Source organism: Protopterus annectens, chromosome 1.part2, assembly GCF_019279795.1.
Source record: "Protopterus annectens isolate FY-2018-M chromosome 1.part2, PAN1.0, whole genome shotgun sequence".
NCBI classification, from domain to species: domain Eukaryota; kingdom Metazoa; phylum Chordata; order Ceratodontiformes; family Protopteridae; genus Protopterus; species Protopterus annectens.
In genome coordinates, this window is record NC_056727.1 from 1,214,510,035 (window position 1) to 1,214,582,123 (window position 72,089).

The 72,089-nt window shown below is 40.5% G+C and overlaps 1 long non-coding RNA gene across 1 annotated transcript; it reads right to left on the reverse strand.

Moving 5' to 3' along the window:
* Positions 1 to 11,494: 11,494 nt before the first annotated feature.
* On the reverse strand, positions 11,495 to 57,240 carry LOC122792297. The gene is made up of 4 exons (XR_006363304.1): positions 56,628 to 57,240; positions 55,279 to 55,412; positions 38,936 to 39,042; positions 11,495 to 11,775 (listed from the first exon to the last, which is right to left on the reverse strand). It is a non-coding gene; the product is annotated as an uncharacterized LOC122792297 (long non-coding RNA).
* Between the last annotated feature and the right edge of the window lie 14,849 nt (positions 57,241 to 72,089).

Consider the following 72,089-nt stretch of genomic DNA (forward strand, 5'->3'; position numbering starts at 1 on the left):
CTTAACCAAATTTCACCTGTCTATGCTTGCATATGCTACATATTTATTGTCTGAAACACAGCTGGCATTAGCCCACCTCATCACATTTCTCACAGCCATCATGGGCACGGTCTGAATCCTGCAACCCAGAAAGACACAATCCTGAGGAGGAGTCAGGGAAGCCCTTTTTAAGTGTACTGTGAACCTTAGGCTCTGAAGAAGAGAAATTGCAAAATGGAAATTTTTTAAAAGTATCTCTGGAGAGGATGCCTGAATCAGATTGTCCAAGTAAAGAAATATTTGCATCCCTTGAAGCTTGCAAAAAGCAATCACAACAGCTAGACATTTGGTGAATACTGGTGGGGCAATACAAAGGCAAAGCAGAGAACTGAAAATGCCAGGAAGCAACATAGAAACATAAACGTCTTGAACAGAGGATGGATAGGAATATGTATACAAGCAGAACCAGAGACACCGTCTCAGCCTTAGGGATCAAAACAGGAAACAGAGTCTGAAAAGACACTACATCCGAAAGCATGGCACGTTCAAAAAATTATTTTCAAAAGAGAGGTCTAGAATTGGCCTTCAAGTATCCTCTTTTCTGGACATTATAAGCATTCTTGAGTAAAACCCCTTCCCCTTTAGGACACAGTTAACTTTCAAATAGTACCGAGACAAAAAGTCTTAAAGACTCTCTGGGGAAAAAAGGAAGTTGCTCGTGAGGAGTGCCCATAAAAGGGGGATGGGATTTCAACACCATTAACTCATTCCCTCCAGTAAAGCTATTTTGAATGTGTACCTTTAACTCCTAGTGGGCGTGGCTTCAGCATTTAAAAATTGAAGTTATCACCTTACATTTTTAACAAATACCCATTGACAGAGGTCATATATCAATACAATTGTGTTTGCTATCATGTATGCTTCAAGATCAAATTTTCCAATACCTTGTATGTAACATGGTTTTGGAATTATTAATGCAAATATGAACAGGCAATATTTGACACCTAGAGGAGCAGTAGAGTGTAACTGCAGAAACGCCTGGAGAGTCACTCAGGATTCTTGGGTTCTGTCCATTATTTGCCAAGGGTAATTACCCTTGGCAAATAATGGACAGAACCCAAGAATCCCTATTAATCTGAAGCCAAGATGGAAGACGGAGACAGGTGAACAGAAAGAGGAATGTGACTGGGAAGGGACTGATACTCAGAGCACCTGGTTTATCTGGAAAGGGCAACTTTTGATTCACTGAAGCATGAGTAACTTTAGCAGGCAGAACCTGCTTGCCACCCTTTTTATTTTCTTAGGAGGAGTACAATACTGCCTGCAAACAAAAGTTGGCTTACTGGGGTAGTTTCTTTGAAATTCAGGCATAGGAAAAACAAGCACGTTTGACTTCCTGTAAGGCCTTCCCTTTATCCTGAAGAGACAAACAACCCAGCAGCTGCTTCCCCAAACCAAAGTTTATCATCAAGAGTATACATCAACTTAGCATTGATGTCATCAAGTAAAGCCTGAAGCCTAATCCAAGAATAACTTCTCATAACATAACTGAAAGCAGCAGCAGAAGCATTTGTTGCTGCATAGCTACACTGAATAGAATGGCAAGCCATTTGAGATGAAGCCCCTACCAAAGAGCATAACTTTTATCCTCACAGTCAGAGAGACTGGAAATAAGCTGACTATCCTAAGAATGAAGAGCCAAAACATAGCTGGACAAATGAGTCTGATAATTAATAGCCCAAAAGGCAACAGTACCACAAGTGTAAACCTTCTTACCTAGACATCCCATGGTGTGCGGCCACGGTGGTGCAGCGGTTAGCATTGCCACCTCACAGCAACAGGTTCTCCAGTTCGATTCTCGGCTGGGGTGCCTTCTGTGCGGAGTCTGCATGTCCTCTCTGTGGTCGCGTGGGCTTCCTCTGGGTGCTCTGGTTTCCTCCCAAAGACATGCTGTAGGTGGATTAAACACTCTAAACTGGCCCTAGATATGATTGTGTCTGTGCCCTCTGTGGAAGGTTGGGCAACGGGCTGGCAACTTGACACCGTAAAACTCCACTGCCAATCATGAGCAGACAGGTGATCCGCTGTGGTGACCCCTAACCAGGACAAAGCCGAAAGAAGAAGAAGATCAGAAGACAGTTACTTGGATGAAGGAAGCAAATGAAAAGGTTTGTCAGAGACTACAGACACCATTGAAGGATCAGCAGTACAGCATTTCTACAAGAAATTAAAATCCCCATGCACCCTATAAAGCCTATCTTTTTTTTAGAATCAAGGGGCAGAGAATCAGGAGCTTTATAGGCATTAGAAAAAACATCCAACAAAGCAGTCAAAACAGGAATAGCAGCAAAAGGTTTTTGGAAATCCAACTGCAGCAACTTATACCTCCTATGGATGTCAGAATCCTGAGCAGTCACATTTAAAACATCCATCATCTTAGAAATAGTGTCCCCAAAGAAAATTTCTTCAAAACGAGTATCAGGATTGTTGCACTCCTCTTCCTCTGACCTACTGTCTAAAGGAGAAGGAATTTGAGTGGAATAAGCCAAGGAATCCTCTTCAGAAGCAGCCTGTTCTCTAAGGGGACTACAGGATCAAGGAGGAACAGGAACAGAAACCCCCTATGGAGGTTTTACTGCCATTAAAACATTAAACAACCCGAGTAAAGGCCTGCCACTCCCTCTGTGGATCTGTAGGAGTAGGAGAAACATGCTTAGTTTTCTGTTTTTTCTTTAAAATAATGCCTACCCTATAAAACTTCAAAGGCTTAGACACAGAACGGCATTCAATAATCATAGTAGGAAACTCTTCCCTAATGAGAATCTGTGTAACACCCTCAGGGCTATCATAACTAATCAGCTGTGGCTCCCCCTGAACATTAAAAATGGATGCCTGCAAAGCCTCATTGGAAATGCTGCATGCCAGATCCTCGCCACACTCCAACCCGGTCATGGCAGAGTCATCTGACAACACAACCAAGCAAGCCTCAGGTTTCTCAGTAACCTCGGGAGAAACACCTGGCATAAACTGGACATCAGAAGACTCCGGTCTTACCTTTTTCACCTTCTTCCTTAATGGCAGACACTCGGAGTGAGAAGTTCCTTTCACTATATCTTTAAAGGGAAGACAACCTACTATAAAAGCTTTCCGGTACAAAAGCCTGACAAATTGAACAGGTTGTATGGTCATGCAAACCTCCTAGGCAAAAAAAGACGCTCGTCATGGCGGACTATATGGAGAAGCTATCGCCGGTACTGGCATTTACCTTTCCTGGATGACATTAACCCTAGCAGCAACAAAAAAAGTAAAGAAAAAATGGGGTACTTATCTGCTACAGCTTGGACTTTAGCAACAGGCACAGTAGTTTAGTGGTAGCATCATCACCTCACAGCAAGAGGTTCTCCAGTTCGATTCTCTGCTAGAATACCTTCTGTGCAGAGTCTGCATGTCCTCCCTATGTTCGTATGGGTTTCCTCTGGGTGCTTCAGGTTTCCTCCCATGTTTCAAAGACATGCATCTGGAGTATTTCTTCCCGGGCCTCCACTGAAATATGGCTTCATTCCAAGTCAGGCTTTCCTGGTAAAGAAATGTTAAACAAACACGCCCAGCCGTTCAACCAGGAAACAAAAATGCATTCCAACTGCCAATAAAGGATGTAAGCATTCAGACCAATGATTAACGGATGCATTTGGACTGGCAACAAACAAGTTGTAAGGAAGATACATCCGGACATCACCTTTATGCCCTATGCTACGGGAGGAGCAAACTTGTGATGTTTGGTGTACCTTGAAGCAACATTAAGCTATGGTATACTGGCCGGATGTTGGTCTACCCTTAGCATGGAATCCCAGATGTAAAGAACACTGCAACAAAAAGGAAGGACATCATTGGTGTCCTTATAAATTTTCCTTCTTTTGTAAAAAATGTTGAGGGTTGGTGGAAGGAGAGTTGAGGAAGAATGAAAATGGATAACAGTGATGGAACATTATGGTGAGTACATAACTTCTTTATCTGATGTCAATTTTCATTCAATCCTCAATAGTTGGGACAGAGTCCTCGGCTCCCTAAAATCCTGGGTGTACTCCGAGGAAGGATATTCCTCAGCACAGTGGAGCTTAAGGCTGCTCTTCCCCTAGAAACCAGATCCAGTTTGCAATGAGTAATAAAGGTATAAGAATGACCCAAACTGCAGCCACACATATGAAATACATGATGCTTTGGATCTGGGACCTGTTCCAATATGAAGGCATACGAACAGAGCTAGTCAGGGATACTCTCAGAGGCGAGGAACTAATTCTGTTGCGATCCACCTCTGGAACTTTCAGAGCTGATGAATCCTGGAGCTCTGAAACTGAAGCATGGTTCAGAAAAGGAGGGAAAACTGTGTGAGTAGGGTCTATATTATAAACCTGAAAGCTCTAAACAGTGAACACACGTAGATTGACACAAAGAGCAATGTATAACAACAGTGAAACATGTATTCAGCGAAAGTGAAACCACTGAATGTATTTGTTTAGCCAGCAGCGCAATCCTGGGGATAAAGAAATATATCCTTTTCCCCACTGTAGTGCAATCTCAGATTTTGTATATTTAAGTAGCGGGGGTGGGGGGGCAGGGGGGCAGGGGGGCTTACCCCCTTGCAAAAGTGTGTTATTTTACTTTTATTTAGTTAATTTCAGTATACCTGCATGGCGCCGTTGGTTAAACAAACACGTTTGGCATTTTGAATTTCGCTGAATACGTGTTTTGCTGTTATTGTACATCGCTCTGTGAGTCAATGTACATGTGTTTGCTGTTTAGAGCTTTTGGGTTTATAATATAGACATGTGTGAGTAGTAGCAGGTAGACTCACATATTCAGTAGGGGATGGAGCCCAGGTAACACCCATCTGGATCTCAGCTCTGAGGAAGTTTTGCATCGTCTTGTCCACAGCTACTTTGGAAAGACTTCTGGAGGACCTGGTGGATGGTATGGATGTCTGAGGCCTAGAGTCCTTTTGGGGAGTTTTCATGAAAGGGGACTGGAGCCTTATGGAGACTGGATCCAAAAGAAACTCTTGGGCATAAGCTGTAGGAGTGCAGGATGTACTAGGCTTTGGAAACCAGGGTTTAAGTTCCATAGTCTGAGTTATAGGCCTTGCTGATATGATAACTGGATCCAATGGTTTATGATCCAAAGATTTTGGATCCTGTGTTCATATCAAGTCTGAAGAAGTCAGATCAGATATGAGATTTCATGAGGCAGTTCCAAAGAAGTCCTGGAAGTCTTCAGCGGTGAATGCTTCCTATGCTCAGAAGGAGCTTTACTGGTCTTACCTGGAGTTTTAGCCCCTGAAGATGATGGGGGAGAAAGTAAACCCTTAAGAATAAGTTTACTGTGTCTGTCAGCTACAGCTCTCATATTGAAAGCTACACACACTGAGCAGTTTGTATTTAAACGAGCTGCTCCTAATCAATAGACGCACTCATTGTGGGCATGTGAGTTAGACATTTTGTGCCAAGAGAAGTTCATACTTCAAAGCCTATCGGCTTGTCGGCCATAATAGTACATCGAAAAAAAAATAGATATAACAAGATTTTTATGCAGATATATCTGTGTGTGTGTGTGTGTGTGTGTGTGTGTGTATATATATATATATATATATATATATATATATATATACACACACACACACACACACATGCATACATATATACACACAAAATTGCCAACAATAGTAACCAAGAATTATCCTGTTACAAACAGCAGGAGGGAAAGAACAGAATACATAAATATAAAATACCACCGACGGTAAATTTAAGAAATTGCTATAAGAAAATATTAAAGGAAATCCTGATGCTTTTAAACTGAACACTAACAGGGAGCATTACAGTGAAGAGAACGAGGAAGAACTACCTAAAAAGTTTACTTATAAAAAAAAATTGGAATACTTGAAAAAATCGCTGAGACACAATGGTCCTGTGTGACTACTTTGGCAACAAACAAGATCTGAGGTACTGGAGATGGATTAGGGTAATGTGGGTAGGGTCTTGACAGTTGGATCCAAAAACTTTAGTATGCGACAGACTCAGATCCCAGGATTGGATCTGTAACCCATTTGCTGAGGGAGAATGAACAGGACATCAGATATGACTACTTCTCTTTTATGAAGGAGATGCACTACTTTCCTTTGGATAAGAATATTTAACCATCCCTTTAGCACAGATGTGAAAACGATAAATACTATGAGAGGAAAGGACTGCTCCTTGGGAATCGATTCCAGACCCTTCATGGTACATGGCATGAATGACCATTTCCTTTTCTTTACTTGGAAAGGAGATGGAGAACATGCTTTTGGCTGACGATAATATCAGGTCCCAATAGATGATGCATTTATTGATGGCTTGATAATGCTGTGCTCTGTCAATATGATGCATCACCACCCAAAATTTTTTTTAACGAAATGTAAGGTGAATCCCAGTTTTCTGACTTCACTTTGTAATTATCCTTCATGAAGCACGGATTATTAAAACAAAGGCCAGATCCCAAGGGTGAAAATAGATTGTAGACAGTTCTCTACCACATATCTGATGTAATACCAAAAGTCCTGATTCATTAATGTCTCTTCCACTGCTTTACTAAAGTAAATGTTCTTTAATTCACCATTTTTCAGTGAGTGTGTAAAATGCTGAATAACTTATTCATGCGTAATATAGTGAACTCACCTGACTTATTTTTTGCAATGTTTTCTATTTTGTGTGTGTGTGTGCAGATGTGTTTCACTATCATCTTACTACACAGATTACTTTACTTATCAATATACTCTGACTTGGTATTAAGACACACATGGTCATATCCAGCTTTTGAATTAAACAGTGAACAAGTAGCAGAAGTAGACATGATAACAACACTACTACTGGCATTTATACATAGGTTCATAGGTTCATACTAGGCTATCTGCCCTAGGGCATTTATAAGCCTAGCCAGAGTGTGTGTGGCTTTCACCACCCCTTAGGATGAGAATACTATACCCATTAGTTTGCTGTGCCTCTGTCCAGCAGTGATACAGAGATGATTCCCGGGGTAAACCTACGATCTCCCATCCACTCGTCAAGATTTTTCTTGAACAGAGTCAGTGAGGGGCTCTGCCTCACATGGACTAGGATTCTGTTCCATAGTGTAGGGAGTCTCTGGGTGATGAATCTGTCCCTCCAGCACGTCCTATTTATATCCGTGTTGAGGTTTAAGTCTCTTGCTCTCGTGGCTCTGGTGGATTTGGATTTTTTGAGGTGGAGCATGTCCATTAATTCCGGGTTGGACATGGCCTTGTATGTCAGGCACAGATCACCTCTGAGCAGACGGTATGCGACTGAATAGAGCTGGAGTTTCTTCAGTCGGGCATTGTATGACATATGTTTGAGCCCCTTTATCCTTTTGGTGAGGAGCTTTTGGGGTCTTTCCAACTGCTGCAGGTGTCGGGTAAGGTACATTCCGAATGGGGCGTTGTACTCAATCATTGGTCTGATAAGTGAAGAGTACAGGGGTACAATGACCTCTCCTGATCTGGATGTGAATCCCTTCATGATCAGGTGGGCAGTATAGAAGGTCTTCCTAACCACTTTGGCAATGTGAGTGTCAAAAGAGAGGTTACTGTCAACTTGGGTCCCCAGGTCCCTGATAACTTCTTCCGTGTTTAATGGATTACCACCTATGTGGTAATTAGGGGTTACCTTGTTTTTCCCAAAGGGTATGACTATACATTTTTTGGCATTTAGCTTAAGGCCATGGCTCTGGCACCAGTTATCCATTTCTATGAGACCTTTCTGGAGGATGTCTGTCTCTGATGGAGTGTCAATTATGGTGCCCAGTTTGCAGTCATCTGCAAATTTTGTCAGCCACAATCCCCTATGTTTGCCTGCACTTCAGAAAAATAAATGCCGAACAAGAGGGGGCCCAGGACTGAGCCCTGTGGGACACCGCTCGTGACCGGCTTAGAGTCTGACATGGCACCAGCAACTCTAACCCTGTGTGTTCTGTCCTTGAGCCAGTTTGCAACCCATCTTGTGACATATGGGTTTACATCTAAGCTGGTGAGCTTTTCTATGATGCCCAAGTGGGATATTGTGTCGAATGCTTTTGCTAGGTCAAGGTAGGCTGTGTGAACTGCCTTACCCTCATCAATGGCCTTAGTGACTGTTTCGAAAAAGTTGACCAAGTTCAAGAGGCAGGATCTGCCCTTGACAAAGCCAAATTGGGTAGGATCCAGTGTCTGTAGGTCCCCAATGTCTTTATTTATGAGTTCCATTATGATCCTCTCCATAGCTTTGCAGACAAGGCTTGTCAAGCTTATGGGGCGGTAATTTCCAGGGTCCGTAGAAGCACCGCCTTTGTGGAGTGGGACCACAGTTGCCGTACGCCATTCTTTGAGTACGTATCCTGTAGTAAGGCTATGATTAAACAGCAGCCTTATGTGTGGGTTTAGTTCCTCATTGAGTTTGTGTAGCACACAGCCGGGGACACCGTCCGGTCCCATTGATGCTGTGTTTTTTGCTTTAGAGAGAGCAGCTCTCACCTGGGCATCTGAGATGTTTGGGAGGCTAGATTCTGGTGGGATAGATATTTCTCCTTTTGGGGGGGAGGAGGGGAGAAATTTGCACTGAACCTGTCTGCCAGTATGTTGGCAATGTCTGTGGGTTCAGTGATTTGTTATCATTTTGGACTAATTCTGAGCATATCTGGGAGTTTCCACCCAGGTTTCTAACATAGCTAAAGAAGGCTTTATGATTGTCTTTTGTGTCATTAGCGATTTTTCTCTCAAAGTTGGCCTTGGATGATTTTATGAGTGATCGTAGTTTTTGCTAGTATTGATCAGAGATGCCTTCCCATTTAGGGATTTTGCTCTGTCATGTAGTAGCTTTCTCCTCTTGTTGTAGAGTTTGTTTATGGCTGGAGTCCACCAGACCGGCGCCTGCCTTTGGTGGAAAGGGTCTTGATTTTATTAGGGATTGCTTGATCCATACATTCCTGGAGGTGCTCGTAGAAGGCATTTGTAAGGGTTTCAGCAGCGTGGGTTGTGGTTTCCACTGGCTCGGGGCCTTGAAGGATACCACTCCAGTCTTAAGAAGTGTGAAGTTTGCTTTTGAGAAGTTCTTCACTGTGGTCTTTTTGCTTGGGGTGGGCGGGATGTGGATCTCCAGTGAGATTAATTTATGGTCTGATCTCACCAATGAGGGATATACTTCGGTGTGGAGCATTTTGTCCCCATGTTTGTGATGATCAGGTCTAGTATATTTTCTCCTCTTGTGGGAATGGTGACTAGTTGTTCCATAGCATTTGAGTTTATGAACTCAAGGAACCTTTGGGCTAGGGTGTTGGGGCTTGAGTAATGTTCCCAGTCTATGTTTGGGTAGTTGAAGTCACCCAATATGATGGTGTTTGGAGAGACATTTATACTCTCCAGTGTCTTCAGGAAGGCTGTGTGGGTTTCCTGAGTTTGAGAAGGTGGTCTGTAGCATGTTACAAACTGTAGGGCAGTTTTACCTATGGTTAATTGCACCTGGATGGTCTCCGATGCTTTTTGCGTTGCCACTAACCTGGAGGTGTGGGTATCCTTTATGAATATGGATACTCCCCCTCCTTTTGTAGTTCGGTCCGGATTTTGGGGCCGGAACGCATGATATGAGGTATAACCTGATAGTGCTGGGGTGCTCTCAGGAGCCTTGAACCAAGTTTCAATCACAGCACAGACATCGATGTTCTCCATACTGAGGAGGGCTTCGAGGGCTTGCATCTTGAGGTTTAGACTTCTGGCATTGAGCAGTATTACCCTTAGTTTTTCTCCATTTTTGTTTTCTAGGGCGGTAGGTTTATCATTTGAGCCTTGCCTAAAAAAGGCACTATGGGGGTGGCAAGAGCCTTTGCCAATATCCGGAAGCCCAGGGGTGACAGGTGCAAGCCGTCCCTTGCGAAGCAGCGTGGCTTGTCAAGCATGTCATCCCAGGCAGACAGACATTGGATCCCCTTAGAATGACACCAGTAATTAAGCCAATTATTAAAGCTGATCATTTTGTCTCTGTATTGTGGCATCATTCTTGGTGAGGGTAGGATACTGCTCAGGGTCAGGGTCATACCGGCATATATTTACATATGCAACATAACTCCATTTGTCAACTTTTTGTGCCAAAGTCTCCCATACACTGAATAGTGAGCAAAACAAACATCTGCAAATATGGCTACAGACCAAGCAGTGAAACTCAAATGTATCCTCCGTTATTTCTCTGAAAATGCATAAAACTCTTTGCAGGTATACTTTACACTTGCACAATGCTAAACAACATCCTTGTCTGGGGTTTTCATGTCAATGATTTCTGCAATAAAGTTTATTAATAAAAGTGATGTACATTCTAACCTACACAGCAATAAGACATTTGATGCAAGTTAACATGATTCCATAACTACTTTAAATTTGAAACTGAAATAAGGGGAAAAAAAAAAAAACAGTTGAAAGTGAATTTACTAAGGTTGCCCTTTGTAGCCACTTCTGGCATTAAGCACAGATTGCTTCTCGAGGATAAGTATGTCTTTGCTTGCCAATGGGAAAAAAAAAAGAGGAAACTTACAAGATAAGGCCTGCATTTCTGATACCTTCATAGTTATGTCCAAAACACAAAAATGAGTTTTCCATAACCGTAACTTATCAGAGTAATGAAGTGCATCCAAAGGAGACATTGTGACCTTTTATGAACAAAGTTTAGGTCTCGATGACAGACTGGGGGCATAATACTGATACCTTTAATAACATCCTTGCATATCCCTACAAGATACCACACATGAGAAATGGAATCCTGTGTGAGTAGTATACAGCTGGTACATGTACTTTAACGGAGGACTAACCAGCCTTTTTTGAACTTGTTCAAAAGCCACTTTATAGCTGGAGGAGGTACTTAGTGTGTAGTGCTAGGCAAAAAAACACAAAACAATCCTGCTGACTGTACTGATAAGTACAGGAGAATACTGACAAATGTGAGATGTACAGTAGCAATGCTTGGAGCATGTCAGGTTAGGATATAGTGGATATACACCAAGGATACAGTATGGACACACTGTGTAAACTTGTAAGTGGCATACTGCAGCTGTAAAATTAAAGGGAAATAACCCTCAGACCTATCACCATGTGTGAGGGAGTACTGTGGGCCACATCAAATTTACTTTCAGAGTCCTTTCTTTGTCAGCTTGATGGCTGCTTGCAGCACAAATTTACCATTACCTAACCTGAGCTGTGCAGATTACTGTATTCTGACAAAACATTTGACCTGTTACTTCCTAAACTTTATTACTGATTATAATGTAATACTACTGTAGCTTTGGACCTTCAAGGCATTGCTATAATTATGGACAATGCAATTGTATCTTCGGATGTCTCCCACTGATCATTGCATGACAGTCTTTATTTAATATAAACAATGGGTTTTCTGAATATGACTTATGAAGGCTATTCCAACTCCATCCGTCAATGCAGTAAAAAATGCAACACGTGCTTGTATGGCATGAGGAATCTTCTCCAATCTTCACAACTGCATGATGGTGACTCACTGCACAAATCAACCGTATATGTTTTTTCATTATGAGACTCACTTTTTTATTTTGAACATTCCACTTTGATCATTTACAGATGTTATATGGGTATTGTCCAGAGTACTAAAGTACCTCTGCATTACATGTAAAACAAAGTCTCATGAGTGATTCTTCAAAAATGCTGATATCTCCTCACTGTATTCACGATATTTCTCATATCCTTGGGCATTGAGCTGAGCATATCTAAATGAAAAAAAAAATAGAAATAAAAACATGAAATATGCCAAACTCCACAGTAAATACACTTAGCATTATCTGGTGTTCTTGCCATAATTGTGGTCGTCTTCTCATACCATAGCAGTAGACCTACCAGATATCACTGGCACTGTAAGCTATTCTGTTAGAAATGTCATGTTGTATGACACTCTCCCATATCTATATTTATTATCTAGACACTACTGAAACTGAACAGCTAATACATAGTACTTATTTCCCATGGTATTCAATGTTCAAGTAGTTTTACTCATCCATACCTTAAGTTTTCCATTTCTCAAACCTGGAACAGAAAAAAGTGCATGCAAAAACAGATCATCATACTAGTTCCCTCTCCAGCGATCTCATAAAATGGCATGCAACTCTAACATTAGCATAGGCAATACAGTTTTGCAGTGCTGTTTTATTATACACTATAAGCTAAGTATTACATACATTATTGATGAACGTTTTCTACTGGGGTAATCATGCCAGGTCAGTGTGGAAATCTGGACTGCATAGCAGGTAACATCCCTTACCATAGCCTTGAATAATTTTAATTGTGGTGCTATGTACGATGGAAGGACAGTGACAGTTGACAATGACAGCATGTAAGACAATGAGAATAGATGCTCTGATCATACAGTGGAATTGAAAGCTGTCAGCTGCAGTGGAAGATGCTGGTAATATTCCACAGATTCTAAGTCAGGAAGTCAAAATAAGTAATCTGCCTACTGAGTTCTTTTCAGTTGCAGGAAAATCAAGCTGAAGGTGGGTAGGAGCTTTCCTTGGATAGCAATTGTTCACTGTTGTTCTGATACAGGTACTGTTTCATCTGTACATGGATTATCTATCGAAGAGAAAAATGTGGAAGACTATTGTTTCATAGTATAGTACTAGGCTATCTGCCCTGACACTATTGTGTACAAACAGTGATTCAATTTTCATTATGCATACACTGGAATCAGCTGCAGTGTCCCCAGTATGAACTTACGCTGCATTGGTGAGGTCAGCAACATTAGCAGGTAACTGTACTGTCTTGGGGACACCACAGATCTGTGGAAAGCAGTGGTGAGAAAGACTTAAAAAGGTGCCTGTTAAGAGATGAGACATTTTGTATAGGGTTGTTTTGTTGTTACGGTTTACTATTCAAAATCTAAGGGCATCTGACACAGTTAGATAGTGATATGTTAAGACATTTGAGCATTCATAGATACATTTCTGTGGTATTTCATAAAAGAAAATAATTTATCTAACACTTGCACTGTGTTTGCCAAAAGTTTTCCAACAGAACTATGAACAATCAGTTTTGCACCACTGAGTTCGGTGTGGGTGACATCACTGTCAACGTACTGGAAACTGTAATAATGTTTATGATATTCATCTGTTCTTAGAGTAAACATGTTTAGAGTGAAACATGACAGGTTTTTGATTCTTTGGAAGTTCTGAATAATGCTGTTACCCATGTAAGTATTAGGGTTACTCTTTAGGCCTGCAAATGTTATACTCAGTACTGTGGGTGAACTATATCCTGCTATTACTGTGGATATTTAACACATTTAGCCAGTAACATTTTATGCAATGAAAGATGATCTCTGCCAACCGTACCACCACCATGTGTGAGTAGATTGTGAAACATCAATCTTTCAAATCCGTTTTAAAAACAGTGGTGCAGGATAAAAGTATAGAAAGATTTAGGAGTTATCCTAGAATAAATTTGGTTTATACACTGATGGAGAAGGACAGCTATATGAAGACCATACACATAATGACAGCTGACACTGTAACCGTGCAAACCAATGTATAAAACTCGATAGTTAACGAATGAAAGAATTCTACAGTTTTTTGGAGGTATAGAAGACCTAAATGGAAGCAGCAAATGCTGTTTTTCTCTGAACACACCCATTCTGCCTTCATTTTGTTTGAAGGAAGAAAAATGGAAAATGTATAAAACATTTATAGATAGCACACTGCTACTGATGATTTCAAGTCATTAACAGAGGGATTGTGGTAAGGCCATCTCAGTTAATCAGTTCCATGTAAGTACTTCTGATTATAATTTGAATTGAGTGTAAAATAATAAAAAACATGAGAAAAAATAGTAGCAGAGCACAGTGTTTTATAATCAAATGTAATACTATGTATTTTACTGGTGGTAAAATAATGAAACCTTACTGTAACATAAAAAATAAAAATGGGGACAGATAATCAATATGTATCAAAAGTACATTAAGATTAAGGGCACTGTTATGAAACAAATGTCTTACTTGAAAGAACGGTGGGCTTCCTAGTATGCTGTATGTAAGAAATATGCACGTCTGGAACTGCGCTCTGGTGGCTCTAATAAACTAAAGGACTACTTGAGGGATTCGATCTAGGTCTTCTTTGTCTTCTCTGCATTGTCTTCGTCTACGTGTTGATTTAACCTGATTTTGCCTGTACCACTGGCCTACCCACCCAAACACCAGGGGTGGAGGTTTTACTGAGATTTTTGCTGATATTTCTGTAGCACCAGCAACTGTGACCACTGGCTCGCTGAGAGAAACCACTAACCCACAAGGCTATCTTGGTATCTGAGGGTTACAACTTTGTTTCCACTGTTTTTTCTACTGTTTCCTCCTCCAGGGCTTCAGTCACATGTTCCAGTAAGGTGGGCTTCCCCCTGGCAGCCTAGACCTGATGCAACTGGACATCATCACAGACTCCTAGCACTAAAGGGGCCTCCCTAGCAAAAGAGATGCACTTTTTGAGACAAAAGATCTGTAATACTGCGGCTCCTCCACGTGTGCCTGCATCGTTGCCTCCACTGAGGTATTTCACTTGTCATTTTTCCCTCTCTGCTGGGAGGCCTTTACCCCTCCACATATTGGCTACCTCACCCAGCCTTACTTGAAAGAACAGAAAAGAAGAAGCTTTGTATCTCTACAAAAAAACAGTATTTCAAAGGTTGCATGGAAAGAATTTCAGGAGGGTGATGAGTGTGGGATGCGTCACAAATGGAATTCAGAACAGCTAAGTGCTGTTGTCTTCAAATGGAAGATTTGATTATGGCAAGTTATGGAAAGTAGATGTATGCCTGTATGCCACTACTGCCAAACCCATTATAAAACAGTGGCATTTGAAGCAATGTAAGCTGGAGTAATAGACAGACCGATAAGCAACCATGAAGAAAGATACAGTTACACATAAAATACAGTGTGACACTTCTGTGTGACTGGATGGGATATGGATGCAATCTTAAAGACAGATGACTGACAAAGAGGTGTACACGTCAAACTATGACATGGGTGTGTATTAGGGTTTCTGAAGGAATACACTTGGGAAGACACACTGTACTTGGATAGGATAAGATACACTTGGCATAGAAAATGAAGCCTATTACCTGAGAAGGAGGCCTATTAACTCATATAACTGCTGCTGTTTGTCCGTATGGAAAATACTGCAGTTGATGGTAAGTAAAATTATACCTGGTGCACCTAATGGAAGGTTTGGTATCAAAAAGTGACAAGTTCAAGAACTGACTTTAATAAAAAAAAAAGTTCTTTGGTGTATACCTCAGGATAAAGGTAATACTGAAATATGTAATGTTTCCAAAACAAGATGACAATGTTTACTATGCACAGCCATGGAAAATTGTACAGGTTTGTAACACTGGAGACAGGTCACAGCAATTAATAACTGAAGTCTAACACAAGAATAGAAATCAAGTATTACCTAATGCTTGCAAAGGTCAGAATACTGTATTTACTGAAGGGTTAATGTAGGATAATCCCTTAATGGTATTAGTGGTGTGTTAATATCAGATACAGTTGCAGTACATTGTCAAAAGCCTATGGATTACTTGAGCAGCACTATTACACTGACCTGCACCACAACTAACTCTCATGCTGCTCTCTTGTAAATCATCTGACTTATCTGCAGAAAGTTAATGTTTTGCTGAACCTACTGGTGACATGGCTCAGATTTCTGCAGGAACTGAAAATTTTATATTTTGCTGTTAAAACTAACTGTGGTGAAAAATGTGGTGCTCAGTACTTGTTTTTCAAAACTTAATATGCACTAAATCTGTATTTTTATTGTATGTCGGTATTTCCACAATGGATTTTTTTCCTGTATGAGCCTTAGCAGAACAGTTTTTCTATCTATACACTCAGAGTACCCTACATAGTACACTACTGCTAATTAAATAAATAAGTATAAAGTTTGGGCCTGAGAAATAAAAAAAAAAAAAAAAACATTTTAGAATCTTTTCACTGATATCCTGTCAACCTGTTGATAATTTGAAATAAATAAAAAACTTACTTTTTATATGCATTAGGGAAACAAGTAGAATGAAGTACAGTCAGCAACTCACTCAGAGTGCAGTTCTTATAACCATCAAGATAAGAATATTTCAAGGCCTCATAAAGCCGCTCAAGTCCATTGTTCGTGTTCACTCCAATATGCTCTGTTCCTGACGTGTATACATGTGCCCACATATGCAGTAAATGAAACATGGCAGAATTACCACACATATACAAGGGAAATGTGTAGGGACTGCGTATAAGAAAAAACTAAGAATATAAAATATAGTGAGTTACAAACATTTGTCAGTGCCAAATATTGACTTACACTGCAGTATTAAATGTTAAACGTGTGCAACATAAGGAAGAATGAGACATTGATCAATACACTGGTAAGACCGTATTACTTTCCTGCATTCAAAGCGTTATGCTAGACATTTGTGGGTGGTAGACAGCATATCATTTCAGATTGGACCCCATATCTGAATATTGTACTTGTGTGTAGCAGCTAAGTTTTTGCTTAAGAAAGTAAGGCACTTCACATTACATTACTTTGCTGACTAGTAACATGCAACCGAGGCACTCCAGCATGACTGCAGAATACCACTTCTTCTTTCGGCTTTTTCCCGGTTAGTGGTCACCACAGCAGATCACCTGTCCACTCATGATTGGCAGTGGAGTTTTACGGTGGACTGCAGAATACCACTAAGCATGGATATTTCTTTTAATCTATTTTCACTGCTCAGTAGGTCATGAAAATATACACTTAGCTGAAATTCTGAAGGAAAACTCTTTCAAACAACAACAGGATCTTTAACTGCAGTGTTTTCACAATCATTTCATGACAATAATACCAAAGAAAGATGTAAGGGATGACTGCGAAAAGTTAGTTTGTTCATTACGATTCAGTTCAGCTGTGCACATGTAATTATTTGTACATTTATTTAATTACCTATGCTTCCCAATAAGTACCAGGTGTTCTTTCACAGAAACAAGTACATTTCCACAATTACAACTTAACACAGCAGTAAACGAAATGTGAAAACAGTGTGAGAGCAGTCCCAGCTACACTGGTAATGCTAATGATATGAATAGACAATTAACTTTCAAAGCTATTGAGCACCTTCCACATGCTCTAAGTGCTAGCAGTACAGGAACAGCTGGATAAAACGGAGGTATAGCACTAAAACCTTTTGAGTGGTCTTGGTTCAAGAAAGGAGTCTACTGCCAAAAAAAAAAAAGAGAAAAACAAATGCTATAAAAAGTACAACAAACAGAAACAGAAGTTCTGAAACTGCCGTACCACTACATCTGTGTTGCCTTGTCTCATCCAGATCACCAAGTGGGTGGTTGAACCCAACCGGATCACACCTTGGTGTTTCACAAGAGCTTTGATGTAGGAGTTAGAGTACTGTTCTTCACATATCCCCTCTTGTGAAATGACTACCTCAGGCTGATGTTGCCTGCTTATGGTCCAAATGCCCTACTAGATGACTTAGCAGACTAGTCTATCAGGTCACAGGACATACGCACGCCAGTGAAATGCCTGCCAAAACACAAGCCCCCTAGTCATTTCCAAATGCACCGCCAGGGGTCTGACAGTGACAAATTGGGACAGGTGGCCAAAAGAGGGAGGGATGTTGAGAATCTGATGTCTCTTTACTGGTGTTCAACACTTGGCACAGGTTCCCCTTTACAACCCATGGTAGTTTCAAGAAGCATTTTCCTAAGATTGTGGGGCCCAAAATATAGAGGAGCTCTACGTTGGACATCCAGCTTGTAATGCAACAGAAATGTATGAACAGTAGTGAAGTAGCTGCAGCACAGACCTCATCACCGTGAATCCTTTATATAAAAGCAGTGGAATGAGCCATCACTGTAGTAGAATGAACCTTCAGTTTGCTATGTGGGATGCTCACTGCAGTCATGCAATGAGCATTTGGTTTCCTGTGTAGGATGCTGATTGCTGTAGTGTAATGAGACTTTGGTTTTCTCATGAATACAGTCAGTACAGTCAAAGGCCTCTTGCACAGTGCTACTATAGATGTTCCTTGATACAATGTAGCTCTGGAAGAGGCAAGGGAGAGTCTTCCAACATCACTGGTCCAGTGGAAATACAATCTGAGTTGTCAGTGGATATCCATCAAATGCAAGGTATATTTCCTTCTGTTACAGAATTTTTAGAAAAACAGTGGTGAATTAAAACTTTTATTACGGTTTGCTTCATGTGGGCTAAAGTGTGGATTTGTTCTCAAATGTACTTGATCCTTACAGAAAACAGAACAACAAGGTTTATGTGATAAGGCCTGCAAGTCCGAAATGCTCCTTGCATATGTGAAAGTGACCCAAAGCAAATACTTCTAAGGAAAATGTTAAATACACAGTAGCAGCAGTTTCACATGGACCTTTCATCAAAGTCTGAAGCATGATAGTGATGCCTCAAGGTGGAAATGGAGACATGCTATCTAATGCCAATGCCCCAAGGGGAACAGATTGCTCAGATAACTTTGGTAGTGGAATCCAACATCCCAGAGCCGAAGCTTAGTATCCAAGGTTCTCAGTGCACAACAGCCCTTAGAAACTATCAGATTCAAATATGTGAACACCTTCAAATCCGAGGGAGATGACCCCAAGGCTTGTGGATCTCATGGCTCTGAAACCAAAGCTCAGATCAGAAGAGGAGATAATATAGGTGGTGTCGCTCTATGGAAGGTCTCTGAACACAATGTACTTAGAGACAAAAGGACTCCCATTTGAATTTGCATCTTGAAGAATGTCCTCATTATCCTAAGATATATATATATATATATATATATATATATATATATATATGCATTAAATACTGTCCTGGAAGAATGAAGAGTGGAAGCAACAGAAGGCAGCCTCAAATGACATCTGGCCGAGTGTGCCAGAAAAGGTGAAGGAAGCATGGATGTTATTCAGCTCTGAGATCAAATATGCTCAATGGATCCTGGGACCTTTCAATCTTAACTTCAAGTAGAACATAACCAGATCAGATTTTCTAGCTTGTTTAGCTGCAAGATCAGAAGATGGAGTTGAAGCAGAAGAACTATCTGGTGATCTCTAACAAGAATCTTTATGCACAGAGTAGACCTTCTCATCTTGTGTCTTGAGGTTTCAGACTAAGCAGCCATAGAAGAATGTTGATAAAGTAGCAAATCCCCAATAATCAACTTGTTCTTCCTGCATATAACAGCAGGAGAGTTGAACCCCTTGCATATCTCACAGTCAATGCTTAGGTGTTTACTGCCTAGATAGTACGCACACAGTGTGTGGGCATCCGAACTGGGGATTTTATGGCCAGATACCACACATTGTTAATGCCGGATCGCTTATCTGATAAACTGAACAGGTAAGGTCAGCCAAATGAAAGGAAGAAATACAAAATTTTTTTTTAATATGAAGTAAAGGAAAGAAAGGAAGGAAAAGAAAGAACTGCCACAGTAAATGAGGTACTAGAAAAGTAATAGAAGTACAGAGAAAGAACTACCAAGAATGGTATTATCAATACTTAAAGAGTACAAGATAAATATGAAGGGCTAAGGGAAGAAATAGTGGTACATAAAAGAAATGGAAGGTATTCTACTTATAAAGATCGACAAAGTTAAACTTAGTAACCAATGAGAACTCTTTGCAAGTTACACCCAAAGCTCAAGAGCTTGCAATTCATGTCCGATTGCAATGGCATCATACATCGGAGGTATGTATGTTAGGTTGGTGGGGAATTATGGGTAAAGGGAGGATCTGGAGAGTTCAAATATTCTGTGATCTGGAATAAGTGGTCGAGTCATATCAGAGGATCGGACCCAAACCAAACTACTGAGGAATGAATGAAAATGACATCAGATCTGCAGTTCAGCTTTGACAGCTGCCTGGTTGATAACATCCGTTGTAGAATGTAAATTGTATAACTCCAGAAAACGTGATGTAAGGCTGAACATCCACGGTGACATCAATTAAGCAGAAACAAGAAGCACAACTACTCTACAAAAAACAACAAACAGTATAAAGTAAAGGAACAATTTAAAAAGGTATACTATTCAGAGCCAAAGTGTGACACTATTACAGCTGAAAGTTCTGTGTAAATCAAAGTATTGAACTTTTCATGTGAAAGCCACACAATTAACCTTCTGCTTCAGCAACAGATCTTTACATCAGCAAACACAAATTTATAAAGTTATGATACATAAAACATTTCAAAAATTGCTACATTACTATCATACCCCATTAAAAAGAAATGTTTATGACAGTAACTGTTAGTACTTGGGAAAACTTCTTTAGTATAAATCCCTAATAGTAGCAGCAGTGAAACTGCACACAATTGTAATGTCTACCTTGCACCTTATGTCACTGTTGAAGAGAGACATTTTTGGAATCCAACTACTAATTCAGCTAATAAAGTAAGTTGGCAAACACCATCTGAGCTCTGTACAAGCTTACATCAAATGATCATCTCTCTAAAAAGTGAAATGCCATCTGTTCAAAACCGTACCATCCCCTTTCAAAAAAATAAAAGTGGTTACACTGACATCATGGTACTGTGGGTATCATGGCATTAGCCCATTTTCCCAATACTGCCAGACCTCACTGTTATATACAAGTTGCAGGAAGGTTGAGTGGTGCAGGGACAGTGATTTTATTTCGGCACTTTTCCAGTTCAAAGAAAGTCAATGATATAGTGCTGACCATATGTTTGATTTTCCATGCAGTCAATAATCCTACATACATTGCTCTCTACACAACATTTAATTTACATGTCACAGCACATAACATACAGGAAGCCCACAAATAATCAGTACAGATAAGTGCAGGCGTAACATACAGGCATGGTACATGGCCTCTTGTGAGGTAAATGTATGACACCTAAAGTTTACTGTGGAATATTAAGGATGTGTTTGTGTAATTCTTTTTCATCATAGCTGCATGTAATGCAGTAATTATTTGAGGAACAAAACAAAGCACTTTACCTTCATGGCAGGTAACCACTTTGTTGAAAATCATTGCCTAAATGCTTCTCCTATTTTCCAGCATTGGCTGCTCTTCAGTGTAGTAAGAGCTGTATGAAAACGATCTGCAGCTGCAGCATGTGCTATGCTAAGAAGTATTCCTAAAATAGTTTTTCGGAAATTGTGAACACCATGATCTTTCTTAGCTACCCATCCTGTCCAAGCCTTTTCACAGTGGAAGTCACAGAGCATTATAGTGGCGTCTAAAGTGCATCACAAAATTAAGACTTAAATTAGTCATCATTTGAAGTTGTATTACTGTTTCCAATAATGCCAAAATGGTAGAAAAACATATACAATACTTACATACATCCTTACAATAATGATTCTCTGTCATTATTTGTACAATGTCACTTCTAATGTTGTAACTATACAAACATACATAACCAGTATACCACATTCCCATACATAACCTCACCCTGCACAAAGTAGTGGCATACTGATAATTGCAAGGTTATTAACAGATCAGGTACAGAAGAACTGTGTTCTAGACAATCTAGACCATGATCAGCAATACATTGAATATGTCAGTATGTGACAGCTTACAGTGTATGTTACCATTCTCTTACCTGTCCTTCATTTCACTGAAAATTAATATATTGTAATTGCTGTACCCAGTTGAAAGAAATACAGTGGTACTTTTTGATCTAAGGAAATGAAGAAACAGAGTGTAGGCAGACTGAAAGAAAAGTACAGTTGTGTACACTTACCATAAATGTAGATGTTCAAGTGTATTCACTGTTGCAATCATCACATTTGGGTTATCTGCTTGCAGTAGCTCTCAGTTGGCCTGATTATCAAAGTCTTGGGTCCTGCATTGGTTTCTGTCTCATCTTCCATGACATCAGCTAGTCAGGGGTATAAAGCATGCAGCCGATGCCATTACATTACTTTTTATTGCCCCAGATGTCAGGTGCCCCCCTTAATGGGAAGCAATTAAATATATATATATATATATATATATATATATATATATATATATATATATATATACACACACACACAAGGTTATACCACCAACAAAAAAGCAAATACACCAAAAAGCTTTTAAGTATAGAAAAGGAGAATAGAGGTATAGCCAAAATAAGTTAGGGGGCTGGAGAGAGGGTAATCAGGACTGCAACAGTGAATACACTCAAACATCTACATTTATGTTAAATGTACACAACTGTACTACGTTCTTCGTGTTTCACCGTTGCAGTCATCACATTTGGGTAGATTCCCAAAGCTAAGGATGGGAGGAGGAATTTAGATAGCATTAGGACCAGCTATAATGCCCTGCAAGACTGCAGTGGCAAAGCCAGCTCTGGATTTAGAGAAAATTAGCAAATGGTAATGCTTGGTGAAAGTATGTACAGAACTCCAGGTAGCAGCTTCTAGGATGTCTCTGTTAGGGACACCTCTGAGAAAGGCTGTAGAGGTAGATGCAGCCCTGGTTGAATGGGGTCTAATCCCCTGTGGGATAGGTTTTCCATGGTGCTTATAGCAGAAATAAATGCAATGGCCTATCCATTTAGAAATGATTTGCTTTGAAATAGCCTTCCCCTCTGCCCCTGCAACAAATGCCACCAGTTGTTCAGATTTCCCTTGAGGTTTAGTCCTGTCCAAGTAAAATCTAAGTTGTCTGTGCACATCTAAGGAGTGCAGTATCTGTTCCCCTTTGTTCTGTGGATTAGAAAAGAAGGCTGGCAAATGAATGGACTGATTAAGAGCCACACTGGGTACCTCCTTGGGCATGAAAGAGGGGTTGGTCCTGAGGGACACCCTGTCTGCATGAAAGATGATGAAAGGCTCCACTGCCATAAGGGCCTGTAATTCAGATACCCTTCTTGCTGAAGTGATTGCTAAAAGGAAAGCTGTTTTACAAGAAAGGAATTTTAACTCTGCAGTTGCAGATGGTTCAAAAGGAGGAAGAGTGAGTTTTTCCAATACAAAGTTAAGGCCCCAAGCTGGAGTTGGGGCTCTCCTGGGTGCTCTTAAGTTTTTGGCCCCTCTGAGGAACTGCCTGACCAGTGGGTGAGAAAAGAGTGATGGTTCTGTGTTGTAATGAGCTGAATTGGCTGAGGCATGAATTTTGATGAAGGAAAAGGAAAGGCCCTTGTGAAGCATCTTAGTTACATATTGAAGAACCTGAGGTAAATTGGGCACTGCTGTGGCCATCCCTTGAGTTTAGTTCCAGGCACAGAATGTTTTCCATTTTTCAGCATAAGATTTTCTAGTATTAGGCCTCCTTGTCTCCAAAATGACATCCAACACTTGTTTACTGAGGGATGGTAATGGAGAGATTAGGTAATTAGCCAGGCTGCCAGGTTCAGGGTTTGCAGCTGGAGGTGCAGAATCTGGCTCTCCTGCTGTGACAGCAAGGTAGGGGTCTGAGGCAGGTGCCATGGGGCTAGCTGTGACATACTGAGCAAGAGGGGGTACACCACTGTTGGCGTGGCCAGTCTGGTGCAATCAGTATCATCCTTGATTTGTCCTGTTTGATCTTTAGTAGTACTTTGGAGAGGAGAGGCAGAAAAGGAAAGGCATAAACTGATAGATTTTTCCAGCTGAAGGACAAAGCATCTACTTTCCAAGCTTGTTCGTGGGAAGCCCTTGTGCAGAATTTGTCCAATTGGTAGTTCTGGGGGGAGGCAAACAGGTCTATATCTGGGCTCCCCCATTTGTTGATCAACATGTTGAAAGTCTTTGGTTCCAGTTTCCACTCATGTGAGTCCATGGGATTTCTGCTTAGTTTGTCTGCCAGTGTATTTAGATTTCCTGGCAGGAATTGAGCCTGTAGATGCACTTGGTAGCTCAAGGCTGTGTTCACAGAGGCATGGCTAGTCTGCAGAGGGGGGGGGGGGTAAGAATGGGTACCCCCCTGCTTGTTTATGTACCACATAACAGTGGTGTTGTCAGTCTTTACCATTAATTGTCCTGGAAGAATATGGTCCTTGAAGGCTGTCAGAGCAGTCTGTACAACTAACATTTCTTTTTGAGTGATATGCAGGTGCATTTGACTTGGGTTCCATTTGCCCTGAATGCACTTCCCTGCCAAATGAGCCCCCCATGCATAGTCTGATGCATCTGTTGTTAGGGTTTGGGTGGCAGGGGGTAGAGTGAATGGTAGTCCCTTGTTTAGGTGGCAGGCCTCTGCCCACCAAATGAATTCTAACTGTAGGCAAGGTATGATAGGAATCATTGGTTCTAGATCCTGAGAATGTTGACACCATAGGCTTTTTAGATACCATTGTAGTTTCCTCATATGCAGTCTTGCATATGGAATTAGTAGACTGCACAAGGCCATGAACTCCAAGGCTTACAGTATTTGCCTTGCAGATAGCAGGGTTTTTTTGTGGCCACTAGTTTGAAGTAAGTTGTCAAATGAATTTGTTTCTCTGGCGTGAGGAAAGCCATCTGGGAAGTTGTGTTCAAGCTTGCTCCCAGGAATATAATTTGTTGACAGGGTACCAGATGTGATTTCTTTTCGTTTAGGGTGTACCCCAGACAAGTTAACACCCTATGTACAAATGCCAGATGATTCAGAAGCATGTCCTGGCTTTCTGCCTGAATTAGACAATCGTCCAGGTATGAGTATATTTGAATATCTCTTTGCCTGCAAAATGGACTGGAACTATGCACTTTGTGAATACCCTGGGTGCAGTAGATAAGCCAAAGGGCAGTGCAGAGAACTATAGTGCATGCAGCCTGCTTTGAAGCGTAGGCATTTTCTGCAAGATTCCCTGATTGGGATGTGCAGGTAGGCTTCCTTTAAATCCAGCATTGCCAACCAGGCATCTTTGCCTATCATGAGAAGCAACTGGTGAAGAGTTAGCATCTTGAATTTTGGAATCACCAAAAAGGTGTTTAGGTTAGACAGGTCCAGGATAGGATGCCATGAGTTGTCTTTTATGGGTACCAGGAAAAGTCTAGAGTAGAAACATTGTCCCTTTTTCTCTTCTGGTACAGTCGGAATAGCCTTTAATCTTAAGAAAGAGAGAGTACTTGCTTTTGAGCTTCTGCCCACTGATTTGGAGGTAGATCTGACCAGCCGTTTGGGGTTGGTAACAGGTGGAAGTGAAATCTGTATCCTTGGGAAACTATTTAAAACCCATTTGTCCTGGGTAATGAGTTACCAGTTTTTTGCATGCAGAGCAAGCTTTCCCCCTAAAGGAACAGTCAGCTGAGAAGTGCATGGAAGTTTTAAAGTTGTCACTGAGACAGCTTACCATAGGGGGGAGTCTTACTACTCCCTGATTTGGAAGTGGGAGCCCCCCAGTGCTTAGTCCTGTGTGTACCCTGGGACTGAAGCCTGGGTGTTCTGCTGGTTCTGGGTTTGAACTGAGAAGGCCTGGAAGAGGCAGGAAAGGACCAATTTTTTTGAGGGCCAATGCCTACTAAATCTTGGAGGCTGCACTTGTAAGAAATATTTAACAGATTGCATAGATTTAGCTTTTTCCTCCATCTTTTTAAGAACTTCTTCTGCTTTGTTGCCAAACAGGTGGCCCTGATTTAAGGGAGCATCCAGCAATTTAGTTTTAACATGATCTGGCAAAGATTGCTCCTTAAGCCAAGCATGCCTTCTAAGTAAAGACCCAGTGACAGCAGCCCTGCAAGACGCCTCTACTGAATCAAAACCACATTGCAAAGTATGTTTTCCAACCTGTTCAGCAGAATGCATTAAATCCTGTAAATCCTTATTTTCAGCACAATCAGGAATCAACATAATTTTCTTTTTAAGCAATCCAGTAATATGCTGCTGATACTTTAACATATGAACTGGCAATTTAAGGTCCTGATGGCCAAGGTAGCAGAGGTGTATACCTTCTTACCCCATCTATCCAGGGCCCTGGAATCTGTTATCAGAGGGGGTAGGATTTTTGGCAGTAGTAGCCTTAATGCCCTTGGGTCCCTGTGAAATGGTCTTAAGATCCTCAGTAGGATTTTTAAAAAGGAACTTCTGAGAATCAGGAACCCTGTAATATCTATCAGGTTTTCTGGGAGCAGGAGGTAAATTGTCAGGGGGGCCAAGCTAGATTCTGAAAAGGCATCAACAATGTCCAGCACAGAAGAGATAGCTAAAGGCCTGTGTTGGGGCAGGAGTAAGAAATCTCTAAGCCTCTTTTTAGAATTAGAGTAATCCTGGCTTTCCCAGTGAAAATGCTCCCTAAGAGTATGCAAGGTTTCACCAAAAGAAAAATCCTCTGGGGGAGAAGCAGAGGGAATAGAGTCCTCTGCATCAGAATCCTCATAGATAAATAAAGGTAAATCCTGGTCATCAGAGGAGACAGAAATTTCAGAATCCTGGTCAGAAGTATCATAAGCAAATTCAGTCCTAGATTAAAATAATAAGGTCTTCAGCCATTCTTATCATTTGCTTTTTAGGCTTAGAGGTCTGACCATGCGGTCAGGGTGCCAGTTTCCTAGGCATGGTTCGAGTTTTACGCCTTGAAGAAGAAGATGGCGTCAGTTTAATATGCATGTCAGTAGGCCTGAATTCACCCTCAGAATCCAGTGCCTGCACAGCGGCTCCGGACCCATCCAAGGTAGAGACATCTACAGGTTCCACAGTTGAAGCATCTCGTGGCATACCAGACTCTGAATGGGTCTCAATAGAGGCCTGCGAATCTGAAGTATCGGGTATCAGGGGCTGCAAAAGTGCCTCACTGAGTACCGACGAACTGGCGACTAGCTTAGGAGAAGCGTCGTCAGCAGCTTTGGACCTAGGCAGCCTGTGTCTGTCTTTATCTTTGCATTTTTTTGGAATGTGGGTAGTCGGGTGGATTACCAAAGACATATCTGGGTAATTGAAGAGAGTACCAAAATATTTAGAAGCGAAAAAATACTGACGACGAATAGTTCATGGTTTAAATAAGGCACAAAACCAACAGCGAGGTACATCGTGGTCAGGGCCTAGGCAAGGAAAGTACAGTTTTGTACCTACCATAAATGTAGATGTTCAAGTGCTAATACAGCTGCAGTCATAACAGATGGGTTTTCCTGCCGTCAGGCGGGGTCCTCGGTCGGCCGAATTCCAAAGTCTAGGTCCGGCGTCAGTTGTCGTCGCTTCTTCCCTGACGTCAGTGCGACAGGGGTATAAAAGAACCAGCCAACGCCATTTTCTTCAGTTTTTCTTGCCCCAGATGTCAGGTGCCCCCAGAAGGAAGGCAATACATAAAATTATGTAATAATGCAATGCAATATAATCAAAAAACAGTAGTTGCAAGCAAATACACCATAAAAGAATACCCCAATCAGGTTGTATGAGAAGGTGTTAGACATTAGGCCTGTCCCAAGAGGGGAAGGAGGGTGGGAAAACTGGACTGCAGCTGTATTAGCACTCGAACATCTACATTTATGGTAGGTACAAAACTGTACTATGTTCATCGTGCATACAGCTGCAGTCATAACAGATGGGTAGAATCCCAAAGCTAAAAAAGGGGTGGTAGGCACTAGGTGGAGCCAGGATACCCTGCAAGACTGCAGTGGCAAAGCCTGCTCTAGATTTGGAGTATAATGGTAGGTGATAGTGCTTGGAGAAGGTATGTACAGAACTCCAAGTGGCTGCTTCCAAAATATCTTTGGTAGGAACCCCCCTGAGGAAAGCTGCAGAGGTAGCTGTGGCCCTTGTGGAGTGAGATCTGATGCCTGCAGGTACAGTTTTACCATGAAGAGAGTAACAAAAGCGTATGCAGTGGGCTATCCATTTTGAGATTGTCTGTTTGGAAATTGGCTTCCCTTCAGCTCCTGTAGCATAGGACACAGAGTTGCTCTGATTTTCTGAAAGGCTTTGTTCTGTCCAAATAATAACACAGCTGTCTGTGAATGTTCAAGGAATGTAGTAGTCTCTCCCCTTTATTTTGAGAATTAGGGTAAAAGGTAGGTAAGTGGATAGCCTGATTTAAGGCTACCCTGGATACTACCTTTGGCATACAGGACGGGTTGGTTCATAAGGAAACTCTGTCCTGATGGAAAATGATGAAAGGCTGCACAGCCATGAGGGCTTGTAGTTCTGAAACCCTGCGAGCTGAGGTGATAGCCAAAAGGAAGGCTGTTTTCCAGGACAAATATTGCAGTTCTGTTGAAGCGGCTGGCTCAAAAGGAGGCAAGGTCAGCTTTTCTAGAATGAAATTGAGGTCCCAAGCCGGAACTGGTTGTTTCCTTGGAGGTTTTATATTCTTAGCCCCTCTGAGGAACTGTCTTAAGAGGGGGTGAGAGAATAAAGGTGGATCAGTGTTGTATTCTGCAGAAATGGCTGAGGCATGGATTTTGATGGAGGAGAATGAAAGTCCACTGCTTAGCATCTCAGCTAGGTACTGTAATATTTGAGGTAAATTCAGTATTCCAGGATTCTGACCCTTTTTCTCATTCCAGGCACAAAAACGTTTCCATTTTGCGGAGTAGGCTTTTCTAGTAGAAGGCCTTCTGGCCTCCAACATGACATCCTGCACCTCCTTGGAGAGTAGGCTCTGTTGTGAATTTAAGGAATCTTCCATGCGGCTAGATTGAGTGTTTTCAGCTGACTGTGAAGAGTTTTGAAGTTGTGCTGAGTCAGTAGAAGAGGCATTAGAGGCAGGATCCATGGTGGGGAATGAGTCAGGCTCATCAGGAGTGGGTACCAGTATTGTCTTGGCCAGTCTGGAGCAATGAGAATCATCTTTGGTCTGTCTGCTCTGGTTTTTAATAGAATTTTGGGCAGCAGAGGAAGAGGTGGGAAAGGCATAAACTGTCATTGTTGTCCAACTGAAAGAGAGTGCATCCACTTTCCAGGCCCGTGGATGAAAGGTCCTTGAGCAGAATTTTGCCAATTGGTGATTTCTGTGGGAGGCAAAAAGATCTATATCTGGCCCTCCCCATGCTTGAATAATCCTTGTAAAAACTTGAGGATGCAACTTCCATTCGTGTGGATCTGTCATATTTCTGCTTAGGTTGTCTGCCAGCGTGTTTTCCTTGCCTGGCAAGTACTGTGCTTGAAGTTCGATTTGTAATTCCAGAGCCATGTTCCAAAGAGACATGGCCAGCCTGCATAGGGGGTATGAGTGGGTTCCTCCCTGTTTGTTTATGTACCACATTACTGTGGTGTTGTCTGTCATTATCAATAGCTGACCTGGATGCAGTAGCTCTTTGAAAGCTATAATAGCATTTATTACTGCTAGCATTTCCTTTTGATTGATGTGTAGGTGCTTTTCCTTTTGGGACCATTTGCCCTGAATGCACCGATCTGTCATGTGCGCCCCCCAGACATAGTCCGAGGCGTCTGTTGTGATGACTTGATTTGCTTGAGGCTTGCAGAATGGGAGACTTGTGTTTCTTTGGCATGCTTGAGCCCACCACAGAAATTCCTTTTGAAGACATGGAATTAGTGGTATTATTGTTTCCAAACTGTGGCTGTGTTGAGACCATAGTTTTTTTAGGTACCATTGAAGTTTCCTCATATGCAGCTTTGCACATGGGATTAGTAGAATGCAAGATGCCATGAATCCCAGAGCCTGCAGGATTTTCCTTACAGTCAGCCTGGTGAAAGTTGCCAGTTTTCTGAAGTATTGAGTTAGTTGCCCTTGTTTCTCTGGCGTGAGGTAGGCCATCTGGGTGTTTGTATCCAAGCTGGCACCCAGGAAAATTATTGTTTGAGAGGGTATTAGCCTTGATTTCTTTTTGTTGACTGTGTACCCCAGAGAATTCAACAACATTATTACAAAAGCCAGATGTTTCAGAAGTATGTGCTTGCTGTCCGCTTGGATCAGGCAGTCGTCCAAATATGGGTATATTTGTATCCCTTGAAGTCTGCAGTAGGCAATTACTGATGCCAGGCATTTTGTGAACACTCTGGGCACAGTAGATAAGCCAAAGGGCAATGCAGAGAATTGATAATGGGTTGAACCTGCAAGAAATCTGAGGTATCTTCATCAATCTTGTCTGACTGGGACATGCAGGTATGCCTCCTTGAGGTCCAATGTTACCAGCCAAGACTCCTTGCCCAGCATGGGAAGAAGCTGCTGTAATGTGAGCATCTTGAATTCCGGCATGAGTAAAAATGTGTTTAGGATGGATAGGTCCAAAATAGGTCTACAATCTTTTCCCTTCCTTGGTACCAGGAATAGTCTGGAATAAAAACCTTGACCCTGTTCTTGTGCAGGTACCTCTTGAATAGCTTTCATGTCCATGAGATCTGAAATTTGTTTTTGTGCCTCTGCCCTTTGATTGTGTGGCAGGTTTGGCATGCCTCTCATTTTTGGAAGGGTGTGAAAGTGGAATCTGTAGCCTCTGTCTATAATGTCCAGGATCCATTTGTCTTTTGTGACAATATGCCAATTTTTCGAAAATAATGCCAGTTTTCCGCCTAAAGGTGCTGCCATTTGAGCCTTGCTTGGCATGCAAAGGGGAAAGTCATTGGGTCTGCTTTCTGAGTGGCTGTGAACTATCCTCACCACCTCTTTGTGTAGGTGCTTGCCATTGTCTGCTTCTAAATGATCCTTGAGATTGCCCTCTGCCCCTCGGGCGCCTGTATCTACTTCTTTGGGGTCTGTCCATGGCTGGAAAGGACCAATTTTTGGAAGGCCAATTTCTACTGAAACATGGGGGTTGTACCTGTAGGAAATCTTTCACTGTTTGCATTGATTTTGCCTTTTCCTCCATTTTCTTTAATACCTCCTCAGCTTTAACACCAAACAATACATCTTTTTGCAGAGGGGCATCTAGTAATTTAGCTTTGACATGATCTGGTAAGGTTTGCTCTTTGAGCCAGGCATGTCTACGTATGACTGATCCTGTAACAGCAGCTCTACATGAGGCCTCTAAAGCATCAAAAACACATTGCAAGGTATGTTTACCCACTTGTTCTGCACTACGTATCAAATCCTGCAACTCTTTCAAGTCAGGTTGTTCAGGTTGTGACATTTTGCTTCTCAGCTGTGATAACAGAAACTGTTGGTACTTTAACATATGGAACTGACAGTTTAATGCCCTCATGGTTATGGTAGCCGAGGTGTATACCTTCCCCCCCCCCCCACCTTTCTAAAGCTCTGGAATCTCTCTATGAAGGTAATGGATTTTTAGCAGTGGAGGCCTTAATTCCCTTGGGACCCTGTGAAATAGTTTCTGGGTCAGCCGCATGGCTTTTGTATAGGAATTGGTGAGAGTCAGGAACCCGGTAATACCTGTCAGGCTTGACTGGGGCTGGAGGTAAAGAGTCTGGGTTAAGGCAGGCCTCCGAATACACATCATCTAGAATGTCTAAGACAGGAGGTATAGCCAGAGGCCTGTGCTGAGGGAGCAAGAGAAAATCCCTAAGCATTTTCTTGGAGTCTGAGTACTCTTGGCCTTCCCAGTGGAAGTGTTCCCTCAAGGTATGCAAGGTTTCCCCAAAAGAGTAATCCTCAGGGGGGGGTTGGGGAGACAGAGGGAATGGACTCCTCTGCATCAGAATCTTCAAAAGGGGAGAAAGAATGTTCCTGGTCTTCAGAATGTTCTGAAATAATGGAAGCCTGGTCCGAGGAGGGAGAATCTTCCTCCACTCTGGGCCTTTTGTCCGGGGGGGGTTGAGAACCCCTGATAAGAGTAATCAAATCCTCAGCCATTTTGAGCATCTGCTTTTTAGGCACAGGGCCTTGAGAAGGGCCCTGAGGAGCTTGTCTTTTAGAATGCATGGCTGCTTTAGACTTAGTGAAAGCCTTGATGGAAAAAGAAGAGGAAGGCCTGAAGACACCTTGAGAGGTGGCAGCCCTGTCTAAAGTCTGAGTTTCACCGCCAAGAGTGGCTTCAGTATCTGTAGTCTGGGTGTGGGCCGAAGAGCCTGCGACCTCGGGCACAGTAGACACTGCCAATGAAGTGTCGTCGGTAGTCAGGGGCTGCGTAGGTGCCTCACTGAGAACCGGACCACCTGTAGTCGGCTTTGGCGTGGTGTCGGTAGAAGTTGCGGACCTCGTATGTCGGTCCTTATCTTTGCGTCTTTTACTCAACACTGGAGTCGGAGTAAACGACGACATAATGTAATTAAAGTTTTTGCCAAAATAGTGTTGGGCGAACTCCGCCCGATGCTTAATAGTGCATCTGTTGAATGTAGCACAAAAATGACAGGCCGAGACGTCGTGGTCTGCGCCTAAGCAAGGAATGCAGAGGGAATGGAAATCCTTATGCGGTATTTGCTTCCCACATGAAATGCAATTATTAACTTTGTCTGACATCGGTCTGAGGCAAGAAAAGTTTCCCCAACGGGGTACTTAGCTTTCAAGAAGACTTTGGTTGAAAAATATTCGTAATCTCAGGAGCTGACCGACCGGCACTTGCGAACTGCTTCTGCTTCGGGCACCACGCGACAAGAAAGACTGAAGAAAATGGCGTTGGCTGGTTCTTTTATACCCCTGTCGCACTGACGTCAGGGAAGAAGCGACGACAACCGATGCCAGACCTAGACTTTGGAATTCGGCCGACCGAGGACCCGCCTGACGGCAGGAAAACCCATCTGTTATGACTGCAGCTGTATGCACGATGAACATCACAGTACGAATGAAAATCTTTATGAGGTATTTGCTTTCCACAAGAAATACAATTACTGACTTTTACTGACATCGGTTTAGTGCAAGAAAAAGTTTCCCCAAGGGGGTACTTAGCTTTAGTTGAAGACTTTGGTTCTGAAACTCAAAAACAAAAATTTCAGGAGTCGGCCGACCGGCACTTGTGAACTGCTTCTGCTTCAGGTACCGCACGACAAGAAAGACTGATGTAATGGTGTCAGCTGCATGGTTTATACCCCTGACTACCTGACGGCAACCGATGCAGGACCCAAGACTTTGATAATCAGGCTGACTGAGGGCTACTGCAAGCAGATAACCCAAATGTGATGACTGCAACAGTGAAACACGAAGAACATCGGGGGATCATAAGTGAAAGACCAGCTGTGGTAGAGGTTGTAGTAGACTCTAGAACAGAAGCTGCTAAAAATATAAATAATGAAACATAGAATGCATGATAACTATAAGAATCAGTCACTGAAGGTTGGAAATGATTGGTAAGAGAGCCTGGATAAGCAATTCATAAAGAAACAATGGGGGATATATGTATGACTCCCAAGTATGTAACAAAGTGTGGAAGACTTAGGATCTTTGCTCGGAAATATTAAAGTTATTTGTACATCCAAAGTGGAGTCAAAGAATTTCTCTTCAGATAAATGTTGGAAGTGTGATGAGGAAGAAAGAAATAATTGGGAACATATTCTCTGGGAGTGTAATGAGTCGTCAGAGTTTAAAAAATTTCCCTGCAAAGTACAGTATCACAAATACTGTGTGAGCAACTGGGTATAGCTAAGGAAATTACTTTTTGGAGCTAAGATATAGAATCAGAAATGCAGCCTTGCTGAGTCTAATTATGTTGTTTACCAAAATAGCAATTACTAGGAATTGGAAATCAAGTCCAAACCAACTACACTAGAAGCAGTGCACACAGTTACACAATTAAAACAAGTGGAAATTGGATCATTAGAACAGGGTAGCAGCAAATGACACAGATACACTACAAATTGTGGAAAAATACATGGAGAATAAAATCTGGAAGGAGGATTGAGGTTCAGGGGAAGTTAGGATTTGAATGACCTATGTAATGGACTGACAATGACTGGATATATTATAACCAATGTGCAATGTTTGCTACCACAAATAAGTCAATATGGTTTGTTTTCATTTATATAAACGTATGGCTGTCTACATCATACATTATAATTTAATACAGAGGTTTCCTGTTGTAAAATAACAGAAAAGGAAATGAAGAACCAATCCAAGAGATGTGGCCTCAAGTAGTCATCATCATTTCTCTGCCAGTGTGTCTGGAACAAGAAAGGGACTTCTGTGATGCTGGAGGGACAACTAACACTGCAAGATGAAGGACCTGTTCCCAAGTTCTGTTTCTTAGACAGAAGGCACAACCTGACATTTGTTCATCACTCCTCCATTCACATCAAGACTTCAGTGAGAGTATAGGAGACATTGCAGCAGCAGTGCTCATCCTTGCAAAGGTTGTGGCAGTCTTCCATATACATGTCAGCAGTGGCTGATAAACAGCTTATAATTACATTTCATTTATCATTACAAGTAATGTCTTTATAACTGGTTTTGTGACAGCAGTAATGTCAGCAAAAGTAACTTACCGGGAAAGCAGTTTAATAGAGTGTTTATTTCTTCCAGGCAGAAATCTACCATGAAGCAACCAGGTTTCCATTAGTCATTCTGCTGCTTCAAGATATTCAATGCCACCAGAATGCACATGGATGTTTCTAGTTGAGTAACGAATGCTGCGACAACTGTGTAACAAACATTTGTACACACACACAGGAAAAACAGAGGTAATGCATATCTTGTTGTCCTGTATGTTGCATCCAGCAGTGTTATCTGGTTTCCATATTTTTTTAATAATTTCTTTTGCCAATCTGTCTGGTACCAAAAAGGAAATTTTGTTGAACAGAGTTCGTTTCAGAGACACTACTGGCAGGATAAAAAAATGCTGCAATTTGGTGTTTGCTTTTGCCAATTCTACACAAGATGCAAAATGTTTTCCTGATCAAGTAGCGTTCTTCATATTGGGATTTTAACAGAAGGTTTGATGTGTCTTTTCTGGTCGGGAAAAATCTTCTTCGTGTTTCTTCCACAGTATCACTTTCTGGAAAAAGCTCTTGATAAACAAAACTTTTCACGTCTCATAATTTCCCCAGTTTTTTGCACTCCTGAACGGTGCTGTTCTATGAACTTCTCTTGCACTCTATCAACTTTTTCTCTAATGTAGGCTAACTACAAAGAAAACAAGTATGACACAGAATTGAAACAATACTATTCTTTCTACCTCTGCCATAATTTCACCTTTCTGTGCAATATAATCCCAAGAGAATATAAAGTGCAAGTACTGTGAAAGGAACACACTAGATTAAAGGTTGTACCACAGTAAGTCATTAATACATCTAAACACAGAATTTGAACAGAGTGACTCATCAGTTTAAGTACTACCGATAATGTAATATTAAGTGATATCATTCATACTTCAGCTATCACCACCTGCTTCCAGGAGTACTGTTACCCACATCAAACTGCATCTGCATAACACTTTAGAATATCAATGCATCAAGAATAAGACGCAAATGAAAACTTTATTAGCTGTAAAAAGTTTTAAAAAATCAGGTAACTTATTTACATCTTCAAAGTAAGAAATTAAACCTGTCTGTTCAAAAACAGCTGAAAATACTGTTGTTTTTAAGTTTATATCCTAATCAGTATCCTACTTTACTCAGTAAATGGACATTATAAGTCATCTAATGTGTATAATCATTAACTGCACATAACAAATGTATGCAAATTGTCCCTTATTACAGAATCAAAGCAACTCTGTGTTTTTCTCCCTAATGACCATAACTATGTATTTATTACCCTCTGCTCTCCCACCTATAATTATTGTCTTGTATTCCTTACTGTATAGTAATCTTACAAATGTGGGTGACCTCACATTGCTGCAAAAACTCTCTCATTTTCAAAATGACTGCAAACAGCACATGTTAAGGATGGCCAGTCATGACATACAGCCAGTGACTATACATGGAGTATGGAGCAACATTATCTTGTCAGACAGCTGAAGCTAAATGTCATTAACCTGAAATGCCATCATATGAAAAATATGAGGATAAATGTGCATTCACAAGCAAGTATCTGAACAGGACTTGCCCCCCCCCCCCTGTGATAGCCATCAGTTAGCCATGCCTTCAGCATCCCAGAGTCAGGCAAGTCCTAGGTGCCAATGGGATTCAGAGTTCACTGCACTTGTAGTTGTATGGCATAGCGGCCTCTGACATACATCTGCTTACGACTTAGGTGATACTGTACAAAATGCTAAGAAAATCAAGAAAGAAAAATAACAGCATATCTGCATATGATGATTAATGCAATGCTCTGCTCACAGAATCACCCACCATTTCCCTGTTAAGTATCTGGCCACATGAAGAGTTTGGCTCATGTATGCTGGCAGGCTGATCAATTACTCTCCTGTGAAGTAGCAAAACAGAACATGTGATGGATGCACATTTCACATATCCCTTGTAAATGAACCGGAATACTGGTACATGTACAACACTGTGTAGCAATGTACCAATGCAGTACAGCAACAAACTACAAGGAGCACGCTGCTTTCCCTACCTCATGATTTCTATTTGCTGGTAGAAATGGTGTGGGTGATATGTCTCACCGGGTCACTGCAGTTGTGGGACAAGAGATCACCCAAGTGATAACTGTAACAGCGTTTCATTCCACAGTAAAGTGATGTCATGCATACACCCTGTACAGTGGGCTGTTATATACCATTGTCTACATACTGTATTTGCTGCATATGCTTTTCTGTATTTGGATTTGTTTACATAACTTACTTTATGATTTCAATGATAACAGTTGTACTTATTTGAGTTATGCTTGTCCTTTGAATTATAATTGAACTTGTAATTACCATGCTGAGTAATTATGAATTCTACTTCACTATTCATCCTTTTGCATGTATCCATTTTAGTACTGGCTTTGTCTGATTGGTTGTTGTACTCTCCTGTGCTGAGTATAAAAATGGTCAATTTTAATCAGTTTTATGCTCATTATGGATGATGTAAGTAAATGATTGAATTTCACCTCTCCATTACATTCACAGAATTCTTCTGTGTCTACACTCATCAGTCACTGTGTGTTCAAGCGATAGCTCAAAGGAAAGAAATTCTGAATCAGAGACATAGCAAAGCCACAATGAGGAAGGCGTCATGAGCAACTAATCACCACGCCTCTGCACTGAGCACTGTACTGTGACTGCACATACACAAATACATCCAGACACACTAACATGTTCTACAACAGTGGTACACAGTCATAGAAATACCCATATACCCTCTCTCATATTCAAACTTGCACACATACATACAATGGTGACATCTCCCTCCCTCCTTACTATACTGTGACCACCCTCTCACAAGAAATATGCATATAACACCTCAACTCCCCAGGTTTGCAGCATCAGTAGTACAGCCACAGAAAATAATACCTGCCCATTATCTCTGGACAGTGTTCACCACTTTCTATAGTGTAACATTTCATTTAGCTAGGTGATTTGGAAAAAAAAGGGCTGGGGAAATGAGCGGAGCTGACATTTACAGGGGTGTGCAATTGTTTCAGTAGCATTACCCACTCTCCAAGACAGCCACATTAGCATGTTGCTTCACCCACAAGCCTATTCTGCTTGCTGAGGCACCAAGAAAGGGAACACCTCAGCGGTAAACTAGAGTAACAATTGTACATGCTTACCATGATGAGGCTACCTTCACTAATACAGAGTCTACAGTGTACTAAACCTTTCTGAAACCCATTGCCCATCATAGGTCACATGTGAAAAGCTGATGGGTGAGGTATCATTCATATGATGGGCGATATATCATTCATATGAAACACTTACAGGTGGACAAGAACAGAAAGGAACTGAAAAAAATGACACGCACACAGAATGGAAAACCTTCAGGCCCACAAACTCAAATAAGCAGCATTAGAGGGGAAAGAGCACTTAAATGTAATACAATGCCATAACTCTTGGCTTCTGAAAATGAAACAGTGACACGAAAGAAGTGACAGCTGTAATCTTGAACTATGCAACATGTACCGTCTTGAAAGACTTCTGTTATTCACACTAACAAAATCTGTGCATGTACATTTATTCACTTGCTTATCCACCAGTAGTATTTTTTAGCATAAGAAGCAAGCAATGGAACAGTTACCTCTCCACTTACAGCATGATTGCAGTGGTTTGACAGGTAGGAAATGTTGTCAAATATGTATGCAGTACATGTATGGTTCTGGCATCCTGCAAAGGAGCATACTTCAATTTCTTAGATGCCAGTTTTCCATTTTTTCCAATGCTGCAGTACTGGCTACAGTACTTTTGTTAGTAGTCATGATAAGTAAAGCAATATGCAGATCGAAACATACTTAAATGTCTTTCATTAAACCTCATTAATAATCACCATAAACCCATCTTTGCCTTAAGGTTGGCATTCTGTACTCAAGGACCACAGCATGGAAAAGGAGGACCAAATACTTTCAAAATCTAGTTGTTATTCTTTGGGACATACTACTTCATCTATCAGTCTCACTTCATGCATAAACAGTGTATGAACAACCCACTTTAGTTACATCTGACGACGTCACACAATGAATAGATAATGCTTTTGTTCTGTAACCTTACTTATGAAAATCTTGACTATCAGGCTGTACATATCATGTGATAGGATCACAGCCTTTGGCTGTATACCTTTAGATTAATAACATAAAAACATTTAATATTAAGTGAATCCAATACTAGTGGGCTCCCATAGTTGGTCTACAGTTTGGTGGGAATATCTTACAAAGCACATGTTCATGACTGCAGAGGAGTTACTTAACAGATGGAAAGTAGCAGGCCCCAAGTATTATATAATGCTCCAACATGATGCTCACCAGCCCAAGTGGTTGTTCTGTCTTGATTGTATTTGATATTCAGCTGTACCTTTCATGACTGAGATACCTTCTCAGTTGATATTCTATGTCATGAATTCAGTTTTATAGTCCATTTATCAGTGTAAGTGGGTCTGTAACATGTAAGGGATATACAACTACCTTATACAATGTTAACATTTTGCAGGTTATACAAGTAATATTTTCACATGTCATTGACTCTATCATACTGTTAAACAGTTACCATAATGAAGTGGACATTTGCAATGTACATGCACTGTTAAGTATATTGCAGAAAATACACAAACTATGTTTGCATCCCCTGTGTTTGTCACTACAGAAATACTGACAGAAATGGCAAAACATAACTGCATACCTTATAATACAGAAAAGACATAACACGATAAGGGTTTTTGCTGGACAATTCATCTTTTGTGTATGCTAAATAAGCTGTCTTTGTTGTAAGATAGTGTGTTCATCTCCCTTTAAAAGTAAGCATAAACAAAAGTATTACCAGCAATATCTGAAATGTATGTATCATTTATAACTACCAAATTTTTAAATAGATATCCAAAATTTATCATTGTGAAAGCACTGGTATAGTTGTGCTACATATTACAGTTATAAATTAAGTCACGACTGTACTATCAATCACATTTTGACTGGAGTCTGTGTAGTCTAACTGCATGCATATGAAGGCGCAAGTGTAATGCATCAACAATGCTGGATCATTTGAAACATGCATTTTGGTTGATATCCATTTATACTTAACAGCACTTAGATGTTCAGAATGAAATACTCAGAAGTGGTCCTTAGTTATTTATTTATATTTGTTGACCGGGAGTGTCCGACTGGATGTAGGTCCATTTTCAGCGGAGGCCCGGGGAGAAAAGCTCCACAGTTAAAATAGACAGTAGTTACACATTGGATTACATAGCGATTAACAATTTACATAGCAATTACTTACAATATATTTACAGATTAAGAACATAGTACATCAGTAGACAACTAGAATCTTTATCTGTGAAGTACATAACAGACATTAACAAATGTTACATGAAGAAGTTCCTGCTGTATAATAAGTACTGGCTTATGATTATCTGAGCTTGCTATAATCAAGGTAGTTAGTGGAGTGGAAAGAAAGGTAGTGGTTGGATGGGGTGGGTGATATTAGAGTGGGAGTTGCAAGGGCATAGCTAGCATGTTTTTAGGTGCGCTTTTAGTAAAGTTTTGAAGTGGGTGCATGATGGTATGGAGGTAATTGTGGGTGGGAGGGAGTTCCATAATTTAGCTATGGCGCAAGAGAATAGTGCTTCACCAACAGAGTTATTGGCTTTAGTGATCTGCAAGTGATTTTTGTTGCTGGATCTTAGTGGTCTGGTGGTGCGATAGGGTTGAAGTAGATTCTAGAGGGATGGGCCATTTAGTGGATGGTTTACTAGTTTGTGGGCGAGTGAGAGTTGATATCAGTGAAGGAGGTGAGGGAGTTCAAGCCAGCCCAGTTCAGCAAGTGAGAGACAGTGGTGACTTCGGTAGGATGCCCCTGTGGCAAATTTGGCGATTTTGTTGTAGCAGGTCTCTAGCTTGTTTAGATTGCATTGCCTTAGGTTGGTATACATTGGAGAGGCATATAGTAGGGTGGAGATAAGGTGGGAATTTGCTATTGAAATCTTTGATGCTTTGGTGAGAAGCTGCTTATTTCTGTATAGCGCTCCTAGTTTTTTGTGGACTTTTTTATGGTCATGGATATGTGAATGTCAAATTTTAGTTTATTGTCCATTTCCACTCCTAGATTTGGTGTGTTCAGTTGGGTATATAGTGGTGTTGTCTTTTGCTGTGATGTTAAAGTGAGAGTTGTTTTGAGTATGTTTGGTGGGTTGGAAGATGAGTAGTTTAGTTTTGTTTGGGTCGAGTATTAATTGGGCATCGGATAAAGTTTCAACAGAGGAAAAGGCTTCCTGTGTGACTTTTTGCAGTTTGGGTAGGGACTGGACTGAGCAGATGATGGTCAAGTCATCTGCGTATTGTATGATTGTGCCATGTTTGGTGGCAGAGACTAGATTATTGGTGAAAACAGAGAAGAGTAGGGGTCCAAGGATGGATCCTTGGGGAACCCCTATGGAGACAGGTAGTTGGGGAGATATGTCATTCTGCCATACAATGGATTGTTGGCGGTCAGACAGGTAATTGTGAAACCAGTTGGTGACTGATTGTGAGAAGGATTGGTTATTGAGGACAGAGATAAGTTGTTTGTGTGGGACCATGTCAAATGCTTTAGATATGTCTAGGAAAGTAGCAGAGGAGAGATAGCCATTGTTTTTATGCTGAAGGATAGTGTTAGTAAAGGACAGTAAGGCAGTGGTGGTGCTATGGTTTGGTCAGAAACCATGCTGAGTATTGGAAAGGAGGTTGTTAGTAAGGAGGTAGTCAGACCTGAGAGTGTATGCATCCCTCTAGTATTTTGGAGAGTGGAGAGAGAATAGTTATGGGGTGGTAATTGGTTAGTTCTGTGGAGGGTCCGCCTTTGTGGAGGGGAATTATATGTGATACTTTCCACAGTGTGGGAACGTAACTTTCTGACAGAGATCGGTTAAGATGGATACTGGGTAGGTCAGAGCATCAGCTGCGATTTGTAGATATTCACTTGGGAGGTTGTCTGCTGCTAATCTGGTGGGCTTAAGTTTAGTTAAGAGTTTTGTTTATGTTGGAGGTAGGTACAGGAGAAAAAGAGAAGGCAGTGGGGAGATTACTAGTTGAAGGTGTGGGTTGGAGGGGAGGGAAGTTGTGTTGTTTAGATAGTATGGTTTGTGTGAAGTGTGTGTTGAATGCCATAGCAATATTTTCTGAGGAGTGAGGGATGTTAGGAGAAGGGGTACTGACTTTACCTGGGTGGAGGATGGTGTTTATGGAGGACCAGAATTGTTTGGGGCTGTGTTGGGAGGAGTTTAGGGCAGACTGGTAGTATTGGAATTTGTCCTGTTTTATTAGCTTTTTGACTCTATTGTGCAGTTCTAGGAATTTCTGTGTAGTTGAGGGGGTTTTGGTTTTGCAGCCAGTGCTCCCAGGCTTTATCCCTGTTTTTCATTTCTGACTTAGTGGTTTTCTGTAGCCATGGGGAGGGTTGTGCTTCGATTCTGGAAAGTCTTATGGGGTCATGGTAATTAAGGATGCTCAGGAAGGTAGTATTAAAAAATTCAACTGCGTCATCAAGACTGAGGTACTTTAGACGATGCCAGTTACATTATTTGAGGGATGAGATGAATGTGAGTGGGTTAAAGTTTAGTTTTTTACTTATTTGACGGCAGATGACAGGTTTAGCTCGGTATAGGTATTTTTTGAGTAGGAATGTTGGGGAGTGATCGCTGAGGCCATCTGATAAGCAGCCTGTTATATATGACTGGGGGCTCTTACTGACTAGTATCCAGTCCAGGGTAGTGTGCTTGCTGGAGTTTTTATTTATCCTGGTTTGCGACTGGACTAGTTGGGTGAAGCCATGAAGGTTTACATGATGGGTTGGATGGTTGCTAGAACAGGATTGCCAGTCAATATTGAAATCACCTAAAATGATAGTTTCTTGGGGGAGATGGTGGGTAGACCAGCTGAGGAGGTTTTGTAGTGGAGGGATGTTTTGGCCAGGTGGGAAGTAGCATCCAATTATGTTGATGGTTTTGTTTTGGTTTATTTTGAGGTTGGTATATATTATTTCTTCATTGCCTATTTGTGGAGCTGATGATTTTAAGATCTGGATGTTTAGATGCTGTTTAAATATTATGGCTACACCTCCTCCTTTCTTGTTTAGCTGGTCTACTCTTAGTATGCCATAACCTGTAGGGAGTATTTGCACACTGGTAATGTGAGGTTTAAGCCAGGTTTCTGCCAGGATGACTACATCTGGGGAGTACAAGTCTATGGTGGCATGAAGTTCATGGACTTTGTTGGATATACTTCTAATATTTAGGCTTAGTAGAAGGAAGTCACTTGGCTTTCTATTGGCTGTAATATGGGAGAAGTTGTGGTTTCTAGTCTGATTATGAGGATTGGGGTTGGAGATGGTAGGGCCTGGGTTGGGGTGGATATCTCCACTTAGGGCTAGTTTAGATATGCATGAGGTTATTAGTTTTCTCAGTTTTTGAATGTGTTTGTTTATAAGGGAAACTTTATGATTGTGCTCTTTGGGTAATAGGTATGGTGGGAAGGTTACTGTGTTAAGTTGTAGGGATGCTTTATGTTTGAGTAATATAGTTGGTAGAGTATGTGGGGGGTGCATAGGGATGTTTCTTGAGTTGGTGGGAGGGGAGCTGAGTGAGGGTGAGACATGAGTGGTGGTGTGAGTAGTAGTACAGTGGTAGTGGTTGAGTGGGGGAATGATGGAGCTTTGGTAGGATGTAAGATGTATGCAAGGAGAGTACATGCAGTGAGCATAGGTAAGGTATGCTTGTACATGTTAGTTGAGGAGGTGTGATAGTAGTGGGAAGATGGAGGAGGTAGTGTTGGGTTAGCGCTGTGGTTGGCTACTGGAAAGATGGGAGGGGTTTGTGTGTAATAAAGGTGGGACCACTGGGGGCAGGAGGGAATAGGGGGCAGGGTGGTGAGCGAAGTGGGTAGAGACCCTGTTAGTTGCTCTTATGAGGGGCTGGAAACAATCCGGTAACAGAGTTAACTGATAAATGAACACATGATAGTGACAAGGGTGGTTGTAGTTTTAAAAATGGTGCCTGCCACAGGTAATATTTATTAACTTTGGGATTGTCTTAAGGTAATAAACATGGAAGGGAAGGGGAGGGGAGAACAAGGGTGTGAGCAGGCAGTTCTTTGTACTGCTGCTAATGAGCCAAAGCAAAGACAAGTTTGTGTTTAAGAAACAATCCAAGTAATTTCTTAACCATTTCTCAGGTGGAAAAACAGGATAACCTTGTATCAGGTCCTTTTCCCCTGCTATTCCCTAGGTAAACCTACTGACACATTACTGGGAGTAGTTCACTATTGACACATCATATGTGTGTTTTCTCAACATATGCATTTGTTCTGTCAACAGCATTATATTCTGTCATGAAACACTCAGTGGCTCGAGAGACTACTGACTGGTCATTAATGCATAATCACACAGTCATTGAAAAGCCCAAATATTACACAGCCATCTGTTTGCAGGGACTAAAGCCTTCCTGTACCCCTCTGCTACTTAGATACCAACTGCAGGATTGCATCCTCATGTGGATAGGTCAATTTTCCCAGTCATTACTCCAACAGCTGATATCTGATCAGCTACAATGGCTAGTTCACTTTTTGATCGAAGGACTCGTGAAAAGGTTTCTCATATACTATGAGCAGCTGATGGGAAAGAGTTAAATGCAAATCAACTGATAGTAGGAAGCTGTTGTCAATGACACTGACGAAAATGACATATGGGAAATGGCAGTAAATAAGTGCTAACTTCTGAGTTTAGGTAAAAATAACATGGTACATTTCCTACAATCTAATAGATCTTTAGAGAATTAAACATGAAGCCTTTAACTCTGATTAAAGTTGGCTACAGGATAATCATCTGATACTACATTCCAATTTAACTTGCTTATTTGTTTCCCAAAATCCCATTTCCATGGAAAAGCAACTGTCACATTTCTTCCTTAAATAGTAACACCATTGAAGTCCCCCCAGAGAAAACAACTTGGCATGACAACTGATGAGAATATTAATTTTATTTGCATATCAGCAACAGCATCAAGAAAAACCCATCCAGAGCTAGGCTCCCTACACAGAGTCAAAAAATTCCTCACAGACTCAGCCAAGGTTATTGTAGGTACCACTTAACTCTTACCCTCTGTCCTATATGGATTCCCTACCATGACAAATTTGAAGCATTACTCAGTTATGTAATGAAACAGTGCTATAACAAAGTCAGCAGACTTGCTTGCAACAAGCCTTAGCAGACCCTACACTGTTTAGCACTATGAACACTTAACGGGCTCAAGCTTCCTTACCACCTATGGGATACTCAGCTCACCTTACCTCATAAAATAATCCACATCCTACCGGATTGCCCAGAAATTAGACCAGTGCTCTGTTACTATCTTCCAAACCACCCCGCTTGGTTAAATAAATGAGAGCAACAGATTACCGTCTGCAAACTACAAACAGCTGCTGCGGTCATTCTCTATTTCAACAGTGAAGCTACCACTTGTAATAGCATTCCTATATCATTCAGGTGTATCGCATACCTTCATCTTTTCAAAACATTACTAAAACAGTTTCTCTATGGCTCTTGACTATCTGTACTCCTCATCTGGGACATATCTTTCCAGTACCCTCCCCATCAGCTTTGCTATACCTACCTTTAAAGCAGTGATTCACTTAACCTGCTTATCCTCCTTCCAATACCTCACTGCACTGTACATCTTAAAAGTACAATACCTACCGTATTTCCCCGAAAATAAGACCGGGTCTTTTACTCTTTCCCCCGCCAAAATACGCATTTGGGCTTATTATCAGGGGATGCCTTATTTACCCACACCGTCCAATAATCTACCTTTATTCATTTATTCATGTACAAAAATCGACATTTATTAATGAACACAAATCGACATTTATTCATGTACACAAATTGACATTTATTTCATACCTTTCTGTTATTGGACAACAGTTATAAGTAACGCGCTAATAGTTGTGTGAGAATTCTACATAAACAGTGCACCAAACATTTCAACTTCAGAATATCTGCACCTTGCCTTTCACAGTTATTCAAATACAGTCATGTCATCATCTTCTGGAACATTTTCATAAGTGTCCAACCCCCGAATTTCGACCTGAATTTCTTGTGACTCCATTTCCTGTAAAACCATTGGCCCCATCTGTCATTCCTAGCACTAGAGCCCCCCTTAAATGAGCACTGCTTGTCCATGTAGCCTGCTCGCAGTGCACTGGCAACACAGCTGTCAGTGATTTTATCCCATGAATTTTTCACCCAAGTCATGACCTCTTGCAGGCTAGGCTTCACAAAGTTTCCATGCTGATTTCTCTCCATTCTATTTTCAATGTAGTCATTGAGTTCCATGCACAAATGGTCCTTGAATGGCTTGTTTATTGCAATATCAAGAGTCTGGAGATAGGCAGTCATTCCAGCGGGAATCATTATTTGATCTATTCTTCTCTGTGCAAGGAATTTCTGAGTGCTGGCTGAATCCCAGACTAGCAGACCTCTTTTGCCACCTCGCAAAACAAGTGGCAGCATTACATCAACCCACTTCCTTATAATTGCTTGTGTGCACCAGGCTTTTTCGGTTTCAAGAATGTAAATGCCTGAAATACGTTCAGTCTTATTTTTCTTGCCCTTACTAATGATTAGAGGTGAGATTTTCTTTCCATCGAGACGAACTGTCAAAATACAGGTAAAATGTGAACTCTCGTAACCACTGGAGAGAATGTATATTGATGAGGCACCCCTCTGATCAATTGTTGTTTGAGATCCTTGGCCCATAAACACTGCAGTTTCATCCATAGCAATCATGTTGGAGAGTTGGTATTTAGAAAAGTCAATGCCATCAACAAAGGACTTGAATGCAAGTGCATGTTTAATAATGTCAGTATCTTTCAGCTTGAACAGTGTTGTTGATCTTAGAGACAGTTCATATCGCTGAAGGAAGCCATCCAGCCAATGCTGTGATGATTTGAATTCTTCTGGGGATATTTCTAACTGTGGTGCCATTGCAAGGGCAAAAGCTTGGATATCAGCCCTGCACACAACCAAAGCCTTTGCTCTCCTGTTAGCAATCCACTCACAGATGATGTCTTCCAGCTCAGGAAATAATGGTTGCTGACCTGATCCACACTTGCACTTTTTAGCATTTCCCTCGTAGTCCTGTTGACTGAGGTTATCGTATGCTGCACGCCATTTTCAGACCATTCAGAGATCTAACTTCTCTTTGCAGAAAGCAGTCAGATTCTTTCCCGGGGAGTCCGCCACAATTCCTTTCTTGTACTCGACGGAATAGCTCTTTCTCTTTGCACTCATCTTGTCTGGGGGGGGTTAATTTGAAGACTTATGAGACTGGAGTGGCAACACAAAATGGCGCTATCTACAGAGAGAAGGTACAACCACAACCATGCACTATCACGTGCGCATGCTTTACGCACGTTGTCTGTACTTTGACTGATCAAAATACGTGTGCCAGTGTTTATAGGCCAAGGATCTCAACCGTCAAGTGTGAGTGATGGCTAGGGTTACAGTATGAATTGTGGAGGACTCCCAGGCAAAGAATCTTATGACTTTCTACAAAGAGAAGAAGTTGGGTGTCTGAATGGTCTGAAAATGGTGAGCAGAGTACGATAACCTCAGTCAACGGGTGTCAATATTATTATTTTATAATTCAACATGTCTGTCATGTGTTGTTGACAACCTTAACTGGGGCTTATTTTTGGGGTAGGGTTTATATCATGACCACCCTGGAAAACCATGCTAGCCTTATTCTCTGGTTAGGTTTTATTTACAAAGAAATACGGTACTTCAAACTGGCACACCCAAATTACTGTGATAGCACTACTGTGTATTAACACTCAGATGGGCTTAATTGTTCTAATACCTCCATCTGTTATATGTGCTAAGGTACTCCGACCTGTATTACACATCACTATTCTTTAAGTTATGTCTCAATACAACACTTGTTAACTAGTATTTATGAATAGAAGCATGAATTGTATTATGCTATGTACTCAGTGAAACTGCATTATTATACTTGTTATTGTTTAGTACTGAACGCATTACATATCATACCTTGCAGCTTTTCTCCTTGAGCCTCCACTGTAAATGCAATAAATAAATGAAACAACATGCATTCATTACTGTGGACCATAAGTGCTCCCAAGTGACATGAGCACCTATCATTGAAAATCATATCAATGTAAACAAAACAGTACATCAGATAAGTAAAGAATGCCATTTTCACCAGTACCTAGCAGTCGCACCGAAAGTTAAGTAGTGACATCAGAATTAAACCTGATGTAGTGTGAAACCTTCCAATGTGCAATTAAGTACAGTCCACGGATATTGCTCCCAAGCAGCTGTGCACAAATGTTATATGTTAATAAAGACCTTTTGTGTAAGCCTTGCAGTGATAAGCAGAGCATCACAAACTACTCATATGGACACACAAAATGAATGTCAACATGCATAGAACAGCATGGGCCTCTCTTCATTACTTTCCAGCTGTGACTCCAAAAGTGTACAACTGTAGAAGGACATGTAGTGATAACCAATACTGCAATCTTCAGTATGATAGATGTTTACCTTTAGGTGACAGAATGAGAATCGGATAGTGTATGCTGTGTCTGGAGCTGAAAAGCACTTAGCAGCAGAGGAAACATGGATGTATTTGGTATATGCACATGCAGTATGCTAGTCAGCCAAAGCTGTATGTGTGCCTTGATCATATTATTGCTTGCCAAGAAAGGTTGAAATACCAGGTGTCACAATCACCTTTTGTATTGGTCCAATGCACTCTTCCAATGTTCTTCACAAGTTGGTATAGGAAAATAAATCCAAAATAAAACCAAAAAATACTCCAGGGTGTAAATGTGCTGTTGTCAGTAGATAAATGGAAGAAAAAAACAATAAGAATGCAGGCAACGGAACAAACAGAGGCACAAAGGACCAAAAAAAATGTTAATTCAGGTTAATAAACAGGTAAGTGCTTTCACTAATAGCTTCTTCAGATCATAAAAAACTACGCCATTCAGTCCAAATAAATACAATTACACAACCAATCAAAAAGCAGCCCACATAAATTAATAAACTGCTCTTAAAGCAACAAGATATAAAAATAACAAACACATTTCATAACCACATCAGCCTAGAAGCATCAAATTATATTTGAAAAACACATTTGACACATAATAATAAAGTACACATATACATACAAAATATCAACATGAAAATATAAAAGTATGTACTTACATGACTACATAGGAAAAACCATAATTATATAACCCTAAGCCCTCTGGACCTTAAAATAGGTTTCAGGGAGGCTTTTTCATTTAAGTCTTTACCTCTATCAGCCCTAAGCCTTAAAATCCACTTAACCTCTCTATTTTCAGTACAATTCCTAATATCCCCTTCATGTAGGCAAGGTGTAATAACATCTATAATGATAAATCTGAACATATGTTCATCTCCCTTCTGCATAACATGTTTGGAAAGGGCATTGTTAATTGAACGTACCCGGATATTATACAGATGTTCCCTAATCCTATCTTTGAACATTCTGTCCATTTTCCCTATGTAGTATGAACCACACATCATGCAGTAAGCAAGATACACCACATGCTGTATGTGGCAGTCAGCAGAAACTCTGAACACAAATCTTTGACCTGTGTCTGGATGGACAAACTGGCCACTATTGTCAATATTTCCACAAAAATTGCACCCACCACATGGATTAGTAGAAAACTTCTCAACAGATGCACTGACAATCATATCTCTTGGATAGCATAACATTCTCTTCAAATTCAATTTATTCTTGAACAAAAAACTAGGTGCATCCCCTACAATCTTTCTCAGGTCAGCGTCTACAGTTAAAATATCCCAGTTTTTCCTAATCATGCCCATAATAAATGGTAATGTCATTAGAATATAATAGTGGTACCTTTACCCTTGCCTGCTCTTTATTAGGCATTATGTGACCATCAACACTCACAGGATGAGAAAAATAAGGACAGGACAGACCCCTTCTGAGGTTCGGTATCTCCTCCAACATCTTATTAACCTCCGAGGTATGGTAACCCCTATCAAAAAGTTTGTCCCTCAAATTAGACAACTCTGAATAAAAACCATCTTCAGATACATTAAGTCTGGATGCGCTCATCCTTTGACCCTTAATTACATTCTTAAAGACATAATTTGGGTGCATACTATGCCTGTGAAGCAGGGTATTCCTATAACAAGGTTTCATATGAACATCTGTGTTAACCATACCATTATCTAGTCTTTGTACAAAAACATCCAAGTACTCTTTCTTAGAAAATGAAAAGGCCAAAGCAAATTTCAAATAACTAGTGGCTCCATTCAATTGTTCATAAAAAGCTGTCAACTGTTCCTCACTACCTGTCCAAATAAGGAACAAATCACCTACAAAACGACAATAAAAAGGGACATACCTGGTGTAAAGCTCCATCTCAAACATGAAATCCTCTTCCCATGATGCCATAAACATATTGGCATAGCTATTGGCACAAGAAGTGCCCATAGCTACGCCATCCTTCTGTAAATAAATAATGTCATCAAACATGAAGACATTATTCTCAAGGACAGTTTCCAGGAATAGACATAATAGATCAATGAAACCACAACTGTAATCATTGTGTTTAGTAAGATACTTCTGCACATACTCAATCCCTTCAGTATTCGGAATAACTGAAAACAAGGACTGGATATCTAAAGTGACAAGATAATAATCAGTATCCATAGGTAATGTATTAGTAAAACTATACAAATTCATTAGAAACTGTTTGAAATCCTTCAAGACAAAATCACTCCTATCCAGTGCTGGACGCAAGAACTTCTCAATATAAAGCAGGAAAGGTTCTGTGCGCCAACCTCTTCCAGCTACAATGGGTCTTAAAGGTGGTTTTACCCCATCTTTATGTATTTTGGGGAGTCCTTGTATGATAGATATGAGGGAATGGTCCAACTTCAGATAATTAAATAAATCATAAGAAATTAATTCACTTTTCAAAATATCCTCCAACATACCAAATATCCTAAGCTCTAAAGCATGGACTTGCATCATGTCAATAGTAGAATAAAGACTACTATCACTCAACATCACTTTCATAGACACATAATAATCACACCTATTCATAATCACAATAGGGCCGCCTTTATCAGCTGGCCTAATTACTACAGTATCATCCTTTTGTAACTGTGTCAAGGCTGCTCTCTGTCTCATGCTAAGATTATACTTCCTATTCCTAGGGTATACTGTATTTTCTTACCATCATACAATTCATACAAATCATTCTCCACCAATTTGTTAAATGCATCAACCAATGGATGGGAATTAGGAATATACAGGCAAGGTTTTTAAAACAGCAATCATTTGCTCTCACATTATCAAATTCAAATTTCAACAATACATTTCTACTAAAAAGTTTTACGTCAAGCAGAGTTATCAGTCAAATCACTGCCTCTTGTGAGAATAAAAGAAAGTTCATTCTCCAAAACAAACATCCCATCAACAGTCAAAACACGAGTAGATATGTTCCATATCAATGAGTCTCTAACTGGTTACACATTTTCTTCAAAGTCTGACTTGAATTCCTCTCTACTGAGAGCTTAAATTTCTTTAACAATAACAAAAAAAGCATAAAATAGAGACTCATCAGATTTTTTGAAAGCCCATGTGTTTACATGGCCTAGAACTGATATGGGCTCCAAGCGTACTGAACAAGCTGGTTATTCTAGCACTAGGGGGGGGTGAACAATTTTAAGTCTAATCAACCAAGGGATTTGACTAATAATAATCTGACTGAGAAAGTTAACCCCAATACCACGGAAAGTGAACTGATAGCCTCTGTGGCTGGGGAGTCGAATCCTATACCTTCAACGTCTAGCAACAGTGCTCTAGAATTGGTTAAAGTAACACAGTCCTTGCCATTCAGGAAGGACATGAGTTAGAAGACTCAAACTGTGGTTACTTCTGTTCCCATTGGGGATACCACATAGCATATTGCTGATACTTTAACATATGAAACTGGCAGTTTAAAGCCCTAATGGCCAAGGTTGCAGAAGTGTAAACCTTCTTACCCCATCTATCCAGCGCCCTGGGGTCTCTATCAGAAGGGGTACGATTTTTAGCAGTAGAAGCCTTAATGCACTAGGGCCCCTGTGAAATAGTCTCTGGATCCGCAATAGGATTTTTAAAAAGGAACTTGTGTGACTCAAGGACCCTGTAGTATCCGTCTGGTTTTCTGGGAGCAGGAGGCAAGGAATCAGGGGCCAAACTAGATTCCGAAAAAGCATCATCAACAATGTCTAGTACAGGAGGAATAACTAAAGACCTATGCTGAGGTAGGAGTAAGAAATCCCTAAGCCTCTTTTTTGAATCAGAAAAATCCTGGCTTTCCCAGTGGAAATACTCCCTTAGAGTATGTAAGGTTTCCCCAAAAGAAAAATCCCCTGGAGGGGAAGCAGACGGAATGGAGTCCTCTGCATCAGAATCCTCATAAGTAAATAAGGGCAAATCCAGATCATCACAAGAATCAGAAAAAACAGAATCTTGGTCAGAAGATTCATAACCCACTTCAGTCCTAGGCCTCTTAGAAAGGGGAGGGGGTTGGCTACCCCTGATTAGAGTTATTAGAGCTTCAGCCATTCTTATCATTTATTTTTTGGGCATAGAGGCTTGAGCATGTGGCCTGGGCGTTGTTTTTTTAGGCATGGTTCGAGATTTAGGCCTAAGAGAAGAAGGAGGCATCGGTTTAATATGCAAGTCCATAGGCCTGAATACACCCTCAGAAGCTGGTACCTGCACAGCGGCTCCAGACCCATCCAAGGTAGAGACATCCGCGGGTTCCATAGTTGAAGCATCTTGTGGCATACTGGACTCCAAATGGGTCTCAGTAGTGGCCTGTGAATCAGAAGTAGCGGGTATCAGGGGCTGCAAAAGCGCCTCACTGAGCACCGGCGAACTGGCTTAGGAGAAGCGTTGTTGGCTGTTTTGGACCTCGGCAGCCTGTCTCTGTCTTTATCTTTGCATTTTTTCAGAATCCTGGTAGTTGGATGGCTAACCGACGACATTTCTGGATAATTAAACTGAGAACCGAAATATTTAGAGGCAAAAATGTACCGACAATGGATAGTGCGCTGATTAAATAAAGTACAAAACCAACAGTAAGGTATGTCGTGGTCAAGGCCTAGGCAAGGAATACAGTACAAATGAAAATCTTTATGAGGTATTTGCTTTCCACAAGTAATGCAATTAACTTATAGTGACATCGGTAAGGAGCAAGAAAAAGTTTCCTCAACGGGGTACTTAGCTTTTAGTTGAAGACTTCAGTTCTGAAACTCGAAAATGAAAATTTCAGGAGTCAGCTGACCGGCACTTACGAGCTGCTTCTGCTTCGGGCACCGCACGGTAAGAAAGACTGCTATAATGGCGTCGGCTGCATGCTTTATACCCCTGACGACCTGATGTCATGGAAGAAGGGACAGCAATTGATGCAGGACCCAAGACTTTGTTAATCAGGCTGACCAAGGGTGCAAGCGGATAACCCAAATGTAATGACTGCAACAGTGAAACACGAAGAACATCTACATGGACCTCTCTGATATCGATGTGTCTCCAGGAAATCTATGTCATATATGTATGTGTATATGCATATGCGCATCTATATATTTATAGAATTAAACCACATTGTGTGTGCGTGTATATATATATATATATATATATATATATATATATATATATATATATATATACACACACACACATAGCACGCATACACACGTCAAGTAGTACAAGGGATACAACCCTTCTATAAAACTGGTTGTCTAATTGGTGCAAACCTGCAATACTGTGGAGCCACAGATATGAAATTGTGGAATTTATGTGTAGAAGGCCCTCCAACAATGACTGTTCATGTCCCAGTAGGTGTACAAAATTACATTCCGTGTGCTTTATAGTATGTGGCAAATTCAACTGAGAAATGGAATATGTGAATAGCTATTGCAGGAAATGTACAGCAGCATTACAAAAATAACCTTTTGTGACACTTTTGTTAACAGAAGTGCTTCTCATTCTGCACGACTATTTTGAGATCACAGACACAATCAAGAAATGTAAATGAATTAGAATCAGTAAGAGTACCAATTATTTTTTTTTTTGGGTGCATGACGTCAAACACACAGTAAATGAAGCTCTACGTTCAATGCAGTTATGAGCTATGTGGCATTTTTTATCAGTATGACCCTTCATGATTATTTTCATTTAACTAAACCTCTTCTGCCAGTAGATCCCACAGCAGGATGTCGGACTGACATTTTTTATTTCTAAACTGTGGCTCATAACCTTCCTCGTCAATTGAGAAGGCAGCAATGTTCTTTTAAACTGTTGTCGTTACCATACGTACAGAGCGAAGTACTGAAAAAAATTCACAGCAAACCAGAGTCCAGTGAACTGAACCTTTTTAAAAAGTGACTTCTTTAACTGTATTAACCATTAATGTGTACTCAACAAGTGTTAGTGGAAGAAGTGTACAGTAAGTAATGACCCCACCACCCTTCAGAGATAGCAGTTTCAATGTTTGTCTAAGAAATGAGACTACCCCACTGAGAAGGAATGTAAAGATATTAAAGCCATGTCATGGTCATCACAATTTCTTGTCTAATGACATATAACAGCAGTGAAACAATGAGTTCAGTAGTCATACATGTTATACAGACAAGTCTGAAAACTGAACACGATACATATTCTGCTCAAAAAACATTGCATAAGGTACATCAATTCAAGCAGAAGCTGGCTGATATGAACAGATGGGCCTGTGTATGTAGTGTGGAAAAGTAAGGTATTAACACTGTACCACTTGTAAGCTTTCTACAGCTGTATGAATAGGTCAACATATGACAGAGCATTCACTGAAGTAAGAAAATAACCTTGATTCAATCCAGTATTCCTGTAAAGGGATAAGTTCTCTTCTCTGAAATCCAGCATGCCTGCAACATGCAGAAGGCATGTTGCTGTGATGTAGAGCCTTTGATTCCATGTTCTGCATGGGATCAGTGTACTGTGTCAACATATCACTACATTCAATGACTCTCTCCTATGTTCTTCAGCAGTCATACCAAACTGTCATAGGTATTAACTTGTGCAATGTGTTCATCTGTTTGCTGGACACCTTCAGGTCCTCAAACTTATTGTTTGCCCCAAATCTTCTGCACCACATTGTCCTTTGCTTTTCAACAAGTATACCCAAACTGCCATAATCTGCTGAACGTCTAAGCAATTTGAGCTACTTGGGCTACTGCTCTGATGTAGTTTCTTTCAGTGTCCCAGTCTGCATCCTACCACCTCTCATGCACTTTATCTCCATCACCTCTACTTTCCTCAGCTGCTCTGACTTCACTGTCCATGATTCTGTATCATAAAACTACTTTTGGTTGCAGCAACGGTTAGTACTCCTACTGTTTTAGGTTCTGTGGCAGCCTTCTGTCATTGCCTGCCCCTGATTGTGTGTGCCACTTCTGAGCACTCTGATTATAGCTTTGAAATACTCATTCAGATTTCCCTTCTGAATTTTCCCTTCTATGTTATTTTTCAGGTACCTGATTGTCCTCTTGTACTGCTATAACAACTGTGTTATCTGCACACAGAGTCATGGTATGTGCCTTCACTTCTGCATTCCATTTCTCTATCCAGTGATGAACTTTTTGAGAGTCTGGCTGTAGTGTCACATGATATGAATACATCAACTTTGTTGATCTATACTTCTTGATGTTTGAAGCTAGATGTATAAGCTATGTGCTGGGCTCTTAAAGAGATGACCCTTTGTCTCCCTAAAGTGACGCAAGTAGAGGTAGCAACTGTTTTACCATAATACTCGTATGGAAGGGAATCAGAATGTTATCATTATTCATACAAAATCGATGCAGACATAGCAATGTTAAATTGCACAATCAGTATTGAAATTTTGATGTTTCTTGTTTGTGTCAAACCATAAATGCTACAAAATCCGTACTTACATTTGAAAAGTGTTTGTTCTGTTCCACAATGAAATTGGATTTTGTGTTTTCCTCAAATTCACCGATAGCTTTCCTCACTTCTTCAGAGTGAAACGATTCCACTTCAGATTTCTCACACGTCTGTAGTTCCCTAAGAAATCACAAAGTTGAAAAACATATTAATGCAGCAATAGTTATAATTTATGCAGCTGTCCCACTTACAGTATGTGGCAAGATGTGTCTGCATTTTCCAATTGAGACAGTAGATTTAAATTTCAGTCATTACACTGAGTTATCACCAATTCTCTTCCCCACACAAATTATCCACACAGCAGAGGGAAACATTGGTACATTGGAATTCATGAGAAATAGTGATCTCTGTTTTAATTTCTGCCATGGATTTGCACTGAGTTGCCATTTTTTTGGTCATCAATGGCACAACATGCAAATGCAAGGTTAATACAAGGAAGAGGCAAGAAGTGATGGGGAATAGTATTTTTTGATGTAGTGAATAATTAAATGGGAAATCATATTTCCCCCAAAAGGTTTGGCTCCTACGGTTTTCAAGTTCTCATGTATTTTACAGGAGACTGAGCTGATTGCCAAATAGTACTAGACAGTAGGAACAGTAACTCAATTGCTTTAGAAATACCTGCTAAAAATACACCTTAATACTGCAAAATAATGGCATTAGATGCCTTCTACATTAGTAGTAATATTTACTTACATATGACAGCAAAGAATTAACTGCAGTACCTAGAGAAGTAAACATCATAACTTTTAGTCAACTAACATCCACAAATGGACAATCAAGTGACATGATTTTAAAACACAGAAGCGCTTGAAACCCTTTTTGAAATAAATATTTGCCTTCCATTCAGGATTATCAGTAAAATATTTTCAAAACATGTGAAACATGATCTCAGCTATCACAGTGAAATGGTTCGAGTAACTAAAATTTTGAAACTTCCTTGTCTGATTACTTAATGCGCTACTTTAGGAATTAAAAGGTATTCAAATTTATGATCTCATGACCTTAAGATATAGTGAAGTATTTGCAGAAAATATTGTAATGTTTCTGTAGTTGTGCAGCACATGAAACAGTGTTTAAAACTACACCTTCATGAATATATATGCAAAGTATGTAGCTACAGAAAGTGCAGCACTTGCTCTTGCTCAGTCTTGGTCTCCATGCAGTTCCTACAGGGATACTGGGCATATCCTAGTACACTCACATGTGCAGATTGTATTTCAGTAGGAACCTCTTAACAGTGTACAGAAGGAAGGCTCACTTTTTCAGTTACTCTCACTGTAATGTTCACTACAGCAACCATTACAACACAATGTAAAGAAATTGGCATCCTACCAGCTCTTCAGTTTTCATTTGTAACTCAGCGTTTCCCAAGTCTGACATGAGAAACACCTGTTCTTCTGTACTTGTATGTTTAGAACTCATTTTTGCAGGTTCACCTAGTAAGAGATGAGGCACCAAAAATGTCAGCATTTGATTCAGCAATGGTTTATCATCTCCAAATCATACATATTGTTTAAACATGTTACTAAGACAGTTGTTCTACATTACATAATGTACTGCAGTTGTACTACTGCATCACTAAGTATTAACTTGCCATACGTACCTTGTATAGCAGAGTAGTAGTGTAAGTACTGAAGTTATTACATCAAAAGATGAGGTGTACCTCAGACATGTCTTGTCCTAAACTGTACCTTTATTTAAGGAATGTACCGTTAATGTTATGAAAGTAAAAAGTGTAGTCATAATAGCACTTCAACACTGGGTATAATGTCAAATGTAAGATATTGAAATTTTCCCCTAGAGCTTCCATAATAGCCCAGTTCGGATACCCTGTCCAAAGGATTGACAAATACAAGCAATCAAGTAAACAGCTCCCCCGGAAACATGTGACAGAAAATGGCCACTACTCCTAAAACTGTTTTCACTTGTACTGCATTTATATGTTTTCACAGGGCTATGAAGGATTAACAAATATTATTGTAGCCATGGGTATTTGCAAGTGTCAATACTAGATTTTTCTGAAGTCATATTTTCAGGGAGCCATACTACGGGTAATGTGCCGAGTCACGTCTAATTTCTGTGTAGGTAGACAGTAAAAGTGTGGAGGACACAACTGCCTAACCCACAAATGTAGGGAAAATAAATTCATTACATTTGTTGCTAAGAAGGACATACATTGTTGTACTTCCCTTTACCTTAACAGCACATGTTCAATGACATCACTGCTATGGTAGCCTTAGGTATGTGGGTAATATCCTGCTAAGGATGACAGTCTTCTAAAACCTTGTGCTCCTTTCACACGTGCATTCAAGCTACTATTGACTCTTGCATTCTGCCTGTGATGGCAAAAACAGGGGCCTAAGGCGAAAAGCAGTTCAGGACTTTCTTGCTAAATGAAGAGGAGGTAACTGTCCTAATAAGACCGTCAAGCTAGCGAGAAGTTCACTGTTGCAGAAACAATACAGAGAGAAAGGGATGGAGCAAATTGTGACTACAGCAGCAGTGAGCTGATTGAACATGTACTGTTGTAGTAAGTGCACTTTCAAATTTGTATTATCTTCATCAGGAACCACTGCTGAAGGACCTGCAGCTGTACATGTAAATTTCCAGAAATGACAAAGCCTGGGAGGAGGAAGAATGAAGCTCCTGAAGACCCCGTAGACAGATCATAGCAGTGTGTGTGCTCTAGCCAAGGAGAAATTATTTCAGTCTGTATTGTTATATAACAGTATATGCAGGGTGTGATGATGTGAGGTAGTGGCTGCTGTGCTATGGGGAGTAAGGCAGTGCATGTGTGACATATGCCAGCTTAGCTAGGTGGAATTTTGTAAAGAACTGTATGTTATTTGAATATCAAACTGATTTGTACAGTTGTGTGTTAAAAATGTATTTGTAAAGTTTCTTCAGTTAAAAATGCATCAACAGTGGATCTGGCAGGGCATAACAGAAATATACATGTATGTCAGACAGTATTGTGGTAACTATTGAAATGTATATATTTCACTGAGGAAACTGGAAGGGAAGGAGTAAGCTAAGCCCAGGTAATAATATCCTTAAATGAAATTACTTGGTTTAGGCCATAAAGATTTTAACTCAAAGGTCTAAATGCAGCCAGAGATGCAATGTCTGTGAAAAGCCCGGCTTATTAGTTTCTGCAGGAAGGGTGGAAGTGTTGGAATTGTTTAACAGCTTCCATATGCTGTAGTAAGCCTTAGCAAAATTCTAAGTGTTTATTGTGACACATCTGTGCCAGATCCTGGCTCAGCTTCTAGTGAGGGGTTAGTGTGGTAAACACAGAGCCTTATAGTCTGGCTGTAGAGGGAAGAGCAGGTAAGCTATGCAAGCCTTTCCCAAGTGTGTGTGTGTGAAAATCTGAATCTCAGTGACAGCTACTCTGAACAGGGACACAGAGCAATGATTTCATAGAGAGGGTGGTGGAGGACTTGGCTTTGGACATCCGGCTAAAGAGTTAACTGTTTAGTGGTCACTGCAGAGTCTTATTTCAATCCTGGAAAGAAAGTCAAGCCCCAGGAATGGAGTGTGAATACCCTGTGTGCTCTTAAGTGAAACTCTGCATGGTGCAGAAAGGTTGCATCTGAAAATACTGTGTGTATCTATTTTTCTTACAGTGAGCTTTCCCCTCTGGTATCAGTGGTGAGGACTGGGGCTCCTTGATCACTGGGTCAGAGGATGGATGTCACACAGACGACCATTCAGCTGCCTTTGGAATACCACTAGAGTCCAACCCATTGCAGTATGCCATCCAGGAAATCAATACTGCATTAGAAAGTGATTTAATCATTCCTGGAGTTGTTTTACCATGGTATGATTAACAGCAAGTAACCAATAGAAAGTGTCTGAACAGTCCCATATTAGGATGTGCACTGTTGGTCTTCTTACATGACAAACTTAGAACGGACAACATAATAATAGAGTTTAAAAATCATCAGCAGTGCAAATGGAAATCCTCTCTCTGCTAATCAGTTTCTGAAAGTCATGAGGGATGTTGAAAGCTAGCCTGAAAATACACTCTAAAAGTTGTGAGGGCATGATTGGAATGTTTGTTGGAGAATTAACCCTCCATGCACGGACCGGTAAAAGGGTTAACCCACTGTGAAAAGTGGCAGATGAGATAAACTCTCAAGCATTTGTGAAACTGGCAAGTAAGTTAGTGTACTAAGAAAGGAACCATAAACAGCCACAGTAGCTGGTTGAAATGTAGACAGGAAACAACATCCAACAGAAAGTACATATCCAAATCAGGTTTAACTGTATAATATGTGGCACTACATTTACATAGAACAAAAGTTTTATTTCAACTAGCAGTAGTTGTGAAGTAGACATGCTACTTAATGAAAGATAATTTGATAGAAGTATATGCTCAAAATATTGTTTGCACAAAATTAAAATATCAGAAAGGTTTTGTGAAGACATGACCCGGGATTCAATAAAGTGCATGTTTGGTTTGTGCGAAACCTACACAGAGTTTACATGTCAGTAAGGTAAGCAGAAATGCTACTTGCAGATGCATGCTACTCGTCATGTGCACAGGAACACAAGCACATTTCCATGGCCATCAAGAGTGCTGGCGGCCAAGAAACAGTGCACAGTATCACGAGCACTCACACAGTAAACACACAGCTTTGCCAATGAGCAAACCTGCTATTTGAGTTTCCGCATACGACCGCACAGACCACCTTGGAAGAAGGAACTGCAGCTGAAGCATAAACAGGACAGGAAAGTATACTGCATAGAATGTACACTGAAATATCATACGTGTATATACAGTAATGAAGGGGTGAATGGAATGGCAAGGACAGCTACAACGAAAGACACACCACACAGAGAAAGTGTGCTGACGTCAATGTGTACACAAAGGAAATATAAGAATGAATAATAATGAAGAAGGCAGAGTAAATGTGGATAGTTTCCTAAGTGAACCTATGTAAGTGTGCACACCTCTCCAGGCCAACTGAGTAGCATAAAAATATGTAAAATGTATGTCACAACACTTACTGCTGTTCACACTTAATGAGCAAATGTAGTACAATGGAAACAGGCACAATAGTATACGAGGTTGACAGTTACAGAAGGTTGCATTGCAATGCAGGTGGTTTGTGATGTAAACAGTGATATGCTGAGTTGATAGGACAGTTAGCAAGGCTAGTACATAAGTGAGGAGACATGTGCATAGCCTGTAGATCCTCAGAATGACATGTCACAGAAAAAAAGGCAATGGCAATCTAGCTGTCAAGTAATTAAAGAGAAATATCAACAGATTCATGGGCACATTCAGAAATAATCAGGGACACTGTTAAAATATAAGTACTACTAACCTGAAGCAATGTCAAAGTAAGGCAATGTAAAGTAATACAAAGTTTCTGAAGTAAAAGAAATGTGGAACTGTAATAATTGTCACTAGTTGTTAAGGAGTAATTCACAACCTGTTCTCCATAAGTCACCAGTTTTAGGAGGGATGCAGAAGGACAGCGCAGAAAATTTGAGTGAAAATCAGGGACATTCCTGGAAATCATGGAGAGATGAGAGGTATGCATGGGAAACACGCCACAATCTAATCCTTCAATAACTGAATGACAGCAGTTATGTCATACTGACGGCAAAGAACCAAGTATGCCCATGTACACAGAAATCACAAATCACATTAGTCCAAAGTCATGTGTCCATGATCTAGGAAACTGTCTTGGTAATGTTGTAGACATACTAAACACATGAAGCACACTGTATAAGTGCAATGTGAAACAACACGTGGCACAGCAGTACTGTTCCCCTGACATTGTGATTGAAAATGTACTGCCATTAAACTCTGACAGACATTCGTATGGGTTCATGGAACATATCAAGTGGTAATAGTGGCATGATATAGTAGGACTTGTGTAATGTCACTACATTAAGCATAAATGTGTACCTATGGTACAATGGAACATCAAGCTGTTCAACACCTCCACATAATTTTAGCATGAATGACCTGCAACACAGTGGAAATGTGAACATAGTTGTAGAAGTCTATCTACTTCACTTCATTACATCAGTCATACATAAGCCTGACACTGCAGTGTTGAATCTTCTGGAAGGACACTCCCACCCACAGGCCCTATAATGCTGAAAGCGAACCTAAATTAAGAGTTTGCCATATTTTACTTGAGCATGGTAAGAAATCGAAGGAAAGGCAGTAAAAGCACATAACCATAAAATTAAATGCTGTGATTCTTGTCAAATATTTAGAGTTTAAAGACCTTGTGTTTGCATCCATAAACATTGTACATCTCAGATTGTTTTTGGTGGTAAACCATCTGTAGGGGTTAGTAAATACATTCCACTGAAGTATATGATTGGACCTGCCTTAATTTCAGATGTTTCTCAAATTGCCGTACCTTCATTTGGATGTTGTTTCCTGTCTACATTTCAACCAGCTACTGTGGCTGTTTATGGTTCATTTGTCTTATGCTGCCCGACTGAAAGAACTCCAGCTCTATTCAGTCTCATACCGCTTGCTCAGAGGTGACCTGTGCCTGACATATAAGGCCATGTCAAACCCAGATTTGATGAATATGCTTCACCTCAAAAAATCTAGATCCCTCAGAACCACAAGGGCGGGAGACTTAAACCTTGACATGGTTATAAATAGAACGTGCTGGAGGGACAGATTCATCACCCAGAGACTCCCTATGCTGTGGAACAAAATCCCGGTACATGTGAGGCAGAGCACCTCGCTGGCCTTGTTCAAGAGGAATCTTGACCAATGGATGGGAGATCGCAGATATACCCCAGGGATTACTTCAGTGTCACTGCTTGACAGAGGCACAGAAAAATGATAGGCATAGTTTTTATTCAAACTAAAGGGGTGGCGAAAGCCACATAACTATGGGCTAGGCTTATAAATGCCCTTCGGCAGATAGCCTTGTATGAACCTATGAACCTATGAACCTATTTCTTAGTACACTAACTTACTTGCCAGTTTCACAAATGCTTGAGAGTTTATCTCATCTGCCACTTTTCACAGTGAGTTAACCCTTTTACCGGTCCGTGCATGGAGGGTTAATTCTCCAACAAACATTCCAATCATGCCCTCACAACTTTTAGAGTGTATTTTCAGGCTAGCTTTCAACATCCCTCATGACTTTCAGAGTCACTGCAATACTGCCTGTTGCAGTTAACTTAGGTGAAAGTAACAGCAATCTACCAGGTTGTGTTACTGTGTTTAAAATGATCAGGATTTGTCTTACCTCTTGTTTTGCTGCAGACTTTCAGATAGTTCTCCTGGTACTTACTACACAGTGTGCCAACCTGCTCCGTTCAGCCCTTGCAGCCCTCGGGTTGACTTCACTCCCTGCCCCAAAATACATCTACACTTTTACCTCAATATTCCACCTCCTCTACTCACCCTCCTATCATGTACCTCACATTCTATCCAATCACAAACTGTTCTCTTTATGTCTACACCCACTTCTGCTGTAAATATCTTCTCACATCTTGCTCTACTCCCTCCCCATCCAAACCTATGTATTATTTACACTAGTATCACTGTTCATTAACTCAATTTACCATACTGCAAGAGTTCAGATGATGAGCTACTGTCACCCTCCTGTATGACCTTTGTCATCCTCCTCCTGTCATTCCTAATGCAGTGACTCTGACTAGAAATGAAGGCAGGTCCAATCATATATTTCACTGGAATGTAGTAGTAATAAATAAGCACAACCTGAACCATTACTTCATCCTCACCTGTCAACCAGTTTCCTGCTCGCTACTCAAAAATCTATTCAAGCTTATTTCCCATAATTCCATTCCACTGTTGTAACCCCAAAATACTAAGAAATGTCAGCCCCAATGTGTAGGATAATGTAGGATAATAATAACACAGTTAAGGCTGTTATACATAGCACAAGCAGAAAACTATAAATCAAATGGAAAGGGGTGATGATGATAAGGGGGAAGCTCAAGAAATAAGGAGAGACTGGTATTCTGGATACAGATTCTTAAGGAGAATGACAGAAGTCATACAGAATATTACATTCATAAAAGTAGCAGGGAATATTTTAAGAACTGAATCAGCATAGAAATGGGGAAAAGACATTCTGCTGATAGGGATGACTGAAGTTAGGGATAAAGATAATAGGCATAAGGGGCTGGAACTTAATGGAGAAAACTGGCAGAAGAGCCAAGGTACTGGGAACAAATAACTAGAAAAGGAAAGGTACTAAAATGGGAAGATGCCTGGAATTTATTTGGACTGCAGGTTAGAGATTGCCTTCCCTATCAAGGATTGATATCAGGGTATAGGCAAAGAGAAAGAAACAGGGGGACCTAAATGAAAGACCAGCACTGGTAGAGTTTTTAATAGAAACTAGAACAGAAGCTACCATTAAAAAAAGGATAATTATTAGAGCATACACAATAGTGCATGATAACTACAAGAGTCAATCAGAGGAGCTTAGAAAGGATTGAGAAGAGACACTGGATAAGCAATTCACAAAAAGACAATGGGGGATATATGCATCTCTCCCAAATATGCACAAAGTCTATAAGATTTAGGACCTTTGCCTAGAAGTATTTACATAGGTATTTTTATACCCCAAGTAGACTCCAAAGATTTTTTCCTCAGGTGGATAGCAAATGTTGGAGGTGTGATAGGGAAGAAAGAGGTGGTTGGGAACATGTTTTTGGGAGTGTGGTGAGTTGGCAGATTTAAAAGACTCCCTGTGAACTGCGCTGTCGTAGATGCTGGACGAGGAGTTTGGACTGACTAGGGAGATGATTTTTTGAGCTATGATACAGAATCGGAATTGCCTGGACATAGTAAAGCCTTGCTGAGTCTAACTGTGGTAGCTGCCAAAAAGCAATTACTAGAAAATGGAAATTAAAGGGAGTGTAAAGCAACTTTACTAGTAGTAGTGAATATTATTATTCTTCTTCTTCTTTCGGCTTTGTCCCGGTTAGGGGTCGCCACAGCGGATCGCCTTGTCCGCACATTGAATGGCAGTGGAGTTTTACGGTGTCGAGTTGCCAGCCCGGCGCCCAACCTTCCACAGAAGGCACACTCACATGCACACCTAGGGCCAATTTAGAGTGTCCAATCCACCTGCAGCATGTCTTTGGGATGTGGGAGGAAACCGGAGCACCCGGAGGAAACCCACACGACCACAGGGAGGACATGTAGACTCCGCACAGAAGGCACCCCAGCCGAGGATCGAACCGGAGAACCTCTTGCTGTGAGGCAGTAGTAGTGAATATTATAATAAAGATAAAACAACTGGAATCGGGATCTTCAGAAAAGGGAAGGACCAAACTACACAGGAAAAATGGGAATTGTGGGAACAATATATGCAGAGGGAACAAGGTTTAAAAGAAGGCAAGATTTGAATGAGCCATACAAGGCTTAACTGACAATGAGTGGATAGATTATATGTGATGTATAATGTTTGCAACTACAGTTGTTTCAAATGGTGTCTGTGATGTATAATGTTTGCAACTAAAGTGCTGACAATGTTTATTTTTCATTTATGTAAATGTAAGTTAGCCTATATCATACGTGATAATTTAATAAAGATGTTTATTGTTAATAAAAAAACTAGTCCTGGTAGATGACTGCCACTCCAATTCCTGGAATTTTCCAGGAGCTAGGCCGCCACCATCTTCAACACCCTGCTGTTTAGGACCAGCCACAACGTTCCTTTGCTGGCCACAGACAGTGTTCCCTCTAGGGGCTTCCATAACCACATCTCAAGGGCTGAAGACACACACACGCACATACCTCAACAACAACCACATGGACTACATCTGCTCAACCCAAGCCACCCCAGTATCTAGACTGGAACTCCTGCTCATAGATCCTGGCCAATAAGTACATACTTAGACAGCCAGACCTGAACATAAACCCAAACATCAAGAGAGGAACTGAAGTTTCCCATGCTAGTAGCATTTTGAGACATCAAACATCCCCCATCATCTTTCCCTTCCTGTCTGGAAGCACCACTCTGGCCCTGTCTGTTGCTTCCATTACACAATTTCCACTACCAAACACCTTAATCTCCTTGACCAGCACTGACAGCCTATTCACAGCTGCAGGTAAATGCCATTCTCTCTCTGGGACTTCCACAACCCTGGTTCCCCTCAGGACTTGAAAACTGCCTAGGCAGTAAATATGTGAAACAGTAAGACTCCAGGCCAAGCAACAAGAGATACTCTGAAGTTCTCACAGAGCAGCTGCCCTTCCAAGATGTTGGCCAGCACAACCATCCTCTCACTTACCAGTCCAATCCCATCTGTTGGCTACTGTTGCCTTCCCTGGAAACATCCAACACCTGGACCTTCACACTTCCAATACCTTCCTAGCACTGTCTGACTGCAGACAGACAGTCTTGCTCCTTGGGAGTTCCATAACCATTTCTCATCAGGGCTTATACACCAGGATGGGCCCACACCACTGTTAATCCAAAGAACCACAGCTGCTGACCCAGGGAATCCACCAACACCCAAACCCCTGCTCAACTAACTAGGTGGTTATGTACAGTAGCTATATCAATGATCAGGCCCCCAACCCTCCACTAAAAATGAAAACAGTGTGAGGGACTTTGAATTTAACCTAAACAGCTTTACTTACAAAGTGTAAGCACATGACAAGATGCCCACCTTGCCTGGTATTGTCTCTGTCTTGAGCTGTCCACTGGCAAGACTTTGTTCTCAATTTTCAACCTTGAAATTCTCCTTTCCCAGCCACAAGGAAAAACACTCAAACAATGAGGATTTCTGTAACACTGGCTCCATACACAGCTTTGTCTCTAAGCTGGACACACAGTGCTGCCAACCTCAGGGACCATGGTGGTTCACCTCGAGCAACTCCTCACTCCCAGGTAGAAAAACACCTCCCATAAGTGAGAATAGGTTCTGTCCAATAGAGAGAATAATTACATCCTTCAGGGTTCACCATAGAGCCAACCACCGACACAGTTTGAATTTTTCCCTAAGGCAGCCACACTGCCAATGGTCACTCACTCCACTAGCCTACTCTGAGTGCACTACCATAACAATCAAGCCTAAACTGCTTGCCAGTACTCCCACCTCTGGGACTTGCAGCATTCAGGTCTCTGCCAAACAACGTCTACACACAGCCGCAGCAATTCTTCCATTGCCACAGTCAAGTTATTCGTCCTTGAGATTTTCACAACCATGGCTCCTACAAGAATATGTACTAGCAATAGTATTTTATATTAATAGAGAGAAAAATCCAGGATTAGGCTGTGAAGGTATGTTAGGATGTATTAAAATGTACTATGGCAAGTATAAATGTACTTGGATTAAGCTTTGGAAAACAAGAAAGCACTGAACTGATATTGAAAGAAAAACAAAGTAATGAAAAGTGTTTGCATGTTGTTGAAACAGGTTACTTAGGATAAAAATTATCAATTTAATTCAATATTACTTTCAATAATTGCATATTTAGCTAGTGTTTTAGTATACCCCTAATATACGAGATATAATGTAATATTTTTTCTTTTATTTAGGGATCTAGATGGGACCCTGTTAAAAGGGTTTTGTACATAAAGGAAGGAGTTGGTTTAGGATTGATAATATGCATACAACATTTTTACATTCAGTATTAAAATGTTTAAAGAATAATGATGCTTATTTATGAACACAGATATTGAGATTTTAAGTATGAAATTGTGGATAAATCTTTTGAATTTTAAAAGAGAAAGTGACCTAATAATCAGGTAAATAATTATCAAAATGAAAATCTTGTTTGGTAACTAAAAAGTAATGGGATTGAAAATGAGAAGAAACAATGGTATAATAATATTATGGCTATGTATTTCTGTGTACATTTCCATGGAAAGAGTTGCATAAAGATAAAAGGATAGCAATTCAAGCAAGAATGGGAAGAAGTAAACATATGCTGGAGTGCCAAGATTTCTTATCCTTTCCAGTTATTTGGTCCCAATACCTTGGTTCCTTTGCCGATTTTCTCCAATAAAGTCCATCTCCTTCTCGCCTATTGTCTGTATATCATCCCTATTGACAGAATCTCCTTTATCCATTCTAGTGCTGGCATAGATTTTATAAGACTTTCTGCTTCTTTATGAGTATAACATTCTGTAGGATTATTGTTATTCTCCTTAAGGTTCTGCACCCAAAATCCCATTCGCTCATTGTTTCTTGCACTCCCCCCCCCTTTTCATCATCATTCCTTTCTATTTTGAATTGCAAGTTTCTGCTTGTGCTATATATAGGAGTCTTAAGTGTCTAGCTGTGACATACTCCTTCAAATCATGAAATCCCTTTCTGCATTGTTGTGAGAAGAACCAGATTATCCCACTTGACTTCTGCAGTCTCCCCCCACAGATAAAATCCTTTAGCTCTTAATTAATTGCTATCTACAACTTCTACTCTGACGAAAATATGGTTGACCTGTGAATAAGACTAAAGGAACTAAATATTTTAACTGCTTGTATGTTAGTATCCATATAACAGAGCTTCCAGTTTCTCAGTCTTTGTATTATCCTTTGTTTACCATCTTCCCACATATCCTTAGCTGCTGCAGTGGAAGCTTTTCTAAATTATAGTTGTAAGAGTCCCTTATTGTCTTTGCCAAGAGTTCAAAATATAATGCAAATAATAAAGGGGAAAGAGGACACCCCTGCCTTGTTCTTCTGCTCAAGATGAAATTATCATAGAAAATCCCCCTCCCACTTTAATTTTCACCTCCGATCCCTGATATGCCATCATAATCAACTTTATAATTTTATCAGGAAATGCAAATGCTTCCATTGGCCTGCTCATGAAGTCCCAGCTTACTCTGTCAAATAATTTATTTGGCTTAAGACCCAACACAATTGGTATTTTCTTACACTCTGCTTCCCTCTGGATCATCAGTGTTCTGTTAATGTTGTCAAATGTTTGTCTCCCATCCAGAAAACCAGAGTGATCCATATATTTCTATTTTGGCATCACTTCTGCTATTCTTTTAGCCATAATAGACAAACAGTTTACAATCATGGCTTATTATTGAAATGGGTCTGTATGAAACTGATCTGATAGATCTTTATAATCTTTTTAAGTATTACAGCTACCATCGCTTTCTTCCAGGATGTTGCTACTTCTCTTAAAACACTGTTCAACAAAACCTTCAAGATCTTTATCAGTTTTCCCCTCTTAGCTTCCGAACTCCCTCCGTAATTCCATCAATTCCAGGGGACTTTCCAGTACAGTGGTTATGCATCACAACTTTTTTTGTCATCTCCTCCTATCCTGTAAGTAACAGAGCCTCATCTATCTCGAACACTGTCATATTTATTTCTTCCAGAAACATTTCCATTTGCACTTTTGCTTGATTTTCAGATGTGTCTGTTTTGTACAGACTGTCACAGAATTTCTGAAATATTTCTAATACTTCTAACAGATCTCATTACTTTTTATATGCTCCCTAAGCTTGGTGGCACTACTTTCTGTTGTCTGAGTCGTCGTGCTCTACAGTTATTATCAAAAAGCAATTTAACAGACATCTTTCTGAATTCATGCACATTATCAAGGTAATCCCTTATTTTCTGTTTAGAATTCTGCAGTTGCTCCTCTTGTTGTTCTGTGAGATTCCCCCTACTGCGTAATACTTAAACATTTGTGAATCCCTGTAATTAATTCTTACTTCTTATCCATGTCTTAATTTTATTTCCACCCCATTTTTAATCTCCATTTTAATTTTATCCTACTTCCGAATTATATTTTCAGTAGCAGTTCCTGAATAATTTCTGCTACCCATTCCTTTCACTTTCTCTCTTTTCAAATGCTGGGTGGGAAAGCACCAGTGACTCATTTTTATTCCATTACCCTATGCTTTTACTTTAGGTATTATTGGTACATGATCTTGAATAGCTATTAGGTACATATCAAGACCTTCAATTAAATGCACACTTTTCTGTAAAATGTAAATTCTGTCTAGCCTAGCACAGTTTTTATATCTGGAGGAATAATATGTAAATTCAATACAAACTCCTATTACTGAATTCACATCTAACGTCAAATATTTTCATAAATTTCTTCCAAGGTTTACCCTCTTTTGTTATACTTTCCCTTCTGGGCCCGCAAGACACATCTCCACTGCTGCAAATTAAATTCTAGTCCCCACCTGTTAGTAGTATTCCTTGTTGAAAGCTCCATTATAGCAGTTTTATGTGGAGTATAAATGCATGCCACTGGAATCATCCCCCTTATCTTCTTTTTTATCCTCTTCGATCAATATTATAGCTTCTCTTGCAATTTAATACAAGTACTCCTTTTTTACTTTGTCCCAGACATTCTGCTCAATATCCATCCTTGAAAACCATTCTTTATCAAATTCACATGTTCAGTTCTTTCCAAGTGCATTTCCTGTAGCACAGCTATTTGCACTCTACATTTTTAAATATAGTTCACTACTCTATTTTTTTGGATTTAACTGTGAAACTATTGACAGTTGAAGACATTACAGAAAGCATCATTGCATTAAAGTTAGCAGAGAATGGGAGATCAGTAGATTGCATCCTGATTGGAGAGCGAAGGTTGTGCAAAAGGGTATTAATGTGGAAGCAATGCCTACTGAAAAACGAGTCTACCGTTTCACGGCAGCATAGCAAGCTGCCGTGGAGCTCGGACTAAAATAACAATGGCTATCATTATTTTACGTTTGCTAAGCAGCACTTTTACTGTGTAGAGAGAGTGAAATGATAAGGTAAAGAAAATTAAAATAAAAAAAACAGGTATGTATGTCTTTACATCTGTATGACAGTTTAAGCATGTGAGAGAGTGAGAGATCGATCAAGCTGTTAACTTACACTCACTAAGGAGTGCTTTTGCCATTTAGTGAGTGTAAAATAAATTAAACCAGAAAAAGTGTGTGCGTGTGTGTATGTTTGTTTCTGTCTGCGTGTGTCAGTGAATGTGTGCATGAAAGCAGAACAGACTGTGTGTGTGTGTGTGTGTGTGTGTGTGTGTGTGTACGCGCAATTGAGAGGGAATGAAGAATCACAGCAATCCCTGGCAGCAGCAGTGTCAGTTAAGAGGTTTGGGTTCCTTTTGACCATACCTCTCAAACTTTCAGCACAAGAAATCTGAACAGAGCCTAAAGTAAGGAGGGACAACCCCCCCCCCCCCAAAATAAGGTCAGATTTGAAATATTGTTCTTAAAAACTTGGAAACCTGTTGTTCTAGCAACTTTCTATTACAATGTATTATCTGAAACATGTGAAGTCTGAAACTCAAAGGTCTGTCATTATGTAAATAACTTCAATCCCCAGTGATTTGCCAGAAAACTAAATATTGTATGAGGATGGGACCAAATATATGAACCTAAATACCTCCTAAACCTATTAACTTAATACTAGTAACTTCTTCAAATAATGACATTTTACCCTCCTAATAAGGTTGAATGTCCCTGGCAGCCACCCTCACAGATTTGAGTTAACCTAAAAGAAAGTTTATCAGTATCAAAACACATGATGTGGCCTGTGCTTCTACTGAGTACAGGCTGGTTTTGTCTTAACTTTATAGTTCTCCCAGCTGTGAAAAAATTAATGCTTTCAGAGAACATTATCTCCTACCAATTTCTGTGCATCAGATTGTATCAAATTGTTATTATCCATGGAAACATGAGGACCAGATGCAGAGCTACTACTAAGCATACATTTACCTGCTAGAATAAAGCCTTACAATATTCAGTATTCTTTTTCATTTACTTGCATTCTCTTAAAATGTGCCACTAGATCAAGGTAAGGGCTTTAATCCAGTCATTCCCCCATACAAGGATGACAAAAAGCTCATTCTCTTTTAACCAGACCTTTTTTTACACTGCAGTGCCTACAGTTCTTAAAACAAAAGGAGAAAGAGAGCAGGGAGCAATTAAAATAAGGAAAAAAAAAAAAAAAAACAGGAGCAACTGTTTACAGTAGTATTCCCATTACACTTAAAAGTAACTGAGAAGACTTTACTCTCTAGCATGCAAAAAGAATCATGCACTACAAAATAGTACTATTAAGAAGAAATGTTGTTTACTTGCAGTTAACTTTCTCTCTCCTCCTCCCCCATGTTTTTCCGAACATTACTGGCATGAAGTAGGGCATATGCTGTATAGTCCACCACAACTGCAAAAAAAAAATCCAGTATTTCCAGATTGCTCTTGTTCTGTCATGTTTCATAAATATAACTATTGCTTTGTATTCACACATTTGTCAATGTCCAAGTTACTGGTTTTATTCCTTTTAATCTCCATCTCCCAAATCCTGTCTCTACTAGTCGGCTGTCATACTCCCTTTCTTCTGTCTGGCATCTCCTGTGGAAACACTGGAGAAAGTTTTCACTGGCAGTCACTCTGAGGTCTTTATCAGCAGATCGGTTTCACAGCTCACTGTTTGTTGGACAAACTTTCATTTTTCCTTAGTATGCACTTCATCCAAAATGATTTTGCCCCTCCAAGAAATCCTATTTGGAAGATGTCTTATTGCAGCAGTTCAAATCTCATGCCTGCTTCTTCACATTCCCACTACAGGGGAAAGAGTTTACTCCTCTTCTGCCTGGTGTACAATGACTAATCATTCTCCACAAACACCCTGCTGTATCCCTCTTGTAGTACTTTGTCCTTCTGTCAGTTTTGTCAGAATGAATTCCTTATGCTGCTAGGACTGCATCTGTACTATTAAAGGTCTAGGTTGATTCCTCATATCCAGGTATGGAGCATATACAGGATGTACCCTTTCAATTAACATCTACTGCTGTGGAATACCAGTCCAGTTGCTTATTTGTGCTTTC